Source organism: Dendrobates tinctorius, unplaced genomic scaffold, assembly GCF_039654945.1.
Source record: "Dendrobates tinctorius isolate UK_male_01 unplaced genomic scaffold, ASM3965494v1 ptg000272l, whole genome shotgun sequence".
In the NCBI taxonomy this organism is placed as follows: Eukaryota; Metazoa; Chordata; class Amphibia; order Anura; family Dendrobatidae; genus Dendrobates; species Dendrobates tinctorius.
The window spans coordinates 3,059,412-3,131,500 of NW_027361939.1; positions in this window are offsets into that span (position 1 = coordinate 3,059,412).

Sequence of the window (72,089 nt, forward strand, 5' to 3'; positions counted from 1 at the left end):
GGAGTCCCAACAATTACTTTAGCAAATTTTGCATTCAAAAAGTCAAAGAGTGCTCCTTTCCTTCCAAGCCCTGCTGTGCGCCCAAACAGCAGCCCCCCCGCTATGGGGTATCGGCGTACTCAGTAGTAGAAATGGGTGAACACATTCAGAAAATGTTCGCCAATCTCCAATTCGACACAAATGTAGCACATTTGGATTCGTGTTTGGTTCCCTGAGCATTTTTCCTCAAATTATGCAAAATTCGGTCACATTTCTGTAAATGATCGCGTTTACGCACAGGCTTTTGTTAGGACTTTGGCTAGGATAGTGGTTTTGTATGATCAGCAGGGGGACGTGTTTTATGAGGGGAGGGGTGTGTATAGGTCAGAGGAGCGGCGGAGTGTAAATTTTTTTGTGTGTACATTCTGGATGCCAATCAGGGCGCAGAAACCATCTACAACATCCAAACACATGGGCTTCCATCATTGGCTCGCGAAGTCGCATCTTTCTCTATATAAAAGCGGACATGTTGCTTTTCTGGAGCCATTTTGTCAGTGTAACAGTGCATAGAGGCTTCTACTGCTGCTGCTGCAAGTTATCAAATAGTTAGGATCCTCTCTTGAGTGAAAATCAACCTTCCAGCATCTAATTAGCTTGTGCTAATAGTGTTGTGCAGGCAGTAGTCCACATTTCGTACTCAAAATCATTTGGGCTAATACTGTATTGCAGTCAGGACTCAGGAGGTCACATATACTAAATAAAATCGTTAGGGCTAATATTGGGGTGCGGCCATGAGGCCCTATTTGCTAATCCAAATCATTATGGATAATATTGGTGTTCAGCCAGGAGGCCCCATTTGCTAATTAAAATAGTTAGGGCTAATATTGTTGTTCATGCATACTATCTCAGAAAATAAATTCTGATTGTACATTTAGTGACAAGTGACTGACAGGTCTGGGCCTGGGGTTATGAAACAGAAGGTTAAAAGAGGAGAAGGGTACATACAACATGAGTGGGAAAATTCAAGGTCCTGGTGGAAGGGGGACTAGGCCTGGTGTTCGACGTGTAAGTGGTTTAGGTAATCATGTTACTGAAATCTGTGCAAAACAAACACCATCTTGTCCTATCCAAAGTCCACTAACAATATCTGTTATTGGATGGGCTACTCGACTCCCTTTCTTTGGCAGCCACACAGTGGTACACCTTGCAGATGAGGGTCAAAAAGAGCATGTACTCCAGTGACTAGCGCTGCATCAAGTTGCCTCTCTTCCTCTTCCTCCAACTTAACATCACACACAATACAATCCTCAGAGTTGGCACCACAATTACCCTTGTTTCCCCCTGCATCAAAACTTTCCGAATGCCCAACTTACTGTGGGGAACCACAGATGGGCCATTCTGCAGAGCTGTTCACACATTCTATTCCATTATTCCATGGGCATCAGAGCTCTACTACAAAGATTCACAGAATCCAGAGGAGGAAAGCATCTGCACCAATGCCCAAAATGTTTTACCATTGAATCCAGGGCCAGATGAAGTAGAATCCAATCAAAATCCACTTCTTCAACACCAGACATTAAGCCCTGGAGGTGGAGGTGATACTGATGAGACTCAGATACCTAAGGTCCACACAGACACTACTGTGCTGTCATGGCAGGAAGATGAGGAGGGTAACTCTCAGGGTGAAGAGTTGGAGAACAGAGAGGATGACGATAAGGTTGTGGATCACACTTGGTGTCAACACAGAGGCATGCAACCAAGTAGTCTATCAGAGGAGGGGGACGAGGAGAAAGATGAGGATTTTATGTTGCGGCTTGCTACACAGACAAGTAGTAATGCAACCATGACAAGCACTTTATCCTCAGTTACAACTGTGGTTGTGGCAAACACCAGTAATGAGTCTGCAGTTCTCATGGGTGGCAAGGGTTGCCAAACCTGGGACTTTTTTGAGACAATAAAGGATGACCCAACTCATATCTGCCAACTTTGCAAATAATGACTCAGTAGAGGCAAAAATTGCAATTATTTGACTACTACATGCATGAACCAGCACATGCATGATCAACATGCCTTAGTTTGGGAATCACACTACTCTAAAATGTGAACTAGTGTGCCTCGCCAACCACCGCCTGTCCCATCAACCGCATCTGTTGCTTCTTTCTCCTCCGTCACTGTGGCAAGTGTTCACACAGGTCTCTATAAGGGCATGTGCACACAATGTCTTTTTCAGGCAGATTCTGTCTGAAAAAGCACTTACAAAAATTCTGAATTGAATTATCATTTGTGCTATAATATCAAAACAACCTGCTGTGCAAATGGTCGGTCTTCATTAACTTCTTTTAAACACCTAAAAGAAATGACCTGACCATTTTTAAGTGGATCAATATTTTGTACTAGATGGTGGCCCGATTCTAACGCATTGGGTATTCTAGAAAATGTATGTAGTTTACTTATGAACATTCCGCGCCAATATCGCTGATTGCGGCAAATCCGTGCGGCAGGAAATGACCCACGGCAACAGTCGGGAGATCAGTGGCTAGCGCCGCAGATCTCCCGACGGTAGCAGTGGCGTGTGTCATTCGAATTCCACACCAATTTGCGGCCGGACTGCGCCAGTCGCTGATTGGTCGCGGCCGGCCAGGCATGACCAATCAGCGACACGGGATTTCCGTTACAAACAGAGAGACAGACAGAATTATATAGTAGATATACAGTGAAAAAAATGTTGATGGTAGCAAAGTCGCAGCAAATATTACCAAAGAAGACATTTCATGAAAAATACAGCAGTCCTTTTCCTCAAGTGCCTACAGCTTTTAAAGCTCAATTGGTTCACCGATGTCTAAAAAGACACAGTGTGCACAAAAAATAAAATGGCATATATAGTTGTGTTATCAATCCACAGGCATTTTCTGTTGCTCCATGTGGTGTACCACTAAGGTCCAGAATTCTTTAGAAGCAGTGTTTTTTTTGGGGACCACTTATGTTACATGGCAATGGATATGCAATATCCATAGTGTCCATATTGTCAAGTTTGTGAGAGGACAGAAAAAGGCACAATATAGAGCCATAAACGAATTATTGAATTAACGCAATAAATGAGTCCCCACATACTGTATTTTTCTATCATACTGTTGTTTATATGATAATGCTTTACAGTATTTTGTACAATATTCACGTCACAGCAAAATTTAGTATTTATTTTATAGCATTTTATTTTTCTTACTATAAATCATGCAGACTGTGATTTCCCAAATCCAAATGTATATTATGTCTAGGTTGTCTAATCAGATGCAGGATAACATATAATTTCAGTTTTCCTGCCGGCATCTAGGGAGGCGCAGGCTCTTTCTCTTCATTAATAAAATTTATATTGAACCAACAATCAAAGAAAATAAAGCAGGTTAGACATAAGAAAAGACAGTGAAAGAGGCAAGGGCTGATGCCATGACTTTCTCTGTGAACCGGCCACGCTTCAGCTAATGGCTATTTTCCTTCATTGATTCCTTGATGAAAATAAAAGGCATGGATTAGTGTTTAAAAATTTTTGAGTATCGACATGCAGCTCAAAATGAATTTTACCGTAGGCAGCAGCTTATTGATATTTTCAAATGTCATTCAAAGTTTCCAAACAAAATAATTGAAACAAGAATATGTCTAGTGTAGAAGTGGTACTTCCCGAGCAATTTCATTATTTAACCCTGGATACTGTTATCACTGGTAACGGAACAGGTGTCATGCTGTAAACATGCTGCTAGCCTTCGGTTTAGTGATCTTGCTAGGTGGGGGCTTGTGAACAGCAACTGAGCGCTAAGAGGATGCCAACATGTTAATTTGTCCTAACTTGATATAGGGCTAGGGCTTTGGTTCTTTGCCCTAGATGAAGAAAAGTTTATGTTGTTGTCTGTGATCATTTTGGGAAGGGACAATAAGGAGGAGGGTCTACTACTTCCTGTTTCCTTATTATAAGTCCTACAAAACTGCTAAAGTGAGCTATGGAAAAGTCCAGTAGTGTGGACCCCTTATTGCACCTGAGAAGAGACGTACATGGACAAGAGAATTTTTGCGTTGCTACAGATATGGTAGACTCCAAGACACATATAAAATAACAATAACTGATGTAGAGAAAGGCAGCTGATACCAATTTTTAGTACCAAAACAAAAGGCAGAGATTGCAGTGCAAAATGCTAGAGTTGAGCGAAACGGGTCGGTCAAATTCGTAAGTCGCCGACTTTCGTTAAAGTCAGATTTCATGAAACGAAAACCGACCATAGTGTGAGGTCGGCCATGAGGTCGGCGACCAGAGTGCCAAAGTCGCTTTTCAAATGATGCTTCCAGCGCCCTTTTTCAGCCAATGATGGAGGACGCACACTGTGGGCAACGCGATGACATGGGCAGCGGTCACCACCATCTTTGAGAAGAGCATGCAAGTGATTGGCTTGCTTTGTGTGGCGTCACAGGGGCTATAAATGGGCATGCACGCCGACCGCCATCTTACTTCTGCCGATCTTAGCATAGGGAGAGGTTGCTGCTGCTGATTCTGAATAAGGGAGAGCGTTAGGCAGGGAAGAAGAAAAAAAAAACTGCTTCTGCTGCTAGCGATTTTCACTGTACAACACAACAGTTTGTGTGCAGTGACAGGGGAGGATATATTTTTGTGCATCAGCTCTGTTGGTTATTAGGCTGCCTTATAAGACTCCCTGATAGCTGCATTGCTGTTTGCACACTGCTGTGCAAACTGCTTTTTTAAAAGCAAAAATACTTTTCTTCCTCTCTTCTGCACAGTTACCAAGCCTTCATTTTTCCACACTTTTGTGTGCAGCAGTCCAGCTTATTAGGCTGCCTGCTGCCATACTTAGACTGAGAGCATATTGTCAGCCTCCTAAAGTCTCTAGGGAGATTCAAATTCTCCCCAACACTATATACACCATGTACCTTGTCATACACCAGACAGTTTCAGCCTGTTATAGTGGGCCTGAGATAATAGTTCAGCCTCCTAAAATCTCTAGGGAGATTAAAATTATCCCCAATACTATATATTCCTTGTACCTTGTCATACACCAGCCTCCTGTTAAATTGAAGTGTAATCTATAGTGGGCCTGAGATAATTGTTCAGCCTCCTAAAATCTCTAGGGAGATTCAAATTCTCCCCAATACTATATACACCTTGTACCTTGTCATACACCAGCCAATTCCAGCCTGTTAATTTGAGGTGTAATCTATAGTGGGCCTGAGATAATAGTTCAGCCTCCTAAAATCTCTAGGGAGATACAAATTCTCCCCAATACTATATACAACTTGTACCTTCTCATACACCAGCCTATTTCATCCTGTTAAATTGAGGTGTAATCCATAGTGGGCCTGAGATAATTGTTCAGCCTCCTAAAATCTCTAGGGAGATTCAAATTATCCCCAATACTATATACACCTTGTAACTTGTTTTACAGTACCATATAGCTGGTGGTATTTTGGGTACATTTTCCCAAAAATGAGGAAGTATGGTGGAAGAGGCCATGGAAGTGGGCGGGGGTTGCCAGCTGGTACTGATGGTGGTGGTGGTGCATCTGCTGGTAGTGTCAAAAGCACAATAGCACCTAAGGCAGGAGGTGTTGAGCCTGCGTCATCGTCTGGCTCCACAAGGCCTTGAAGGCTCCCTTTTCTGGGAGTAGGTAAACCGCTTTTAAAGCCGGAGCTTCAGGAACAAGTTTTGGCTTACATTGCTGACACAGCCTCCAGCTCTATCACCTCCTCTTCTGAAGTTTCAAAAAATAAAAGCACTGAGTCATCAGTGGAGGTTCCTGGTGAGGAACAACACCTTTCCTTGTGTCCTTCACCCCTACCAAAAGTGAAGGATGCGGCAGGCCACACTACAGATTACTCCATGGAGCTCTTTTCACATACAATGCCTAGGTTATCAAATCAAATCGTGAATTCCCCAGTCCAAGATGAATCTGACATGGAGTGCACTGATGCACAGCCACTGCTAGATTTTTCTGCTAGTACATTCACTCAGAGCACTACATTGTCCTGGCAGTGTGCTGAGGCAGAAGCAGGCCCTGATGAAACTCAGGTGCCCCTTCCTGCATACTATACCACCTTACACGGTAACACAAAGGAAGGTGCAAATGAAATTGAAGAGGACGTGATGGATGACCCAGTTGTTGACCCAGATTGGCATCCATTGGGGGAAGAGGGTGCCGCTGCCAATAGCTCAGAAGAGGAGGAGGAGGAGGATCCGCAGCAGGCAACGACATCGCAACAGCTGCTATCTGGCAGGACCGTAGCGGTCCAAAAACGGGTAACAAAAACCAAAATAGTTGCAGAACAGCTTGGCCAGACGGTCAAATTAGCACAGAGTACAAGGCCTCGAAATGTCTTCCATAGTAGGAAGAGTGCAGTGTGGCACTTTTTTTAACAAAATCCTAATGATCAGGCAAAGGTTATCTGTAAAAACACAAAAATTGAGCTTGGTTTGAGTTGGTACACATGCAGCATATAAATGCATGTTCACATGGCCAAAAAGCATACAAAACCTACAAAAGACAAATTGAAAAAAACCCTGCTATAATTAAATAAGTAAAAAGCAAAAGTGCATTTAAATCATACAGAGTTCTTAGTAATACTGTATTTGAGCAAACATAGCATAAAAGCAGTCTCACCATCGACAAGGTGACTCTGTGGTCGGGGCGGTCCTACACTGTCTAGTATTAATAACCTTATCATGTGTCAAAGTTGACGTCTGTGTGAATAAGGGCAGACAAGGACCGGGTCCCAACCACTGGACACCAGTCCGGGGAAGCCTTTAAATACATTTTCCAGCTCAGGAGAGGGATGCCACACCCCAGCTTGCACAAAATGCAAAAACACAAAGAAAAAAAACAAAAATTGAGCTTGGTTTGAGTTGGTACATATGCAGCATATAAATGCGTGTTCACATGGCCAAAAAGCATACAAAACGTACAAAAGACAAAATGACCCTCCTGCTCCTCCAGAAGCGAAAGCTCGTCCACAGAGCGCAGTCGCACGAGCACTCTATCCTCAGCTGCCAGTGTTGCACACGAGGTGTCCCACTATCGAACAGCTAGTGGTAAGCGTCAGCAGGCTGTGTTGAAGATGATGTGTTTGGGCGACAACAGACACACCGAGGATGTACTGGCCGACTACTTGCAGGAACAAACTGAGATATGGCTTGGCAGTCTACATCATGAGGCATGCAAGGTAGTTAGTGATAACGACCGGAATTTTGTGGCAGCCATAGCCCTTTCAAAACTCAGACACATACCTTGCCTGGCTCACACCTTGAACCTGGTGGTGCAGTGCTTCCTCAATAATTATCCGGAGTTAGCAGCCCTGCTCCATAAGGTGCGAAGACTGTGCTTGCACATCCGTCGGTCGCCCGTACACTCCAGTCATATGCAGAAGCTGCAGCGATTGCTCCACCTTCCCAAGCACCGCCTAATTATCGACGTTGCAACAAAGTGGAACTCCACCCTGCACATGGTTGAGAGGCTGTGCAAACAGAGGCAGGCTGTAATGCATTTGTGGGAGGATACACGGGAGGGCAGTTTGAGGGCAGACATGGAGTTGTCGGGTGTGCAGTGGTCGAAGCTGAAAGACCTTTGTAAAGTCCTTCAGTGTTTTGAGGAATGCACACGGCTGGTAAGCGCAAACGACGCCATCATAAGCATGATCATACCACTTATGCGTCTACTCATGCAAATTTTGACGCACATTAAGGAGCAGGCGTCTGCAGCTGAGGAGGAAGAGGCGGAGGGATGCCTTGATAACAGTCAGCCATTGTCTGCTCAGGGAACTCTCCTAGACGATGTGGAGGAAGAAGAGGAGGAGGATGATGGGGATTATTATTTAGGGGAGGAGGATGCTTCTCAGGGGGCAAGACAAAATGTTGGCGTGGCAAGGTCAGGTACAGGGTTTGTGCGTGACTGGAGGGATATGGATTTGCCAGAAAGTGCTCCTCCACCCTGCACTCGCAGTGCATCATTGACACCTGGAACATTGGCCCACATGTCTGATTATGCCTTGTAGATCCTAAAAAGGGACCCCCGCATTGCCAAAATGATGAACGATGACGCCTACTGGTTGGCCAGCATCCTGGATCCACGCTATAACGGCAAATTCCAAAACATCATGCCACAGGAGAACCTAGAGCTTATATTTGCTAACAAACAAGCAACTCTGGTAAACCGTTTGTTTGTTGCCTTCCCAGCACACAGCAGCGGTGATGGTTCTCCCACGAGCCGTAGGGGGCAACATGGAAGAGGTGTTTGTAGTGCACACATCCGAAGTGGCGTTGGAGACAGGGATTTCATGACCATGTTGTGGACTGATTTTTCAAGTACCGCTCACACAACTGGTAATATTGCATCGATTGAAAGTGACAGGAGACAGCAGTTGCCAAATATGGTTACAAACTACTTCTCCTCCCATATCGATGTGCTCCCTCACAGGTCATTCCCCTTTGACTATTGGGCCTGTAAACTGGACATCTGGCCTGAATTGGCACAATATGCCTTACAGGAGCTCGCTTGCCCTTCTGCTAGTGTGTTATCCGAAAGAGTCTTCAGTGCTGCTGGATCAATCCTGACAGAAAAAAGGACTCATCTGTCGACCCAAAATGTTGATGATCTAACCTTCATTAAAATGAACCATGCATGGGTTTCCAAGGATTTTGTCCCACCTTCCCCTGATGACACATAGGTTGCCAGAAAAATGGCTCGCTTTTGTCCTCCTCTTCCTCGGACTTCTCCAATTCCTCCATTTGCAGCTGCTGAATGTCCAACATCAGCATATGCCATTTTTTCAACCTCCTTAACTGGGCTGCCTCCCCCCTCAGGGCCAGGGTCACCACCTGGCGCACGCACCCGTGCGAGTGCCGTTGCCCTGGACAGGTGGTTGGGCCCACTCTTGGGCGACGGCACTGGCACAGGGTCCCTCATAGTGCAATCAAGTGTCTCTGACGGTGTGGGTGCACACCCACCATCAGACACACCGGCGTATTATGAGGGGCCCTGTGCCAGTCCCGCTGCCCATGAGTGAGCCCCCTCTGCTTGCTCAGGATCACAGCACTTGCAAAGTTGAAATACTTACCTCTCCCAGCTCTACCGCTGTGACATCTTCCGCGTTTCCTGACAGTGACATTCTGGTCAGAGAGTGCAATGACATCACATCTGTACGCCCTCTGCCTAAACAGTCCAAGTGCAGAGAGATGGAAGATGGGGATGACAAGGAGTCCAGAGTACAGGGATTCCCTAGCGAGACTTGTTTAATTGTTTTAATGGTTGGGAGCAATTTTTGGGGAGCACTATACTCTGGAGAATGATATATGGGGCCCACCATACACTGGAGCATTCCAAAGGTGGACATCAGACACTGGAGCAGCATTTACAGGGCTCATTATACACTGGAGCATTAGAAATGGGGTCCATTATATATGGAGCATTATTTTGGCCCATAAGACACTGGAGCATCATCCATGGGGCCCATCATATACTGGAGCATTGTAAATGGGACAGAATATATATGGAGTATTTACAGGGCCATTATATACTGGAGCATTAGAAATGGGGCCCATTATATATGGAGCATTATTTGGGCCCATAAGACACTGGAGCATCATCCATGGGGCCCATCATATACTGGAGCATTGTAAATGGGGCAGAATATATATGGAGCATGAATTGTGGCATGTGTTAAAGGAGCCCAGTGACACTCTTTGGCCCTGTGCCCACGAAAATCTGGAGCCAGCACTACCCCCCCCACAACTTTAGCCAAATACCCCCCAGTTTTCAATGCCTAACTATTATTATAAAGTAAATTAAGGTTAACAAGCTTAAGTAATAAGAATTGATGTTTTTGGCATTAAAATGTGCACTGTAGGTGTGTTTCCTGTCCTCCACTCACTGCCGACTTTTCTTCCCCATTGACTTGCATTGGGTTTCGTGTTTCAGTCGGCCTTCGACTTTTCACGATAATCAGCCGATTGCGTTCGACCCAACTTTTGCGAAAGTCAAGTTTCATGAAACCCGACTTGACCTGAAAAAAAGGCAAAGTCGCTCATCTCTACAAAATGCAGTTCAAGGCTGGTGGAGCTCTTGCAAACAATTAACTGAAGATCAGGGCAAATGAAATTTTTACAACCCAATAAACAGGTGGAAAGTAAGGGATGGTGAAATAGGGCAGGCTTCAGACTGGTAACTGGTGTTTTCTTAGGGCTCATGCAGACATTCATGCAAATTTGTCTGAGCATAGACCACTAATGCACAGACTGGCTGATGCTCTTCTGACTCGAGAGTGAAAAACTCTCAATTTGCATGGAAGTCTGCATGAGCCCTTAGTTAGGAAACTATCTGGGCTGAAAATAATAGAAACAAGTCATGAGATGCACCTTTGCACTTAACAGCTGCTCTAGAACCTTATTACTCAAGCAATGAGCATTGGAGAAGGCGTCCATAAATCTAGAGTTGGCAGAACAACTGTTGAGAGTGCTACATCTTTAGGAGCCCAGACGTCAGAGTACACAGTAAGTAAAGGAAATACCAGAGACTGACCAGCAGGAAGACAAAGACAAAGATAGGGAGCCATGCTCGGAGTTTGGAAGAGGATAAGAGCAGAATAGCGATGGATACTACAGGAGGTAACCATGGCACAACCTTCAAGCAATTTTTACAGTCTAGACAAAATTTTCTCTCCATGTTAAAAAGAAACATTTTTCACAACTTTTTCACATTTTATGTAATAGAAATCCATTTTATGGAACACTATCACTTTTTATACAGCAGGTGAAATACGTATTGAACACATAACCAATTTTTTAAGAAAAATGTATTTCTAAAGATGATATTGACAAGAAATTTTCACCAGATGTCAGTAACAACCCATGACATGCACACAGGAAAACAAATCAAACCATAGATGTCCATTAATTATGTGTAATATACTAATATTTAGAAATGACACAGAGGAAAAGTATTGAACATGCTTACTGAAATGTATTTAATGCTTTGTACATAGGCCTTTATTGGTGTTGAGAGCTTCAAGATACTTTGCTATGGAGAAACTAGTGACATGCATTGCTCAGGTGAGATTTTGGCCCACTCTTCCACTCAAACACTATTCAAATCTTGAAGGCTCAGTGTGCTCCTTCTATGAACTCTGAGCTTTAGTTCATTCCTTCCTTCCTAGCCGCTGGACACCCATTTTTAACGTAATAAGCTTCTGCTCATGTAATAATCTCCTGCTCATGCATATATATGTATAATGTTTTATATATATAACAAATTTATATTATATATTATTAATGAGTGACATACATGAGTCCTCCTGCCATGCACATTATTTTATCAAACTATCTCAAGATATCAATATTTATGTGTTTATAAATGTTTGCTTGTATATATATAATGTTATAGAAAGAGTAAAATGATAAGACATCTCCAGTGAGATGACCCCCCCGCCACATTAGACATATGGTGAAGCGGGAGAATTATGTATAGTTGGGAACTAAGCAATACTGATTAAGACCTACGGAGAGCTGACTATTTAAACTCCTTATGGAAGTAGGACTTTACATGGAACATATAGGGATGAGAGTGTTGAGGGAGGATCTGAATTGACCCTTCACGGTTGACTAAGTGATTTCCAAATTAATCCATAAAATGCTAGCAACTGAGAATGACCAGATTGAGATGAGTCTCTGTATGGGAGGATCAAGGCAGATCGCTATCCCCCTTTATTGAGTCACACATTGCATAGTATTCTGCTTAGTTATGCAAAGTATACAGCTACCAATAGCATCATAACACACTTACTTTATAAGCCAATAGTATTGCAAGAAAACCGGAAACTACATTCATGTTCCTAGCTACGTGACGTAGAGAATAGAACAATAGCACATTCATCAGGGTCTCATATCTTATATCTTGTTTGGACTGGAACAGTCTGGTTTTATTACAACTTTACCATAGTTACAGAATTTATCTGGTAAACAAGAAAATGACGTCGCAAGCACAAAAATGGAGTCTTTGAGAACATGATGTCCCGTATATCTGAATACTGTACTTCACAAGAGATGGTAATCAAACAAGGGAACTAGCGAAAGAGTTAACACTATAACCTTTTTGAGGCAGAGTAGAGTATAGGTAGGATTGAGCTATACCTGTCATATTGAATTTCTATGTAACCATAAAATTATGATAAAAAATATGATGGCACTGTCTTATGCCAGAACCTTCAGGGATGAAGATATCTTGTAAGTTGAGGATCTCATAAAGTCCCGAAGCCTATAACACACCCTATAGTTCTCTGAAGTGCAGCCCTCACCAGAGTGGAGATATGCGGGTGTAACTTGTGCAGATGAAACACCAATGCCAATTGTGAACCTTGATGCATTGCTGTTTAGGCTTGGCCCACTTTTCCACCAGTTTTGACCAAGAGTTCTTCACTCCCTAAACCTGACCCATTTCCATGACCTCAGGTTTAGTGACTTTCTTTCATTATTCCTTTTTATTTTATGTAATTGTATATGCTGTATTGTTTTGTCCCCTTTGTAAAATCTTTTGTATAATTTTTTTATAAACATTGCCTTTCTTTCTGGATTAAATATAAACTTTGAAAGCTCTGTTTCTCTTGCTCTGCAAACTGCACCCCTGGAGCCATACGTATACTGTAACGGGTGTCCAATTGGCTAGTATACACAATTGGTGGTGGTAACAAGTAGTTTCTGTGGTTATTGTGGAGTTGGTAGTGACCATACTGGGGTATAAACATATCATAGAATCATAGAATCGTAGAGTTGGAAGGGACCTCCTAGGCCATCTGGTCCAACCCCCTGCTCAAAGCAGGATTCGCTAAATCATCCCAGACAGATGTCTGTCCAGCCTCTGTTTGAAGACTTCCATTGAAGGAGAACTCACCACTTCTCGTGGCAGCCTGTTCCACTCATTGATCACTCTAACTGTCAAAAAGTTTTTTCTAATATCTAATCTGTGTCTCCTCCCATTCAGTTTCATCCCTTTTCTTCTAGTCTTTCCTTGTGCAAATGCAAATGAGAATAAAGATGATCCTTCTACAATGTGACAGCCCTTGAGATATTTGTGGACAGCTATTAAGTCTCCTCTCAGTCTTCTCTTTTGCAAGCTAAACATTCCAAAATCATGCAACCTTTCCTCATAAGACAGGGTTTGCAGACCGGTCACCATTCTGGCCGCTCTTATCTGAACTTGCTCCAGTTTGTTGATGTATTTTTTAAAATGTGACTCCCAAAACTGGACACAGTATTCCAGATGAGGTCTGACCAAAGAGGAGTAGAGGGCAATAATGACTTCATGTGATCTAGACTGTATGCTTCTGTTGATACATCCTAGAATTGCATTTGTCATTTTTGCTGCTGCATCACACTGCTGACTCATATTCAATCTGTGATCTATTAGTATACCAAAGTATTTTTCACATGTGCTGTTGCTTAGCTCTATTCCTCCCATTCTGTATATTCTTTTTTTCATTTTTATTGCCCAGATGTAGTACTTTGCATTTTTCCCTGTTAAAAACCATTCTGTTAGTTGCTGCCCACTGCTCCAGTTTATTTATATCTTTTTGTATCCTCTCTCTCTTCTCTAGTATTAGCTATCCATCCTAGCTTTGTGTCATCAGCAAATTTAATCAGTTTACCCTCAATTCCTTCATCTAAATCATTGATAAAGATGTTGAACAATACAGGGCCCAGGACAGAGCCCTGTGGTACCCCACTTGAGACATTCTTCCAACTGGATGTGCAGCCATTTACGACCACTCTTTGGGTCCGATCACTAAGCCAGTTATGAATCCACCTAACAGTTGCCTTGTCCATTCCATACCTAGTCATTTTTTCAATAAGGATTGTGTGAGATACTTTGTCAAATGCTTTGCTGAAGTCAAGATATAGGGAATCACAGTTATCTCATGTACCTTATCTTAAAAAATGTCAATCTTTATTACAAAAATACAATTTCATAACACTAAAATTAGTCATACATCATACCCAAAAGAATGAACACCATGGGGAGGTGCCTGTCCCTAAAGTGGCCTATGTGTCCCTTCCTGTCAGCGGAGGTTGGAGCCCTAGGACCTGCACAATTGGCCACCCACTCCACGATGGCTCTCCCTGCTACCCCTATAGGGCCCTATAGTGGCAGGGATGTGATAAGGAGTTAAATGGCTAGGTGAGAAAGAGAAGAATTGTCTTGATGAGATCTTCTTGGCTTATCATTAGAGATGTTTATCCACTTATATGTTATCAGGATCAATTTTTCTTAATCCCTATAATAAATAAACCCTCTTCTTATGGATACCTATATTAATGAGGATCATATGTGTCAAAATGTCCTATTACTTGAACCTATAAAATACTCAGAATCGTCTCTTTGGGATCAGTTAAGTATTCGTTCAGTGACGAAGATTTAAGGGCCCGTTACACATAGCGATATCGCTAGCAATATCGCTATAACGTCACTGGTTTTGTGACGCAGCAGCGATATTGTTAGCGATATCGCTGCATGTGATACTTACCTCCGGCTCCCCCGCTGGTTATCGCTGATCGCGCGAGAATGTCCTGGGCCGTTTCTCGTTATCAGCTTCCTGCTGGGCTTCCTGCTGTGGCGACGAGCGACGCGGGTGGGAGGACGTCTTCATCGCCGCGTCTGACAGGTAAGTAGCGACCGCCGACCGCTGCTATGTCGCTGGTGAGATCTGTGTGTGTGGCAGCTCACTAGCGACCACTTAGCGATGCACCAGCGATCCTGACCGGGTCATATCGTCGGGATCGCTGGTGCATCGCTAAGTGTAACTGTACCCTTAGTAAGGACATATAGAGTACCTGTCAAGAGATTATCAAGTGTCAAGTAGCCAATCCATATATCTCCCCAGGTATGAGGCACACAAAACACTGCTTATATAAAAAGCACACACACAAAAAAAAAAACCTTTAAACCTGTGAAAAATTCACCAACCCTGCATTGTGTACATCAATCAAATTAACAGCACATGTCCACAACAAGATATAACATATAAATGTGATAGTATAATTTGCATGTAGTCATGCAATTCATAACAAGAAGAGGCCAAATAGCCCAGTCTAAAATAGACGAAATCGCCCCTGGTTGGTATAGTCTGCATGTGCTTTAACGATTCCTATCACAGACTAGATTCTAGAGCAAATTAACAACCATCATTTTAAAAAATAGACTCTAGCTGTGAAGCCCTGGTTTGCATGCAATCATGCGGTTCACAGTACAAGAGGGTTTAAATAGCTCACCCATGATACCACAAATAGTAAAATCCCCATGTAATCATGGAATTAAACAACTAAACAATGGTTCAAGGGAAAAATGAGCAAACATGACTCCAAAAACTCGACGCGTTTCCCCTCTTCCGAGGTTCATCAGGAGTGAGGTAATAAAAAGGAGTACTTAGCTTTTGTATGCAGTGATGGACGATGCAGTTTGATAGTCTGGGACAGTCCCCTGTAATGGTATGATGCACAGCGTATGTGACCACCGTCTGCCATTTTATAAAGTGCCGAGGATGTGACACAGCTGACGAGACACGCATAACCATCTGATTATCCAGCATGCGTGTCAGCTGGTTGTGTGCTGTATTTTACTTTCGGTTTCAAGAGGTCACGACCGGAAGTATATAGCCCTGCTTATCGCGCATTAATACTGCAGATGGGAGGTGTCCAAATCCTCTCAGAACAACTGCCCATGAATTAAAAAGTGAATCCGGGGGCCATTGCAGTAAGGACAGCAGGCCATCACGGGAGAGATGGGGGAGACAGGGAAAAAAACGGCATGGAAGGGGAGGGGCCAATTTTCACGCATCAGACAATGTACCATCTGGTTCCTCCTCTGAGAGAGCGCATTGGAAATCCCAGATATTGAGGAAACAGACTGATGATAACAGAATTATTAATTTGACCTCCCACACTCTTACTGATTGGGAGAAGCAGGTCTCAATAAAGGGTTTTTCCATTTGTCCCTACTAATAATTATGAGGATTTTACATGGATCACGGATATCAATCTGTTTTGTAGAAATTTGAAATGGAAGAGATTTTTTAGGATACATGATCGAGCCCAATGTTTGGCTCTCGGAATTGACACTGACGAGTTATCGGATGTGAGAATACTGGCTGATGTATTTGAGGAGGGACAGAGGCCGGAAGCACTAGGACCCTTCACAGAACTCAATCCCAGAAGTACCAAAATGACCCCATTGTCGGATAATAACAGTATTGACATCTTTACTAAATTGGTGACAACTGATTAAAAGGCTCTTAACAATGGTGAACAGAATAAATATAGTAATCTGTCAAAACAAGAGAGACAGGCCTTGGATAACTTGTCATTGAATAAAGAATTAATCTTTAAGGCATCCGACAAGAGGGGCAATATAGTCATTCTCAATCATGACAACTACAAGGGCATGTGCAATAAGATATTACATGATAAAACCACGTATGGCAAATTACGAAGGGATCCCACCGATGAATTTAATGGTAAACTTGAATGTATACTTAATGGAGCATTGGAATCTGGCATCATTTCGAAAAATGAAAAGAAATTCATGCTTCAGAAGACACCTACTATTCCCATTTTCTTTGCCTTACCGAAAGTGCACAAGGGGTTATCCCCTCTCAAGGGACGCCCCATTGTTTTGGGCAATGATTCTATTTCTCAAAACTGGGCATTTATATAGACAAGGTATTACGCAAATTTGTTACAGCTCTACCGTCGTACATTAGGGACACTTCGGATCTGTTACTTAAGATCGAAGATATGTCCCTTGATGACAATGTACTCCTAGCCTCTATTGATGTTGAGGCATTGTAAAGTAGCATTCCCCATAACATGGGATAGAAAGCAGTGGAATATTTTTTGAAGTCTAGGGGAGTACACTGCAATGCACATAGTAACTTTATCTGTACCTTGCTTGAATTTGTGTTGACACACAACTATTTTCTATTTGACGGCGTGTATTACCTCCAGCTCAGGGGCACCGCGATGGGCAGCCCTTGTGTGCCCACGTATGTCAATCTGCTCCTGGGCTGGTGGGAAGACACTGTCTTCTCTGGAGAGGACCAGGCAGCCTGGTGGTGCCCCCAGATACAATTCTGGGGGCGCTGCATAGACGATATTCTGATTTTCTGGATGGGGGACATGTCCTCCTTTAACAATTTTGTGCAAGAACTGAACCAGAATGATCTGGGTCTCAGGTTCACCTCAGAGGCTGACTCCAAATCCATCAATTTCCTGGACATTAACATTCAGAAAGTAGTTGACGGCACTTTGGAGACCCAAATATACAGGAAACCATCCGCGACTAATAATTTGTTGAATTGGGAGAGTAATCACCCATTGAGCTTATGCAAGGGTATTCCCAAGGGACAATATCTAAGGGTTAAAAGGAACTGTTCTAAACCATCGGGCTTCTATAGACAAGCTAAGGAGCTCAAGAACAGGTTCCTTGATAGAGGATACCCAGAGAAGGTCCTCCAAGATGCCTTCAAAGAGGTAGAATCATGTACAAGGATCAACCTCTTACATTCAAAGGAAAAAGCGAATGAAAAGTATGTACGTATTATTGGCAATTATGATAGGTGTTCCTGGGAGGTACGCAGAATAATCAGCAAACATTGGGGAATTCTAAAAGCCGATAGTGAAATCTGCGACCTCTTACCGGACCAACCTGCCATTACCTACAGGAGAGGTAGATCCACTGGCGATCAATTAGTGCATAGCCTTTATACCCCATTACCTAAAAAGAATACTTGGCTAGACAGAAGGTCTGTGGGAACCTTTAGGCATGGAGGTTGTTCCTTTTGCAAGTTCATTGAGGTTGGAAAGACTTTTATAGCGTGTCCACGGGCAGAGTCTATCAGAATAGACACGTCACCAATTGTAAGACAAGTGGGGTTATTTACCTACTTAAATGTTCTTGCCCACTAAAATATGTGGGCAAAACCAAGAGAGAACTAAGGAGACGGATTGGTGACTATTTGGGTGACATACGTCATGCCAGGGATACCCCAATTTCCAGACATATTAGAGAGATACATCAGGGTGATCTGGACTCATTCTCATTTTGTGTCATTGAAGTTATTTCACCATCAATACATCGTGGTGATTGGAATAAAAAATCTTGCAAAAAGAATTAAGGTGGATTCATAGACTGGAGACAGTCTCTCCTAAGGGTTTGAATGAACAAATACAATTCAGTTGCTTTCTTTAAATACACTGTCTGTGATATGTCGTCTGTTTCCATTGTCATTTTTACCGTACGGGACTATAGAAGATTATTTTCCCGCCTCATGTTTATCGGCCTGAAGTGGCCATCATGGTAACATTTGCTCCTAATGCAGGAATATTGAATCTTTGTTTCCACAATAACCATGGAGGAAATATTTTGTCACTATAGAGTATGATAAGTGATCTGGTCTGCCTTGAGATCTCCAAATGTAACATGAATGGGTACATCTTATAAGCAAGGGACAAGTATTTTAATAAATTATCATCACTTCATAAGGGATCTCTATTATATTATCAAATTAATTAGGGCCTTATTTATGTTAAAGATATCATATATATCATACATCTTAATCTAGTATATCTTCACAGAATACACGCCGAGAAGAGAAATATTGATGATCTCTGTGTACTAATATAATTATTATGTAGATCCTTGCTGTGCTAATGGGTTTATGGATCAGGGGTGACGCATGAGTGACAGACATGCGCGATCCACCGTCCTGGTCCTGTTTTGACTAGGGTCAAGGATGGGTATATGGCCAGACACGCGCAGTTCTGTGGTGTTTGTCATTGGCATGCACGGCGCTAATGGACATGCGCAGATCACGGTTTGAGTCCTCATATGAGACGGGGATTAGCCTGGTGGGGATTCATTTCCGGTCCTGTACACATCAAGCAGGCATAACGCTGAGACCACAGTACATGCGCAGTCTGTGTCTTGAGTCCTCACATGAGGCAGGTATGAGCATAGTGAGGATGCTTTTCCAGGTCCTGCGTATATCAAAGGGGCATGACGGGGATGTCTTAATTCATGCGCAGTTGTCCTGAGAGGATTTGGACACCTCCCATCTGCAGTATTAATGCGCGATAAGCAGGGCTATATACTTCCGGTCGTGACCTCTTGAAACCGAAAATAAAATGCAGCATACAACCAGCTGACGCGCATGCTGGATAATCAGCTGGCTATGAGTGTCTCGTCAGCTTTGTCACATTTGACATTTTTTAAGATAAGGTACATGAGATAACTGTGATTCCTTGGATTTTGATCTCGTACCAAACCTATTTTTTGATACTGTGAGTCAATTGAAGTCAAGATATACTATATCTACAGCATTTCCCTGATCCACCCAATCAGTAATTCCGTTATAGAAGGAAATTAAGTTAGTTTGACATGACTTATTAGTTACAAACCCATGCTGACTCTGTTTAATCACTTCATTCTTATCCAGGTACTGACATACATGTTGTTTAATAATTTGTTCAAAGATCTTTCCTGGTATAGAAGCCAGACTCACCGGCCTATAGTTGCCTGGGTCCAACTTATTCCATGAGTTAGAATCGGTGGTGTATATACCATGGGCTCACTGTGATTTTCCTAATAACCGATCTAATAGTGGAAGCAGCTGCGGTCTCATGTATCACTCATCAGACAAATTGCATAATTACTCTAGCAATTGGAGGCAGCCTAGTTACATTTCCCTGAATAAAAGGTAACAGTGAGTGGCTCTGCATAACCTTCTGGACTGTTTATCCTTGAGATATATATACTGTATATATATATATATATATATATATATATATATATACTAGCTGAAGAGCCCGGCGCTGCCCGGGCATAGTAACTAACTGTGGTTAGTTATAGCAAATTATAATTATCCTTCATCCCATAGTCCCGTGCCCATATACCCATCATACATATCCACCATCCCATAGGCCCGTGCCCATATACCCATCATACATATCCTTCATCCCATAGTCGAGCGCCCAAATACCCATCACTCATCCTCCATCCCATAGTCCCATGCCCATATACCCATCACACGACCTCCATCCCATAGTCCCGTGCCCATATACCCATCATACATATTTGCCATCCCATAGTCCCGTGCCCATATACCCGTCATACATATCCTTCATCCCATAGTCCAGTGCCCATATACCCATCATACATATCCTCCATCCCATAGTCCAGTGCCCATATACCCATCACACATCCTCCATCCCATAGTTCCGTGCCCATATGCCCATCATACATATCCGCCATCCCATAGTCCCGTGCCCATATACCCATCATACATATCCTCCATCCCATAGTCCCATGCCCATCATACATATCCGCCATCCCATAGTCCCGTGCCCATATACCCATCATACATATCCTCCATCCCATAGTCCAGTGCCCATATACCCATCACACATCCTTCATCTCATAGTCCCATGCCCATATACCCATCATACACATCCTCCATCTCATAGTCCTGTGCCCATATAACCATCATACATATCTGCCATCCCATAGTCCCGTGCCCATATACCCATCATACATATCCTCCATCCCATAGTCCAGTGCCCATATACCCATCACACATCCTCCATCCCATAGTCCCGTGCCCATATACCCTTCATACATATCCCCCATCCCATAGTCCAGTGCCCATATACCCATCACACATCCTCCATCCCATAGTCAATCATTATGACATCATAATGAGCGGCGGGGCTTGCAACCTATGATGACATCAGCGTCGCCATGGCAACCATTATGACATCATAACGAGGGGCGGGGCTTGATACACACACACTTTTTCCCCATTATGTAGATAGGGGCAAAATTGTTTGGTGAATTGGAACGCCCTGGGTTAAAATTTCGCCTCACAACATAGCCTAGGATGTTCTCAGGGTCCAGATGTGTGACTGTGCCAAATTTTGTGGCTGTAGCTGCGACGGTGCAGATGCCAATCCCGGACATACACACATACATACATACTGTACATACATACACACACTTGAGCTTTATATATTAGATATAAATACTAGCTGAAGAGCCCGGCACTGCCCAGGCATAGTAACTAACTGTGGTTAGTTATAGCAAATTATAATTATCCTCCATCCCATAGTCCCGTGCCCATATACCCATCATACATATCCATGATCCCATAGGCCCATGCCCATATACCATTCATACATATTCTCCATCCCATAGTCGAGTGCCCATATACCCATCACACATCCTCCATCCCATAGTCCCATGCCCATATACCCATCATACATATTCGCCATCCCATAGTCGAGTGCCCATATACCCATCACACATCGTTCGTCTTATAGTCCCGTGCCCATATACCCATCATACATGTCCTCCATCCCATAGTCCCGTGCCCATATACCCATCATACATATCCGCCATCCCATAGTCCCGTGCCCATATACCCATCATACATATCCTCCATTCCATAGTCCAGTGCCCATATACCCATCACACATCCTCCATCCCATAGTCCCGTGCCCATATACCCATCATACATATCCTCCATCCCAAAGTCCAGTGCCCATATACCCATCACACATCCTCCATCCCATAGTCAACCATTATGACATCATAATGAGCGGCGGGGCTTGCAACCTATGATGACATCAGCGTCGCCAAGGCAACCATTATGACATCATAATGAGGGGCGGGGCTTGATACACACACTTTTTCCCCATTAGTTAGATAGGGGCAAAATTGTTTGGTGAATTGGAATGCGCGGGGTTAAAATTTCGCCTCACAGCATAGCCTAGGACGCTCTCGGGGTCCAGATGTGTGACTGTGCCAAATTTTGTGGCTGTAGCTGTGACGGTGCGGATGCCAATCCCGGACATACACACATGCACACACTTGAGCTTTATATATTATGTATATATATATATATATTTATATATATACAGTCATATGTAAAAGTTTGGGCACCCCTATTAATGTTAACCTTTTTTCTTTATAACAATTTTGGTTTTTGCAACAGGTATTTCAGTTTCATATATCTAATAACTGATGGACTCAGCTATATTTCTGGATTCAAATGAGGTTTATTGTACTAACAGAAAATGTGCAATCTGCATTTAAACAAAATTTGACCGGTGCAAAAATATGGGCACCCTTATCATTTTCTTGATTTGAACACTCCTAACTACTTTTTACTGACTTCCTGAAGCACTAAATTGGTTTTGTAACCTCATTAGGCTTGGAACTTCATAGCCAGGTGTATCAAATCATGAGAAAAGGTATTTAAAGTGGCCACTTGCAAGTAGTTCTCCTATTTGATTCTCCTATGAAGAGTGGCATCATGGGCTCCTCAAAACAACTCTCAAATGATCTGAAAACAAAGATTATTCAACATAGCTTTTCAGGGGAAGGATACAAAAAGTTGTGAGTACTGAAGTATTCGGACTCACTATACTCGTACCGAGTATACCCTAATACTCGGGTATCCGGTACGAATAGCGAGTCAAATGATAGTCAATGGAAAATGCGAGTAATTGTCTGCTGGACCCTGCAAAGCGGTCTGGGGGCAGAGGAAAAGGCTAAAAAATGTGTAAATGTTAAAAAAATGTACCATATATACTCGCGTATAAGCCGAGATATTCAGCCCATTTTTTGGGGCTGAAAGTCCCCCTCTCGGCTTATACGCGAGTCATATACCGGGGGTCGGTCGGGCGGGGGTGTAGGAGATCATACTCACCTCTCCTAGCATGTCTCTTGCAGCCCCCCATGCTTATTCCATCTTCTCCGCGCTGTTTTTCCTGCTTTCAGCGGTCACGTGGTGTCACTCATTACATATGCGCATATGTACTGAGCGGCACCACGTAACCGCTGAAAGCAGGAAGAACAGCCCTGAGAAGATGGAATAAGCACAGGGGCTGCAAGAGACATGCTAGGAGAGGTGAGTATAGCGGAGGGAGCCATATTCACCTGTCCCCTGTTCCACTGCTGTGCGTCGCTCTGCTGTCTTGCTTCCTCTGGCAGTGACGTTCAGGTCAGAGGGCGCCATAACGTAGTTAGCAGGTGCCCTCTGCCTGAAGAATTGCTGTGCAGAGCCGGCAACGCAGCTGCAGCAGCAGTGACGAGGTGAGTATATAGGTTTTTTTTTTAATTGAGGCAGCAGCAGCGTTATAAGGGGCCACTAATAACTGTGCATCATTGTAAGGGGCCGCTCACTGTGCAGCATTATAAGGGGCCACTGATAACTGTGCATCATTGTAAGGGGCCACTCACTGTGCAGCATTATAAGGGGCCACTAATCGCTGTGCATCATTGTAAGGGGCCGCTCACTGTGCAGCATTATAAGGGGCCACTAATCACTGTGCATCATTGTAAGGGGCGGCTCACTGTGCAGCATTATAAGGGGCCACTAATAACTGTGCATCATTGTAAGGGGCCGCTCACTGTGCAGCATTATAAAGGCAGTAGCTTCGGCATTTTCCACCCTAGGCTTATACGCGTGTCAATAAGTTTTCCCAGTTTTTTGTGACAAAATTAGGGGTATCGGCTTATACACGGGTCTGCTTATACACTAGTATATGCAGTATGCTATAAACAAATGTATATAACATGGGGGCACCTGGTCAGGGGCTGCACGAGTGGTTTTACACCACTGCAGTGGCCAGTGTCCAGGCATAGCCATAGTGTCTCCAAAAATTAGCCCAAGGGGCTGTATCATAGTTGATGAAGGAAGCAAGACAGGTCTGAAGGGCCAAACAATTATGATGAAGGTAGGACTACTAGCATTGAGTGGCAGTGCCCAGTGTCCAGGCATAGCCATAGTGTCTCCAAAAATTAGCCCAAGGGGCATGATCCAATGGTTGATGAAGGAAGAAGGGTCTCACTCTCATCACAAGTGCCTCCGATGGGAAATATTAATTAATGTTACATGTGTCAGAAGCAGGTTTTGAAAACATGTGTAAGAAGAAGAAAAGGGGCTTGTATGGGAAGGGATGGATGTGATCACCGATTTAAAAAAAAAAAAAACGTGTTGGGTGACTTTAGGTTTGGGATACTGTCATCTGGAGGGCTTAAATACTGTTGCGAAATCCAGTCTTTGTTAAATTTTATCAGAGTCAGCCTGTCTGCATTCACTGTAGTCAACCGTGTGCGTGTATCTGTGATGATTGCCCCAGCGGCATTGAAAACACGCTCTGACAACACACTAGCAGCAGGGCAGGCCAGCACCTCCAAGGCATAGAAGGAGAGGTCGGGCCAACTATGCAGCTTGGATACCCAGTAATTAAATGGTACAGAAGCGTCAAGAAGGATGAAGGTATGGTCACTTAGTTAGTCGTTGGCCATATTGTTCAAATTCTCCCTCCTTGACATTGCTGCTGTTCCTGCTAGTCCTTGGTGATGAGCCGGTTTATTTAAGATGGCCCAGTTTGCGGACATTTTACCATCACCTGCTTGGTGTGTCTCTCCCCATTAATGCATGCTGTTGCACAGAGCTGGTATCTCTGCTAGCAGTGGTGTCTGAGGGTGCTGTTGCTATCAAATGATGGACCCCGGCCTTTTTGAAGGATTCCATTATGAAACTCCTTGGTGACTGCAACAGTATCGAAGGATATTTGTCCTTGTACCGTGGGTCTAGAAAGGTGGCCAACCAGTATAGGCTTGCTATTGAAAATGTGGATTACGTGAGGGTCTTGGCATAGACAGTCAGATATAAAGTGTGCCATGTGTGCCAAGCTGCAAAGAGGCAAATGTTCTGTGACCCCTGAAGGAGGAACAATACCCATCCTATTCTCACACTGACTCTCCTCCTCCACCTCCGCTTCAGCCCACCCATGCTGGACAGACATGAAGCTGGGGTTGGGATTCCCCTCTGTAGCATGAGATGTCCCCTCGGTACCACTGAAAAAGAAGTCCTCTCCCTCCTCATTTTCATCATCATCCCCCAATGTTACCTGATGTTATTGGCTGGGCTGGGTAGGATCACGCATTGTGAAATATTGCTCCAAACCCAGCTGCTGGGCACCCAAAGATTCCATTTTTTGATTCTGCAGCTATTTTTTCAGCAGACATAGCATAGGGATGGTTATGCTGATAATAGCCTGATCACCGCTCACAAGCTTGGTGCAGTACTCAAAGTTATCAAGCACCTCACAAATATCAGCGACCCACTCAACAATTGTTATGTGTCTTGGCTGAGTCTCAGTGTGACAGGCAAGTTTAAACTGGTATTAAGAAAGTGCCCTCTGCTGCTCACTTACCCTTGCCAACATATGATATGTTGAGTTCCACCGTGTTGGCAGGTCGCAAATGAGTCTGTGGTTTGGCAAATTAAATAGCTTTTTAAGTGCTGCAAGACCAGCAACAGCGGTTGAGGAGTGGCGGAAAAGGGAGCAAATACGGCGCACCTTCTCAAGTAGGTACGGCAAGTCAGGGTATGTTTTTATAAATTTATGCACCACTAGGTTCAGCACGTGAGCCATGCATGGCACGTGTACCAGCTTCCCGAGCTTTAAAGCCGCCACCAGGTTATGCCCATTGTTGCAGACAACCAGACTAGGATGGAGTTGCAGTGGGGACAGCCACTGATTGGTCTGTTGTTTTATTCTTTGCCACAGCTCTGCTGCAGTGTGTGGTGTTTCACCTAAGCAGATCAGCTTCAGCAGAGCAGTTTGCCGCTTTGCCGATACGCTGCTGCACAGCTCCCAATTTGGGAGTGATGTGGAGGGTAATTCAGCATAGGATGACAAGGCAGAGGAGGAAGAGGGGAGACTGGACGTATATTATGAGGCGGAAACCCTGATTGAGGTTGGGCCCTCTATTCGTGGCGTGGGTAGGATATGTGTTGATGGTCCAGTTTGAGACTTTGTCCTACCCTCCACCAGGTTGAGCCAGTGTGCCGTGACAGAGATGTATCGTCCCTGGTCACAAGTACTTGTCCACGTGTCTGTTGTAAGATGGACCTTCCCTGTAACAGCGTTGGTGAGAGCATGCTTTAGATTGTTTAAGACGTGCTGGTGTAACGCGGGGACGGCACACCGGGAAAAATAGTGCTGGATGGGAACCGAGTATCGTGGGGTAGCCACAGCCAAAAGATCACGAAAAGACTGTGTCCCCACAAGCCTAAACAGCAACATCTCCACGGCTAGCAACTTATTCAGTATTTGTGCTTGAGGATGCGTGGCTTGGTATTTACACGTCCTTTCTTACATCTGGGGCACGGACAATTGGACACTTTCCTTTGACAAACAAGTGGATGAGCTTGTTGTGGCCTGTGTCTGTGCAACCGCTGCTTGTGAGCAATAGGTATGATGATCACCTGCTTCCTGCAGTGTGATGCTGTAAATCATAGAAATACACTGGAGATTCTGTACATAGCATTCACGTTGGTGCATAAAGGCAGTCTGAGTCAGAAGGAGTTATAAGTGTACAGCTAATCATTTTATAGAATCACCTACTAAATCACTATTCTCGTACAGATGGCAGAAATTATATTTTTGGGTTCATGCTAATCAATACCAAGGAACAAGGAGGAGATATTGATTTGGGTGTGTGAGAACTGCCAGGAGAATTCTGCTAAGTGGCTATGTCATCTTGAAGTTTCCTGGAAGTCTTCTTCACACAGGAGAACATGCACTCGACTGGTGGCAAGAATTGAATCATATAGGAGAGGTGGCATGTATAGTTTGATGTACTATGGTAATTTGCTTAAGGAGAACCTGTCAGCACAGTTTTGAACTGTAAAGACTTGGTTGTAATGATGCTGTAATACAGATTACATTGATCCCTTTGGTGAAGAAATCCGCTTTGTTGTTCTTTAATTATCATTTGAAAATTCCTGCTAATTAAATTTTGGTAAACATGAGCCTGACTGTACACTGGATCTTCTACTCCCTGTCTGTGATTCCCCAGCACCTCTCCTTGCCACCAGTCTGTGAATGACAGGTCACTGCTTATTAAGTGGCTTATTTCCTCTGTTTGAAATCTCTTCAAAGGAAGTAGGCTCAGGGAACGAGGAATGACAACACAAGGAGAAGACCCAGTGCACACTCCAACTCATGTGCACCTGTGACATTCAGTAACTTCTCATGGCAAGGCCATGGATATTGGCCCTCCCCAGCCTAAAAATAGCAGCCCACAACTACCTCAGAAAAGGTGCATCTATTAGATGTGCCAATTTTGACTCCTTGACCAGCTCATATCACTTGCCATGGTGCATTGGCAAGTGGGGTAATAGTTGTCAGTAGTGATGAGCGAGTAGCATTGTTGCTCAGATGTCCCCAAGCATGCTCGGGTGTCGTCCAAGTAGTTTGGCGTGCTCGGAGATTTAGATTTCGTCGTCTCAACTGCATGATTTGTGACTTGTAGAAAGGCTAAATACATGTGGGAATTCCCTAACAAACAGGCATTCCACACATGTATTCAAGCTGTCTAGCACTCGCAAATCATGTAGCTGAGGAAACTAAAACAAAATCTCCAAGCACGCCAAAACACTCAGAGAGCACCCGAGCTTGTTCGGGGAGACCCAAGCAATGAGTATACTCGCTCATCACAGCACGGCGGCTCAGTGATTAGCACTGCAGCCTTGCAGCGCTGGAGTCCTGGGTTCGAATCACATCAAGGACAACATCTGCAAGGAGTTTGTATGTTCTCCCCGTGTTTGCGTGGGTTTCCTCCGGGTACTCCGGTTTCCTCCCACACTCCAAAGACATACTGATAGGGAATTTAGATTGTGAGCCCATCGGGGACAGTGATGAAAATGTGTGCAAACTGTAAAGCGCTGCGGAATACGTTAGCGCTATACAAAAATAAAGAATTTTATCACTAGTTCTCAGCCGTTTTATGGCCACTGGCATCAAGCCCACAGGTTAGTAATAGAGAGGCATCTATAATTCACCCCTTTTACTAACCCCGTAGTCAAATGTAATAAAAACACAGAGTAAAGCCTTTTAATTGAAATAAACACACCGACTCCTTTATTTGAAATAAAAACACCCTGAGCTTCTATTACCCACTTATTCACCAAATGTTAAAATAAAGAAGCAAAGTTATGCTCTTCTTTCCTCCGATAGTTCAGTAATGGCCATGTCCCACGATGATTCGGATGGCTTGTAGAGAGGTGACCGCTCTTCTTGCCAGCTGGCTCACACTGAGCAGACCGTGAGAAGCTCTGCCTGTGACCACAGGTGACGTAATTAAGGTTACCGCCACTCACACAGGCAGAGCTTCTCATGCTCTGCTCAGTGTGTTCTGGCTAGTGTGGAGAGCAGTCTCATCACTGATGTGACTGCTTTCAAAACCATCCAGATGGTCATAGGACATGGCCATTAATGGATTACCAGTGGAAAGGTGAGTATAGCTTAACATTTTTATTTAATTTTTTGGTTGATTTTGGTTGATGAATAAGCACTTTTTTATTTGTGTCTATTAAATTTGACTATAGGGTTAGTAATTGGGGTGTCTCGCCATTACTATCCCGTGGGCTTGATGTCTATGACCATAAAACATCTGACATCAGCCCCACAACTATTACCCCACTTGCCACCACACCAGGGCAAATGGGAAAAGCACCAGAATGGATACATCTAATAGATGTGCCTTTTTTGGGCCAGCTGTTTGCTGCTATTTTTAGGCTTAGTAGGACCAATATCTATGACCCTTCCCAATTTGAGAATACTAGCCCACAGCTTCCCTTTTAGCTTGGCTGGTTATCAAATCCCATGTCATTTGTTTAAATTATTTATACTCCTGTATTTTTGATAACTAGCCAAGATAAAGCTGGGGGCTGCAGCCCGCAACTGTCAATTTTGCCTGTGCTGGATATCAAAAATAGAGGAGATCGCAAGTTTTTTTTTCTTTCTTCTTCTCACAGTGTGCGCCGGCCAATCACAGCCATGCCAATAATTGACATGGCTGTTATTGAGCCAAAAGTGTCCACACAGTAATGCTTGTTGATTGGCCTCTCAACAAGCATGGTTCAGAGCAACAAAGACTTCCTGGAGAAGTCATGTTCGGGGTCCGTGCACTGACACTAACTGTTCAGCTACGATTCCGAACTTTACCATTTGGGTTGTTTTTTTTTCATGCACAAACCACTGAATTTTATCAGCTTGCTGCATCTGATTTCACACTTTTTTTTATCTGTGTGTCCATATTTCCATCCATATTATTAGTCTGAGAGAACAGTCATTGAAAAAGCAACAAGGAGGCATATGCCTGAGTGGTCAAGTTTGGTCTCCTAATAAAACAGACTTGTGAAAAATCCCTGTGGACTAAAATGGATATATTTTCGAACAATGAAAAAAACTTAATCTAGTTCTTAAGAATGGCGTCTAACATTGTGAGCAATACCAGAGTTACTTGAACATCATACCTACAGAACCATAAAATGTGGATGAGGCAGTCTCCTTGCAAGATGCATGTTTACAGCAGATCCCATTTAACAATCTTTATTTCCACCTAAGAGTATTTGGTGAGGAACTCTTTACTATCTTAGAAATTGTAAGGAAGGAGTTAATGTATCACATCATTTTCGAGTCTATTCATGGGCTTTGAGAAGAAAAAGGAAGCCAAGTCAGCCCGAGATCTAATTTCGTTGGAGATTGGCTTGTTGGCGCTGCTTAAAACCTCACAATATCTGCAGTTTACTCTATTCAGCAAAGCTGAGATGGCAGGGAATAGCTGGAGGTTAGAGTCCAGCCCCCTCCCACATGTACATAGAGACATACTTCATTTTCTACCGAGGGCAGCGTGTTTCAAACCAATTTGAAAAGATCAAAGTTGGCAACTTGGAAGCTAGGTGATTTTTCAATCCCTTAACTTAATAGCGTGATAAATTAAATTTTCCTGACTTTTCTAACACTGTTTTTCTGTCCTTTCCAAATGGGATTTTGAAAGGTGCAATCTACTGCTTTTGATATAAACAGCTCCACACATCTGTAGCCATGCTGATGTATGCAGAGTAAGGCTTCAAAACCTCGCTCATAATTCACCGGCTGGACTCCTGCCGTGTAAATGCAGGGCTGTATGTGCTGAATCTATACGGAGCGCCGTGAAAGGAACAAAAAAACAAATTTTGATTCAATTAAACGTAACTAAAAATCAATGCCTCTTCATAAATTGCTTACTGGTCTGCGCAGCATGCTATTACCCGGAAGAATTGAACATGCGTAGGTTCAATGCTGAGAAACTGAAGAAATATCCACACGGTAATATAGACAAGAAGGATATACAGTACATGCAGGTGTAAAAGCAAATTATCTATCTTATCACATAGATTATTTAACTAACTGATTGTGAACATATTTTTTTTTTGTTTTCTGATTTTGTATTTGATTTTGTGTATATTATTATGGAGGCAGACTCTTTGTCATTGCAGCAGTTACATGGAACTTATGTTCATTGATTTTTGTGGGAGAGTGTTGTAGGCATGCTCTGTTATCTGCGCAGGGGTCATTCTGAAGGGAGGGGGAGGTGTTGAGCTGTGATCATCGCTCACAATGAATGGTGAGTTGTGTGCTATGTATACAGTTGAAACCAGAAGTTTGCATACACTATAAAAAAAAGACACATCTGCACGTTTTTCTCAATATCTGACATGAAATCAGAGTAAACCTTTCCCATGTTTAGGTCAATCAGGATTACCATAATTATTAATATTTGCCAGAATAATGAGAGCGAGATAATATTTTAAGGCATTTGTATTACTTACTGCAAAGTGAAAAGTTTACATACAGTACATTTCATTAGTATTAGGGTAACATTATGGAGCGCCCTGGCACACAGCGCGCAGCGCAGGACCGTGGGGTACTTGGTACCGGGCCCGTCGACTTCAACGGGGGACGGTGTCACGGCGGCGGTGACCCAGTCCGTGGCCCTGGGGCGTCCATTAAATAAAATGATGAAAGGGGAAGGGGAAAAGTTGTTTGTGATGTTTTTAAAATGAAGATAATGTTTATAGATGATTAAATACGTGACGCCACCTGTGGTATTCTGGTCAGAGGCGACCAGCGCTGCGGTATTGTTCCCCTGAGACTGTTGGTGTGTCGCAGCTGAGGTGAAAATAGCTCTCCACAGGTAGAGCAATAGTCCCAGGGCACAGATGTTTGATTAATAGTTAAGATGGCTGTGAACGTTGGGGTGCAGAGAAATGAGAGAAGGACACAGAGATGTGCAGTTTCTTTACCTTTTACTGGCAATTGGTTGCAATTTGGAGTACCACATACAGGTGATGGCTTGAGTCCGGCTCGCCCGGAGGCATTCAGGGGATCCACCTTGCCAGGTGGGGGTTTAGGACCTTCCTTCTGCGCTTTGTTTGTGGGTCTCCGCTGTTTATAACTAAGCTGCGACCCTCAATTGCATGATGATTTCACTAACCTGTACGGCTGTCAGCGTGAGCCTATTCCACGGGTACCGTCATTTTCACCGTCAGCCCTGGGCTCCTTATCTGCTGCCGTGCCCTCAGGTGTGCAATGTCGCACAGGAATTTACAATCCCCTGTACTTTCAGATTCGGCGATCGGGACATACAGCTCCTTATCACCAAGGACTCTGACGTCCCTTTTCTCTCTATTAGCGCTTCGCTATGGGGTCTGCTATATGCAGTTTTTAGCTTCCCCAGAGCCTCTCCATCTCTGCTCATGTCCTTTCCCTCTTGTCAGATCAGCTCTCCCTGTCTTGAACTGACTGGATCTTCCAGAAAGATCTTTTTACCTCACGTTTAACTGCCTTGTCATTTTCCTCACAGCTCACAGCTGCTCTCGTTTCCATGACAACCCCCTCAGCTCACTTCTAGCTGACTCACCAACCCCATCTGCTGGCCAGAATTTATAAGGCAGCTTCCTTTTCTGACCCTGCAGCAGGAATTATGGTTTAATCTATGTTACCTGGCATGGGCGTCCCTTCTGCCTCCAAGCATGACTTCACCTCATAGAGGTAGGCAATGTCACTGTGACAACCGGACTCTGGGGTGTCACAATTACCTTTAAACTGAATTACTTGGGTCAAGCATTTGGGATATCCTTCCACAAGCTTCTCACAAGAGTTGGTCATAACTTTGGTCCATTCCTCCTGACAAAACTGGTGTAACTGATCCAGGTTTGTCTGTCGCCTTGCTCGCACCAGCCTTTTCAGCTTTGCAGGTTCGAGCAAGGTATAGAAATATAGAAAGTAATATGGAAAATTGTAAAAAGAAAAATCCCCAAACAATGTAAATGCGAACTTGTCACATGATTCACGCTGCCCAAACTGTGGAAATTATGAATCAGACACTGACTGCAATCACGCAGTATGTCTTTTTCTGAATTGATTCGGCGTTTCAGAGACAATATAGATAGAAGATCACCTAGAGCAGGGTTACCCAACTCCAGTACTCAAGGCCCACCAACAGATCATGTTTTCAGGATCTCCTGGCATTGTACAGGTGGCCTTGAGGACTGGAGTTGGGGAACCCTGACCTAGAGAGGTGCTGGGAGAATCCAGCCTGGACTAGTGCTGAACTTGCAGGATTTTGTCAATCTTCTTACAAGACTTTTTGTGCAAGGCCGGAATGTTTTAAGGAAAATTATACCTGGATACAATTATTGTTGCCAGGAGCTGATTCATGCTGCTGCATGAAAGGTTTGCTTTTACAGCAACCTGACAATTCTCCCATGCTCCCCAATGCCCACGTCCCATGTCATGGGGTTACTGCAGCGGAGCGAAGCCAGAAGACTGCAGTGTCTGGTTGCTCCTACTCCGCAACGGAGAAGCACTTCTCCGGTTTATTAAATATGTTTTATTCTTCCAGCAGAACATGGGTTAATCGTCCATGTTGGAAATTATTGTGTTCAGTTGTGCTCGGTTAGCCACTCCTTTTGTTTCATAACAATAGGAAGGAGAGAAGCTGGTATTAAGCCGAAAACACACATGCGAGAAAATCGCAAGAGTCTCGCATGTTAATACCTGGCGCTGCCGCCGGCACTCAGGAGCGGAGTGTGCAGCTGCATGTACTGCTATGCGACTGCACGCTCCAATCTGAGTGCCGGCGGCAGTGCCGTGTATTAACTTTGGAGACTTATCCGAGTTTCTCGCATGTGTGATCCTGGCCTTAGAAGGAGAGCTGGAGGAGTTAGAAGCCACTGTTGTTTGTATTGTACTCTTGGTAATTCCTTATCATTCCCTGTTTTGCTTTCTTCCCCTTCCTACACATCCTCTGTTATATGTGAGTGAATATTTTGTGTGTGTAAAGTTTTCAGTTTACCCTTGTCTTTGTTGCCCTGTTTGTCGGGTGGGTGTACTGCAGTGCATTGGATGAATGAACTCATGGAGATCAACATCAAATGTTTCTCAACGTAGTGATTCTAGACTAGGCATTGCTCCTACTGGCCTGTTTCCTACTCCACACTGATGAGGGGCAATTCCCCGAAACAGCTGTCAGTGGGTGGATACCATGTTTTGGCATAGGTGGTTTCCTTCATTGGAGACTGCCCTTCCCGTGGTTGTTCCTTCCCGGGGAAAGACCTGGCTAGTCATTGCTTGCGTTGAGAAACATGTGATGGTGTCTCCGCGGCTTGTGTTTTGCATATTTTACATATTTCCCATAAGGGATGGGGGCATTGCTCTAGAATCACTGCATTGAGAAACATGTGATGGTGTCTCCGCAGTGTTGGATGTTGATCTCCATGAGTTCATTCATCCTCATTTTTCACCTATTCCCATAGATATCACAGTGTACGCTGACCTGTCTATAACCCCGCCCACACTCCTGATTGGCAGCATATAGTGTGCACTGTACAATGTCAACAAGCTGCCAATCAGTTGTGGGGGCGGGGTCATAGAGATTAGCTGGACTTCCTGGCATGAGACACCTAGTGCTGAAGTGATAATCCCCTGCTAATAAAACAATGATTGTATTGAAACTACAGTAAGCTGCTGAGCAAGTGACACATCCTTGGAATCACGAATCTGACTCTACTTTACGCTGCTCTCAGATTAAATAGCAAAAACCTGCTGACAGATTCCCTTTAAGTGAAATGTTAGCCTTTAGAATTGAAAAATTTGAAAATTACACAGCTTGCATTGAGCACATGGTCATCATATACCCAGAGCACGTGGGAGAAATGCAGTATACTCCATGTCCAACTATTTTACCCTGAGATGATTCTGTTTTTATCCCAGTTCATTACAGGCTTTATTGTATATGAGGATATAAAACAGACATGACGTTTTCCTGATAACTCTAGCTGACAGCGATGGGATGTACCAGGTGAAAACAGCCAGATCTACTTTATTCCTAATATAGACCAAGGCCCTATGGTCTTTATTCCATATGAACAGAAAACAGATTTGGCAGATAATCTCTTGTTAAATCTTAGGGCTGTCAGATGTGGTTAAAAAAGGTAAACAGGAAAATCTGATTTTCTCTTCATATATTGTATCATAGTTTATAAAGCACAGACCTCATTGCAAATGTTATTTGGGGCTTTCGATAGAAGTTCATTGATATTCATTAAACAATCTTTTTTGGAAAGTGAAAATACTACAGCAAAATAATGAGCCAGTGAAAGGAAGCCCACCGAGCATGTCATTGAGATAATAAGCCATGAATCTGAGAACAAGTTTTTCATTTAACAATAATTAAATTCAAAATGTTTCGAACAGAGTGAGCTATGGTGCCATCATCAAAAAAAATTACAACTTTTAGGCTTTCTTAACACTGCCATTAACCCCTACAGGAGCGAACATTTTTTTTCTCAGGCTTTGTTTTTTTTCTTTCCTTTCTTTCAAGTACCACAACCTTTGTTGTCTATTGACATTGCTGTATGAAAGCTTATTTTTTTGTGTGTGGATGTGTCGTACTTTTGATTAAACCTATAGGTTTTACCATTAAAAAATGCTAAAAAATGGGAAAAAAATCTAAGTGGGTTGAAATGGTGGGAAACGTGGAATTCTGCCATTTTTTGTGTTTTACTTTTGCAGCATTAATCGAGGCAAAAACAAGCCTGGTAACATTAATCATCAGCTCAGTGACATTGCGGAGATACCATATATTTTCACTTTAACTATATATCATATATACACATACAGTTGAAACCAGAAGTTTACATACATTATATAAAAAAATTCATATGCATGTGTTTCTCAATATCGGGCATGAAGTCAGAATAAATCTTTTCCTGGTTTAGGTCAGTTAGGATTACCATAATTATTAATATTTGCCAAATGCCAGAATAATGAGAAAGAGAATGTTTTAAGGAATTTTTATTACTTTACTGCAAAGTCAAATGTTTACATACATTTCATTAGTATTTGGTACAATTGCCCTTAAACTGAATGACTTGGGTCAAAAATTTGGGATCTCCTTCCACAAACTTCTCACAATAGTTGGTTGGAATTTGGGCCCATTCCTCCTGACAAAACTGGTACAACTGATCCAGGTTTGTGGTCGCCTTGCTTGCACCGGCCTTTTCAGCTTTGCCCATACATTTTCAATTGTATTGAGATCAGGGCTTTGCAATAGCCTCTCCAAAGCATTGACTTTGCTATATCCTTAAATCTCTTTGTTACCATTTTGGCAGTATGCTTCGAGTCATTGGCTTTAACTTCCTGGCTGATGTCTTGAGATGTTGCTCAGTATTGCCACATAATCTTCTTTTCTCATGAGGCCATCTATTTTGTGAAGTGCACCAGTCCCTCCTGCAGCAAAACAACCCCACAACATGATGCTGCCACCCCCGTGTGTCACAGTTGGGATGGTATTCTTACACTTCCAAACTTCTCCCTTTTTCCTCCAAGTGTAATGATGGTCTTTATGCCCAAAAAGTTCAATTTTAGTTTCATCATACCACAGGACGTCTCCAAAAATTAAGGTCTTTGTTCCTGTGTGCATTTGCAAACATTAATCTGGCTTTTTTTATCTTTCTTTTGGAGTAATGTCATCTTCCTGGCAGAGTGCCTTTCAGCTCATGTTGATACAGTACTCATTTCACTGTGGATATTGCCCCAATTTTACCTGCTTCTGCCATCATCTTCACAAGTGCTTATATTCTTGGGTTGATATGCACATGTTGGACCAAAGCACGTTCATCTCTAGGACACAGAACCCATCTCCTTCCTGAGCGGTATGATGGCTGGGCATTCACATCTTGTTTGTACTTGCATATAATTATTTATACAGATGAACGAGGCACCTTCAGGTATCTTGAAATTGTACCCAAGGATGAGCAAGACTTGTGCAAGTGCACAATTCTCTTTCTGATATCTTGGCTGATTTTTTGAGACTTTCCCATGATGCTACACAAAGAAGCAGTGTGTTTCATATATGCATTAAAATACATCCTCAGGTGTGTCTCTAATTAACTCAGATGTTGCCAAAAACCTCAGAAGCTTCCAAACACATGACATCATCATCTGGGCAGTCCAGAATTGTTTAAAGGCATAGTAATTTTTCTGTATCTAAACTTTTGACTTTGCAGTAAGTAAAAAAAGCACCTTTAAACATTCTCTCTTATTCTGGCATTTGGCAAATATTAATAATTATGTTAATCCTAATTGATGTGAAACAGGAAAGGTTTATTCTGATTCCATGTCAGATACTGAGAAAAACATGCAAATGTGTCTTTTTATATAGTATATATATATATAAATATATTAGGGATTAACGTTCAGCAGTAGGTAGCATTTGGTCCAAGCATGTGACATTTTTTGCTTTCATGAATCTCCAAGGGACTCATAACCAAAATAGCCTCTTCTGGGCAGAAATGTACAATTAGTTAATTCAGCAGACACATATATGTCAGTACGGGCTACCCCAAACAGATTACATTCCTTTGTCCTAGAGAAAACTTTACACAGAAAAGGTACAGTCCAACCGTGTCTTGGTATCACTTTTAGAATGAGCTCCAGAAACCTCCAGCACTAAAGAGAAGTGTTCAGCTCCATGCACAGTTCACACTGTGTTCAGCTCCAACACACAGACTGATCAGCTTCCCTAGCAGCCATGTGCAGTTCCCACTCAGAAAGACACTGGCTTGTCTCACTTTCCTCTGCTCAACCTCTAGCAGACTGACAAAAGGTGAACCCATTTACTGGTTCTTAGTCATAGCTAGCCAGGTGCATCTAATCGAGATCTGCATTTCTGGAATTCAATCCAGTCCTACATGGCTTTACTACGATATATATATATATATATATATATATATATATATATATATATATATATATATATATATATTCTTTTTACCTTTCTTACCCCTCTTTGGGGGTGGTTTTCTTACCTAATCCTCGGGTCCTCTACCAGAGTCCTGGGAGTTTGAGGGTTCAGAGCAGGATCTTATTTGACCCTAGTACTGTACTTTTCTGGACTGAGAGTTCAGATGTTGGTCCTGGGATCTGTTGTAGCCATTCTTGCAACTTAGGGGTCACTGCTCCAAGTGCTCCTATCACCACTGGAATAACTGTTGCCTTCACCTTCCACATCTTATCCAGTTATTCTTTGAGACCTTGGTATTTCTGCAGCTACTCAATTTCCTTCTTTCTGGTGTTGCTATCACTTGGCACTGCCACATCTTTTATCATTGCTGTCTTCTGTTTCTTTTATATATCCCAGTATCTGTTTGATTAACCAACACCTGCTTATCTGTCTGGATCTTGAAGGGAAGGGCAGGATATGTGATAATCAATACCCACTATCACTAAAGACAGATGGGATACACAAATAAGAGGGAACACTTACCTTGAGTAGACTCAGCGAGAAACAAGGACATCCTCCAAACACCAGAGAGAAAGATAGCGGACTGCTATAGCTCTAAGCCGCAACAGGGAACTGGAAGTAGAAATAGCAACCATGCCTTCCAGCAGCAAGCTGGGAGTTATATATACCCCAGTCCAGGTGTGTCAACTAGAGGCGGGGGAGGTTGCAACTGGGTCCTAAAGTCAGAAGCCCCACAAAGAAGTCTGTAAAGCAAACTGCTGAGCCCTTCTGCAGTCAAATGCAGAACGACGGTTTGCATCCTCAGACACACCCATGACAGTACCCTCACTTCTATGAGTGGCCTCCGGACCAGGTTTCTCAGGTAAAAAGGTGTGGAATTAACCAACCAACCTGGGGGCATTCACCTCTGATGCAGAAACCCACATTCTTTCCTCTGGACCATAATCCCTCCAGTGCACCAAGTATTATAGGGAACGGTGTTGGGTATGCATGGTCCCCTCACCCCCCGTCCTGGTATGCATGGTCCCCTCACCCCCCTATCCTTGTATGCATGGTCCCCTCACCCCCCTTTCTTGGTATGCATGGTCCTTTCACACCCCAATCCTGGTATGTATGATCACCGTCACCCCCCTTTCCTGGTATGTATGGTCCCCTCACTCCCCCAATCCTGGTATCCATGGTATCCTCACCCCCCCTTCCTGGTATGCATGGTCCCCTCACCCCCCAGTCCTGGTATGCATGGTCCATTCACCCCCCAGTCCTGGTAAGCATGGTCCCCTCACCCCCAATCCTGATATGCATGGTCCCCTCACCCCCCTTTCCTGGTATGCATGGTCCCCTCACCCCCAATCCTGATATGCATGGTCCCCTCACCCCCCTTTCCGGGTATGCATGGTCCCCTCACCCCTCTTTCTTGGTATGCATGGTCCCCTCACCCCCTTTAGTGGTATGCATGGTCCCCTCACCCCCTATCCTGGTATGCATGGTCCCCTCACCCCCCTTTCTTGGTATGCATGGTCCCCTCACCCCTCAATCCTGGTATGCATGGTCCCCTCAACCCCCAATCCTGGTATGCATGGTCCCCTCAACCCCCTATCCTGGTATGCATGGTCCCCTCACCCCCCAATCCTGGTATGCATGGTTCCCTCACCCCCCCAATCCTGGTATGCATGGTCCCCTCACCCCCCATTCCTGGTATGCATGGTCCCCTCACCCCACAATCCTAGTATGCATGGTCCCCTCACCCCACAATCCTGGTATGCATGGTCCCCTCACCCCACAATCCTGGTATGCATGGTTCCCTCACCCCCCTTTCCTGGTATGCATGGTTCCCTTACCTCCCTTTCCTGGTATGCATGGTCCTCCCTCAACCCCTTTCCGACCAATCAGCAACGCGGCCCTGTAGCCGCGACCAATCATTGCCGCGGCCCTGTACAAAAATAATATTAAAAAATAAAAAAAAGTTATTCTCACCTTCCGACGGCCTCCTGTCGTCTTTCCATGCACCCGGCCTCGCGTTCCCAGTAATGCTTTGCGGCTTAGATCGCTGATGACGTCGGTCTTTTCTCGCTCTCGCGAGAGTGACATCAGCAGCGGCCTAAGCCTCAAAGCATTACTGGGAACACGAGGCCGGGCGCGTGGAAAGAACACAGGAGGCCGTCGGAAGGTGAGAATAACTTTTTTTTATTTTAATTCTCTTTTTTACAGATTACGGCCTACGCCTGCCGCTGATTGGTCGCGGCTGCCCCGCCGCGACCAATCAGCGGCAGGCGCAGCTTACCATTTCAAACAGCTGTGCCTGCCGCTGATTGGTTGCGGCCTGGCGGGGGCCTGGCGGCCACGACCGATCAGCGGGCCGCGATTTCGGTTACAGACAGACACGATAAGGCGTATATATATATATATATATATATATATATATATATATATTTGATCCCTTGCTGATTTTGTAAGTTTGCCCACTGACAAAGTCATGAACAGTCTATAATCTTAAAGGTAGGTTAATTTTAACATTGAGAGATATCAAAAATAAAATCCAGAAAATCACATTGTATAAATTATTTAAGTTTATTTACATTTTGCAATGAGAAATACGTATTTGATCCCTCTTGCAAACAATACTTAATGCTTGATGGCAAAACCCTTGTTGGCAAGCACAGCAGTCAGACATTTTTTGAAGCTGATGATGAAGTTTGAGCACATGTCAGGAGGAATTTTGGCCCACTCCTCTTTGCTGATCATCTCTAAGTCATTAAGATTTTGAGGCTGTCGCTTGGCAACTCGGAGCTTCAACTCCCTCCATAAGTTTTCGAATTGATTAAGGTCTGTAGACTGGCTAGGCCACTTCATGGCCTTAATGTGCTTCTTTTTGATCAGCAGAAAAAAAGAAGAGATGTGGTACCATGATTAAGGCTTAATTGCTGAAACGCGTTGGTGATGTTTCTGCCTCTTGTGTTACCCACATTGTTTTTTCATGTTTTTAAGAAGCAAATAAAAAACTGATTTTAATACATCAGTGGATTGTTTAATCGCTGGAGCACATCTCTTCTTTTTCTGTTAATTGCTGACACCCTGGACTGGGGCGGCTCCATGCAGAGGACTTCCACTATTATAGACAAACATGCTGTGGTGAGCTGACTTTCCTTTTCCCCTACCCTATCTTTTGATATACTTCTTTTTGAACCACTCAATTGTTGCCTTGGCTGTATGTTTTGGGTCATTGTCTTGCTAGAAGACCCAGCCATGACCCATTTTCAATGTCCTGGCAGAGGGAAGGAGGTTGTCACTCAGGATTTTACGTTACATGGCTCCATCCATTCTCCCATTGATTAAATGAAGTAGTCTAGTGCCCTTAGCAGAGAATCACCCCCAAAACATAATGTTTCCACCTCCATGCTTGACAGTGGGGACGGTGTTCTTTGGGTCATAGGCAGCATTTCTCTTCCTCCAAACAAGGTGAGTTGACTTAATGCCAAAGACCTCAATTTTTGTCTCATCTGACCAGAGCACCTTCTCCCAATCACTCACAGAATGATCCAGGTTTTCATTGGCAAAGTTCAGACGTGCCTGCACATGTGCATTCTTGAGCACGGGGACCTTGCAGAGGATAGAGTCTGACTTATTAATTGAGTCTATGGACAGGACATAATTATTTCCTTCACTGTATATATTGTAGGGATTCGATTCGCTTAGGTGCAGCGGGAGACAAATATGCGACAGGTTCTTCCCAAAGTTCATGGGGTTTATTTGCATCATAAACCCACAAGGCAGCACATTACCAAAATAGCCTCTAGATTAGGCAAAAGAACACAAATGTCCGTGGTTGGAGACTCGGACCGAGAGTCTCAGCACATGCTGGGAGGTGTAGTCCTCCCCATATACAACTCTCTGTAGTGTCCCACCTGGACACATGGAAGTCTGTCCACACTCTGACAGACTCCCCCACACTTTCTCACATGTGCTAGACACCTCAATTACATAGCCCTGTAACCACACCCACAGGTGATCACCTGGCTATGACCTCACTAAAGGTTCTATTGCACACAGACATATAGAGGCTTCCCTGACACAGTGTAACAGAAATATCAGCAGTACCTCTGCTGATCAATACACCCTGGAGCCTGCATCCCAAGGCCACCCACCTTGAGACCCATAATGGTCATTTAGGACCCTGCTCCTGTTACCACACTGAATGTGCCTGTACACCCGTCCTGGGACACCCACACAGCGCCCCCTAGCTGACATAGTGGTCACTACACCACATACCTCCCCCCTCTGTTCAAACTGGGGGGGTTGAACACATGACATCACCCAGGGATCTTGAGACCTGGCACCCATGTCACCTTGCCCTAAAAGTCGAGAGGACCATCTCTGTCTGTTTCGGTAGTCATACTGAATCATATTTACGTTAGGCCTCCCCCGCCCCCAGCGGTCAGTATCTCGGCCTTGGACTTTGGCCTTTCCATCAACGTCCATCAGTGTGACCAGACACTCTTTAGTCTCCACCTGTCTGCAGTGCGCTCCGTCACCTGACCTTTCTCTCACTGGCCGGCTCTCCCAGTTCGTACGGTCATGAGTCCCACGTCCAGTTGGGCTAACTGGCTGGTCTGAGTCTGACCCTCTGTCGCTATGTCCACCACCGGGTCTCGTGCCTATGTTACTAAGATTAGAACGGCCACTTGCAGACTCTCGACGTTCTTGCCTTCGACTACCTGTCCTTTCATTCCTTGGAGAATCCCTTCGGGTCCTTACACCTTGGGTTGGAGGTGGACGCCACCTGACGTTCTCTATCTGCCTATTCATCTGCAGTCGATCCTGTCTTAGCTGCTCAATCTCCTTCAGGTATGCTACCCGATATTCCAGGAGCATGCGAAGCTTCCCAATGCTTTCCACCGAACCAACCACAATGACAGGAACCATGTCATCTTCAACAACGACTTGGATTTCACCAGCAGGTGGGATCCTCACTCTCTTCACACTGGATCGATTCACCATCTCCTGCATCACCTTTCCAAGTCTGCCAATGACTTTCCCCACCAGATTTCTGGGTACCGGAATTATGTCTTCCACAAAGCCCAGCCGACTTTGAGCTTCCCTTGCAAGCTCCAGACGTCGAGCGGCTTTCCTATTACGCTCCACGAGCATCTGTTTCATGCGGAGACTTTGTAGGTGCATCTCCTTCAGGACAGCCACCCTTCTCTCTGTGTCTTCCGTTTCTGCCAGTATCACCAACTGGTCTGTTTCTGGTGCCCAGCTCACACTATAGGCCTTTACTGCCTTTTTAAAGGTCTCATGCACACCTTTGCTGGCACTCGCTTCTCGCACGTCTTCAGGTACCTCCTTCACGCACTTGAAGGTCATGGACTTGCTCTCATCCTGGACAGATGGCTCTGGGTTCCCCACGGACACTTCCCTCAAGGTATCTGCCAAGAGCGGGTGACTGTCTTGTGCAGCTCTTGGCTCACCATCTTCCTGAGATTTACAGTCTTCAGGACCCTTTTCCAAGATGGGCTTTGGCAGTTCTGCCTTGCTATCAGTCGGGCACGGCCGCTGTACATCTTCGCCCATCCACTTCTTCTCCCGCAGAAGACCTTTTACTACTCCACTGAGTTCTTGCAGAACTTTATCTCGCTCCTCTGCCAGGTAGCGACGCTCATCCTCTCTCCTGAGAATCTCCTGTTGATGCTTCTCTTGGGCCTCTCTGAGCACCTCCATATCTTCCAACAGGGTCTTGTTCATGGTTTTACAAGCGGACAGGTGACCTCTGAGCTCAGAGATTCCTTCTCCAGCTCATCCACTCTGAGCTCAGCTGCTTGCCTTAGGACTCTTTCCCGTTCGACATGTTCTGTTACAGTCTCCTTTATCAGCTGTATCTCACGATCTTGTTCTCTTTTGTCCATCACGTGTCGCACCACTACCTCTTTAATTATATCGTTAAAGGGTACCACTGGGTCAGTCACCCCAGTCGAGTGAACCCTCCAGTTACCGTCCAGCACCAATGTGTCTAGTCCAGTCGTCTCATCCCCCAGCCCACCATCTGTCTTATCACGAGACGTCAGGTCCGTCAGTTGGGCAGATGTACTTCTTCCTCTGGTCAGTTCTACCTCTGACCTGTCCATGTCAGGAGCCGTCACTGTCTCAGTGTCCGCTGGCCCCACAGTCGAAGCATCTCCATCATCCGACCAAATGTCATCAAACAAAAGAAAGTCACGGCCCCTCTCCCAGGCATAGACTAAGTCCCGTGGTATCCCTCTACCTTGGCACTCACCACCTTTGGTCCCCTCAAACACTACTCTGTCTACTGCGTAGTTCACCATGACCCCGTGTTTACAGCGAACCCTGACGTTTTTCTCGGTCAGAGAGAAAACGAGAGGAGTTCCTGTCAGAGTCACCTGACTCTCTGATTCCAGCCGACCAAAGGCTCCTTCCCGATGCAGCATCACTGTACACATCTGTGGCCCATCATTACTCCCCGGAAAGGATATTCCACATTCTGAAAAAGACCTGCACATACACTGCGGTACTCCAGACATACCTACTGAGTCACCCAGTGCTGTCACTTCTTCACACTTGGCCCCTTTCTGGACTACCACCCCGCTTTGGGTTGCCACCCCAATTTTGGTCACCGCCCCCTTTTGGGACTCCACCCCTTTTGGGTTACCACTCCAATTTGGGTCACCGCCCCCTTTTGGGACTCCACCCCTTTTTGGGTTACCACTCCCTTTTGGGATTTCCCCATGTCCGTTCTGCAGAACTTCTTATGCCACAGTCCACACCACACAGTTTGTCTCTCATGATACCAGACAAGTCCTTTCTGGCACCACCACAGCTTCTGCTGTCACAAACCACCGGCACCTCCGACTGCCGTTCACACACACAGCGGCTGGTGTCACTGCAGTTCCTGCTGTGCCGTCTTCGTGGACCCGCCGATCCACCGGATGCCGCTTGTCCCCTTCGTAAACCCGCCGGGTTACCGGAAGCCGCTTGTCACCCTCAAAGATAAAAAAACCACAAAAGTGCGCCCATAGGGCCTTACCAGTGCAGGTATAATGGGTTATGAAGCAATAATACAGGGTACTCACCCTTAATAGTTGTGTAAAGCCACAACTACTGTATCCGCTTAGTCACATGCAATAAAGCTGCAGCAGGATGGTGTAGACAGACAGCGTCTGCTACCAATGCTCAAGGAGGAGAGCCCAACAAGAAAACACCAGGTCCCTGTGCTGTGAGACCTTCGTGACCCGACTGAGCCACAGCAAGCACCTTCAGGTTTTGTAGAGGAAAAAAAAAAAAAAAAAAAAAAGAGAAAAAAAAAAACACATGCAGTCTCTCACATGTCCTGTTCGTGTGCCACTCAGGACGTACCGTCTCCACCTGAGAACGTCCAACACACAGGGCACACCGGGTGCTATTCAGGGAGCCGACCCTCCTCCCAGGGTCTCCCAACACACCGGCCTCACCAGGTCCAGGGGCTCAGCAGGTGCTCTTCAGGACATCCGTCTCCGCCTGAGACTGCCCAACACACGCCTCACCAGGTCCAAGGTCATATCACGTGTTCCAGGGATCCGATTCCTCTCCCAGAACCTCCCAACACTGACCCTCCAGGACCTTGCTGACTGACCCCTCCAGGAACACAGTCTCTCACTGACCCAGGTCAGTGCAACACAGACTCCTGTCTGTTACCTGTGTCGGCCACACAGGTTCCTGGACGCCTCTTCTCCTCAAAGATATCCCACAAATTTTAATACAGTCACTTTCTCTGACCTCGGTCAGTATTACTCACGGTTGTCAGACCGTCTGCTCTCCTGGCTCAGAATTGCCAGCGCTGCCACACATGCTTCTGGGAATCGCTGCCCGCGTTCTCCGCCAATTGTAGGGATTCGACTCGCTTAGGTGCAGCGGGAGACAAATAAGCGACAGGTTCTTCCCAAAGTTCATGGGGTTTATTTGCATCATAAACCCACAAGGCAGCACATTACCAAAATAGCCTCTAGATTAGGCAAAAGAACACAAATGTCCGTGGTTGGAGACTCAGACCGAGAGTCTCAGCACATGCTGGGAGGTGTAGTCCTCCCCATATACAACTCTCTGTAGTGTCCCACCTGGACACATGGAAGTCTGTCCACACTCTGACAGACTCCCCCACACTTTCTCACATGTGCTAGACACCGCAATTACATAGCCCTGTAACCACACCCAAAGGTGATCACCTGGCTATGACCTCACTAAAGGTTCTATTGGACACAGACATATACAGGCTTCCCTGACACAGTGTAACAGAAATATCAGCAGTACCTCTGCTGATCAATACACCCTGGAGCCTGCATCCCAAGGCCACCCACCTTGAGATCCATAATGGTCATTTAGGACCCTGCTCCTGTTACCACACTGAATGTGCCTGTACGTCCGTCCTGGGACACCCACACAGTGCCCCCTAGCTGACATAGTGGTCACTACACCACTATATATATATATATATATATATATATATATATATATATTTTGTCAGTGTAATAGTCCGTTCGCAACCAGGGTCCACCGTGCAGAGATGGAAAACTGCAGCTAGTGTAAACAATGGCGGCACTGCGCTGCAAGCGTACTCAAAGAGCACACTGGGTTAACTGCACACTGTGTGAATGGAGCATAAAGGTACAGCGCTCTATTGCACCTCAGAGCGGTATAATGCTACAGAGTACCTAAGGCTAAGCACACTGTGTTAAACGTCACACAGTGTGCACTGAACATAAAGAACCTGCCCTGTTACTCCACAGAGCGGTAGAAAGGAAAGTGTCTAAGCTCGTGGAGAAACTGAGCTCTAAGTACTGCATGTGCTAACAGATGTGTGCCACGGCGTGTGACCTGGCTATGCCCTGAATTAAGAAAAACGTGCACCAGCATGTGGCCTGACTGTGCCCTGAGTACTAACTGATGCGTGCCATGGCACATGGCCAGACTGTGCCCTGAGTAGAGGATAACCTGCCTCACCAGGAAAAACTAACGCATCCACTCACAGCACACACTCACAGACACAGGCCATTAAGGCAGAGCCGAAGCCCCAAGCACACATGACGCAATAGGAATGTGCGTGCCGATGAGCACCTCAAAGATCCTTTTATAGACTGGGCCAGTCAGAAAGGACCTTCCTTGCTAGCCAATCCAGACTCGCTGCGGGACCTGAGCAGCCGACGACCAACCACCAATGGGAGGTCCCCACCTCACGAGCATGCTCAGTAGAATGAATCCTGGACTTAGCCTCAGGAGTGACTGCTTGCCACTGACTATGGCCAGTTACTATAGATGAACCTGGAGAGGCAGCAGCAACCAAGCATGCAGCCTGAGTCTGAGCAAGATACTGAGACCGACGTCTTTCCTGAGCAGCATTCACTGTGGTGGAGACTGCAGGACAAGGCTTGGGATCCAGCCTGTGCAGAGGGAGGATCCTGGCGCCTAAAATGTATATACTGTATATAATTATCTCCTTCACTGTGTATATATATATATATATATATATATATAGTGAAGGAAATAATTATTTGATCCCTTGTAAAATGCTAATAAATTTATAAAATGTGATTTTCTATCTCTCAATGTTACATTTAACTTACCCTTAAGATTATAGACTGTTCATGTCTTTGTCATTGGGCAAACTTACAAAATCAGCAAGGGATCAAATAAATATTTCCTTCATTGTATATACACTAGTTATGAAAGTCAATGCTTTTATCTCATCAGATCTTTGTTACATTACATGACATCTAGCACAACTCCTGAACCTGATGGAATGGCTTTCTTTTCTCAGTTTTGTTCATGTGCTGTTTTCCATATGTATTTAATGCATGATTCCACAGTGCTATTGTCACGCCGGAGACACACATGCCTTTTCAGCACCTGTGTCAGGCTGCTCCGCTGAGTCTTCATGCGGCATTTAAACTCGGATGCATATCCCTGCTGTCTCTACCTGCCTATAGGGAGGTGCAGACTGATCCTGCAGGAATTTTACCCTGCTGTGTCCTGCATGGTTTGTCTTCCCCAGTTTATCCCCTGCGAGGCAAGGGATATGTTAGTCAGCTTCTCCCTCCTCACCTTTTCCTGAACTTAGGTTCCTAGTTGCAGTCAGTCTCTAGGTATCCATATTGATGCATATTTGATTTGTCTCTCCTGTTACCGACCTGGCTAGTGTTTTCCAGTTCTGTCTGATCTCTGCTCTTGACATCGGCTACAAATTATGACCCTGTGCTGCCTGCCCCGACTTTGGATTGTCTGACTATGCTTCTGTCTCACCCTCCTGTGCTTTTCATACCTGTTTTTGACTCATGGTTCTGTTGTTGCAGGTCCAGGGATTGCCCTTGGGTTACACATGTTGACAACATGTGGCAAAAGCCTTTCCTCACCACTAGAGGCTCTAAAAAAATGTAGTTGCTTAGTTACACCCCTATAGGGTACACCAGGTCCATGGTGCAGTGGGTCCACATTCAGCTCCATTACAGCTTTGCAAATAATGGTGAGGAGTCATATGATAGAAAGATAGAAAGAAAGATAGATTGATAGATAGATAGAAAACAAATAGAATAAAATGAAAGTAAAGTGGATGCATAACTGTGAACACCATCTTATAATTGAGGATGTAGCTGTATTCAAAATAAGTCAATCACATTTAAACTCATGTTAAATCATACTCAATCCACAAATGTTATCATTTACAGTGATTTTCATTAACTCCATCTAAAGTTTGGTTGTTCTAGTAAGATTTCCCTGACCCTTTCATTGTTGTAATTTATACCAAAAGCCGTAAACAGCTTACAAGAGATCTCATTGTTGAAAGTTATCAGACAGGAGAAGGGTACAAAAATTTCCAAGCCATGAGATCTACCATAGAACACTGTGAAGGTCATCAAGAATTGGCTTAAATTTGGTACAACAGTGACATTACGAAGAACTGGACATCACACCAAAATTGATGAAAATGCAAATACAAGAAGAAAATTAGTCCAGGAGAAAGCCAAGAGGCCTACAGCAACATTGACAGAGCCACAGGTATTTCTGGCAAGTACTGTTTGTGTTCTGCATCTGACAATAATCTCTCATATTCTTCATATATCTGGTCTATGGGGTAGGGGGGTGGGCAAGACAGAAGCTATTTATTAAAAAGAAAACTATCCAAAAACTTACATCAAGTCTGCCAAAAGCATGTGGAAAACTTATTGTCTGATGAGACCAAGATTTAACTTTTTGGCCATACAGTAATTACACAAAAAGGTACTGATAATTTTGGGCAACGCCAACACTTTCCATCACCAAAAGAACATAATACCTACAGTGAAGCATGGTGGAGACAACATTATCTTTTGTGGCTGTTTTTAGCAGGTGGAATTGGAGCTTTAATCAGGGTGGAGGAATTATGAATAGTTTAAAATGTCAATCAATTTCGCATCAAAATCTTTAGGCCTCTGCAAAAAAGCGGAAGATAAATAGGAAGATAAATAGGAAATTCACCTTTCAGCAGGACAGCAACCCTAAATATGCCTCCAAATCAACAAAAGAATGAGTTTGTCAGAGGAAAATCAGAGTTTTAAAATGGTCCAGTAAGAGCCCATGTCCTCACAATCTGACAGATGGGGAGCTACTGCATGGAACAGTGGGCAGTGATTGCCAGTTCTACATGTACCATGCTAATATACTTCTACCCCAAAAGACTAAATGTTGTCATAATTTAAAGTAGTGCTTCAACAAAGTATTAGTTTAAGGTTGTTGATATTTATGCAATCACCATATTTTACAGATTGTAGGTGAAATTGAATGTGGAAAAAAGTTCTGGAATAATTCTTTTTGGTATAATTTTCTTTTTAGATGACAAAAACCAGGCAATTTATATCCTATCTATCTATCTATCTATCTATCTATCTATCTATCTATCTATCTATCTATCTATCTATCTATCCTGTGCCTCTTCACCATTATTTGCATAGCACTGTGGAGTCATGCATTAAATACATATGAAGAACAGCACAAGAACCAAGCTGAGAACAGAAAGCCATCCCATCAGGTTCATGAGTTGTGTCAGATGTCATGCGGTGCATCAAAGGTCTGATGAGATAGAAGCATTGACATTTACCTTCTCAAGGCACATACTTCAGAAATTCCTTTCATACAGGAATACTTCAATGAAGTCTCAGTGGTGCATATTAGATGGTAAAATTGTTTGGCAGTTACTTTAGAGTAGAACTTGGGAACCTTGAGGCTTTATACTAAGACTGCTGATTGATTATTACCAGAGATATTGCACCACAGCTTTGGCAGAAAAGAGTAATTAAAATCTTCAAACTTTTTAAAATTTTTGTTTAATCAAAGTTGAGATAATAATCGTTCAATCAGCCTTATTATTGCATAGGTGTAAGCTTTCAGTGCTTTGAAAAATAAAGAGAGTTGACAAGAGTATCTATTGGGTTCAATATCTAGCGATAACATTAAAGCGGAGTTCCTAAAAATATTTTTTAAATGCCTCCGCCTATGGTATAATTAAAGAAATGTTACTCATTTTCCTCAATACTCTGAAGCTCTCCTTCTGATGCTCACTTGGTCCCTGCAGGTGAGTGCTTCATGGCCACGTCACCGACATGCCAAAAATTACCAGAAATTGCTCCTCAATTAACGACCGTGATGAATCACTGTTGAAGCCAGTGTTTGGCTAACCATACATTCTGAGCCATTTCCTGTGTGTTAAGAATGGCATCAAGAGGACCAAGGCACACTGACCAATAGTGATTAGGTAAACTCGGAAACATATTGATGATGACAAATATGATGTGTAAAAAAGAATTTTTTATTAATGTTATTTTTTATCTTCAATTTTCACAAATACAATGAAAAACATTAAAAGACAAAAAAATGCATCAATGTGTGCAGGGGACATAACAGGAGACCAACCAGTTAGGAAAAAGATCTACAATTTTATAAAATGATACCAATAAATAATGAGAAATTCATACCATGCACAAAATCATATAATTTTTTTTTTTATCAAAGCATAATATAGTGCATAGTGCTATTTGTAAAATAAATTTATAATAACCATATAAATTTGTGCAAAAATAAACAATACATTAAGAAAGTGCTGAGTGAAAAAATGAATCCTCTTAACCCTTCTAATAAATATAAAGCTGCCATACAAAATGTAAAACTGAAATTGAGCTGTGCAATGTATATAATTAAGGTGCTAAGTGCCTCCAAAATCTCCTGCACCTTACCACTGGTATATTAAAGGTGACCCATTAACAGTCTATGAAAGCAGCAATTAAAATTGAGATCATACCAACGCTGGTTCCTTATGGTCCCCCTGCACACATCACTCCAACGCACGTTTCGCTATTGCTTCATCAGGGAGTGATTTTTTTACACACCATACTTGTCATCATCAATATATTTTCATTGCTATGCATATATAAAAAAAAGCCGATTTTGTTTGAATATCTTTTCTTGGGTTTGTAGCTTTATTTGGATATTCATAGTCCTGATTGGAATTTTTAATATATATGGGTATTTCTTTTTCATATGGGTATCGAACTCGGAAATATGACTTTCAGCAGAACAAGGAAAGTCATGATTTGATTTATTATTTTAGATCCGTCTTAGATATTTAGAAAGTAAAAAAATATTCACTAAAGCACCTCTACAATTCCATGAGGCGAGTATAAGTACATTTTTATTTCAAATAAAGGAGTCTGTGTCTTTTCTTCAGATAATGGATTTTATTTTGGCTGTGTCTTTTTTTACAATCTAACTATGGTGTTAGTAATGGGCGTGTCTTATAGACGCCACTCCATTACAAACCTGTGGGCTTGATGTCAGTGGCCATAAAACAGCTGACATCAACTCCACAAATATTACCCCACTTGCTACTGCACCAGGGCAAGTGGAAAAGCTGGGCCAAGCACTAGAATTGGTGCATCTAATAGATGGCCCTTTTTTGAGATTATTGTTATTATAATAATAATGATAATCATTGCTATTCATTGCACAAGAGCCGGCTAATGAATACTTCCATCAGCGGTGCCTTCTCTAATTGTTATCCGCAACAGCAGGTGTAGGCTCATGAGAGTAGTAGAGCAGTACTTTATCATCAGCCAGCGCATGTGACAGGTGATAAACAGTTTACCACCAATCACGGCTGCTGACTCACTTTGTCATCTGACAGCGTGGGAACTACAGCTCTCTGACCGGCTCTCTGACAGCCTGTGTTTTCCATGGTGTCATGCAGATGAGAGCATTGCAAACAACAGATCTTTGATCCCCCATTCATCTGAAATGGGTCCACATTCGGGTTCGGGTACCTGAACCAAACTTTCTTTAGATGTTCAGCCAAAGCCGCCGAACATGAACATCCACGGGTTTGCCCATCTCTAATCATAATATGATTAACATTATCGGCCCCATTTTCACGGATGAGAGAAAACCCGCTGGTGTGCCCCTAGCCTAAGGATTGCCACATACCAGAGTCTATCGGACCCTAAAAGACTGTCAGCATTTTTAATGTAATATAGAAGTATGGAGAAAATATTATTGAAGCAAGGTACCATAATTGATATTTTTACATTCACAATGCTCTTTTCTATAAAATTAGCACTTTTTTTTATTTTGCATTGTAATTGGCGTTAACACAAGCAGAAAAAAACAAAGAAAAAAAACTAATTAAAAATGCAAGAATAGCTATTTCCAGTTCATTTGGTCTCTCAAAAGCAGGAGCAAAAAAATCTGATTTTATATTTGTACCCTCCAATGATATAATTGAAGAATGCAAGCCACCCTACAAAAAACACTAAAGCCTGGAATAAGGCAGCAACAAAATATTTTATAAATGTAGTTTTTATTGTGCAAAAGAAGTAGAAAAAACAACAAAAACCATATCAATTTGGTATTTCTGTAAATGCCCTTACCTGTAAAATACAGTTGACTTATTATTTATGCTACAGGGAGATTAAATCAATATTAAAAAAAACAACGGGGCCATTTTTTCTTACGCCAAAGCTAATTTAAAAGGTAAATTAAATGAAAATGACTTCTATAAAAACTGCAACTCCTCAAATAAGAAATGATTTATTGGTGTTTTAAATGGTTGTCAGCCGTCTAAATTTTTTTCAACAACCTCAATAAAAAAACGCTGCTGTGTTGATGCTGACATGAGACCGCTTCAGCCAATCAGTGGTTGACTTGTAATGTAACTTTTCAGCACGACAAAGATCACAAAGTGGGTCTAGTTGCTATTAAAACACCTGAAAATCAGTTCCCATGGTCAGTTTAAGTTTAACTAGCTCTGGTATTTTGTGTATCGAAGATCCTATGTCTTAGTGGATAATCCTGATTTCTTGTTTACTAACATTTTTCCTGCCTGACAATTTTGTATCTGCCCATACCTCCTTGTTTTGTCCATGTTACTTTACTATTCTTCTTGCCAGCCTGCACCAGCAAACTATAGCTTCCGCCATGGATCCAGCCCAGGGGCCCCTGTGTACAGTAAGTCCAGATCCCTGTATAGGGGGTTAAAGGGTGATGACCAGGGAAACCTCTGGGATCTGTTAAACAGACTGGATGGCAGCAAGTCTGTTTATGGTAGCCATCTTTGGAGCTTCCAGGTGAAGACAAACAATGCCCACATGACACTATGCAATAGCGCCTGTGAAAGAGAGAAGGCTATATAGCAATGGTCAAACTAAGCTCTACTTTGTACCAAGTTTTTCATCCAGAACAAAAGGACCTGGTGCTTTTCTCTTGACATAATTTCTATGCTCATTGATAATAATGCACTTCCTCTGTAGAGAGAACATCCTGAACAGTTTCTTGCCACCTAGTAGCAAAGTGTTGAGCCCAACCAAAGTCAGCTTTTATTTCTTGTAGAGTTCCTAAGCAGAAAAATGGGCTATTTTTTTGGTCCATACAAATGAGTCCTTCCTCCAGTTCAAAAGAAAGTTTTGAGTTGCCCAGGTCCAGTGTCCAATCCTTTTTTCACTTTGTGTCTGACACCATGATGCCATGATGTCTCATGAGGCCTAGTCACCTGGCCTCAAATGACATCATGATGCTTGTCATGGTAGTACGTGAAGACGTCTGGCCAAGGTTTCTGGCTGCAGAAGTGAAGACAGCCTTTTCAGGCTGCCTCTGTGAAGTTATGTGCAACAATTATTTTTGGTCAACTCTACTCCTTTATCTTTTCTCTTGGCTCAACGTATCTTAAGAAGGTGGTGTGGGGTGACCAGCTATGAAAAAAAAAATGTTTCTACATGCCTATATGTGACCAGTCATTGGTTGTGATATGAGCTGCGGCTTCCTGATGGTTTTTCTAGTATGTCTAGTAATTTCTTAAAACTTATATAATAAGAAATTGATGTCCTTAGCCAAAATAACATATGGTAAGGGTGGACACATCTGTATGCTCTTAATGCTATGATTATTTCTGCAGTGAATTAAATACGACCTTGGAACTCAAACTTACAAAATTAAAGTATCATTGGAGTAGGCAATCAAATATGAAATAGACCAAGTCCCAATGTTATTTTTTCTTTTCTCATCATACTTGTTAAACAATAATGCACATTTTGGTTAACAGATAATGGAATGTCAGAGCTATTGTTTCTACATCACAATCGTTCTTGTTTGCCTATTGTGGACTGCCATGTCTGTACACGGAGAAGAAAATAAAAGAAGCTGTTTAATTGTACAATGTACATGCAATTAACATTTTAATATTAACTTGAACACAAATACAGGAAATTCAAACAGCCGAGCACGTCAGCACTTCAACCTCGTGTAGATGAAAGGCATTTTGCATATCACATAGGTGGTAATTCAAATTGCTGTAGACATTTCTTGTGTCCTTTGCTGAAGGACAGAGTGGGCATATAACTTACAATTACAAAAGGAAGAGATAAAAGCTCCCCTGTGTAGAAAATGGTTGACATAATTGAACATCAATGCAGATAATTTGGGGATTTATGTACATTTAAAAGAAGATCTATCACGGCAATTGTTTAGGTTTTATGCAAGGACTTGCGTTCAGGGCCGGGATTTATCCCCCCTTTTGGACAGTGTGCTGCAATGTATTAATTATTGCTTGGATGGACAGTAACTCACATCATCTATAAGTGAGTCATACACTGAGGATGGTGAAATACTCTGTGAAGTAGTCTCTAATGCTTTTCTTTATAGAAGAAGTGTGCTCATGTGCCTCTCAATGTATTCTGTCCGTGCGCTTTTGGGATTGCCGATTCCCATTCTCGTTATTAGCACTCTCTGGGGTGGTGGTATACAAAATATTAAGAAAGAAAGTAAAAGTTTGCAATGACTGTGGGAACTGATTAAGAACAATTAGTTTGCTACCAATAATACTGTACTAACTATGCTGCAGTTCTGTTTGGTGTGGAGAGGAAACAGATGCACCGTGCAGGACCAGTGTTAAGGGGAGCAAACTGGGCACTTTCATCCAAAAAGGGGGACCCCTGCTTTTTTTCAGTCCCACCCAACTTTAGAAAGATTGAGCAGGCAGCAGTACGTCAAACTATGTTCCAGTCTGCAAACTAAGATTGTCTAAAGATTAATATGATTATGAGAAATGGCATCCTGGACGCCAGAAATGCGTCAGCTGGGTTTCCGTCGGCTTGTCCACACACATTACCCTAGAATTACAGGTCTCTGCCTACAGTGTATGTAAAGAGAGACACATATCACTCCAGGAGAGATGACAGGGAGAAGCCGCCGGGGACCCGCCTGTCTGACTAGTCTCCCATGCAGTTTGGGCGCTGGCGGCTGTAGTCTGACACATGTCCTGGATCGGCAAGCATGTATCAGTTATCAGCTTCCCTTTAAAGACCTGCAATGGTCTCTTGTTCACATGATTCTGCAGCAGAAGAGAATTACTGAGGATGTCATAGCACACTGAGGTTTGTGGAAATGGTTTTAAAGGCGAGTAGGATGTTTGTGTTTGGGGTGCACAGGAGGCATCATACTGTGACTGAGGTGTTTTGTAGTGCATTATACTAAGTGAAATGGCACTGTAGGGCATCATACTCTGTGTGTGGGGAGGTTCTTTATGACATCATAATGTATGTGAGAGTATTGTCCTGTGGACATCAAATTGTCTGTGTAAGGCTTTTGGCACCATAATGTCATGATCCATGCTGGATTATGACAGATAAAAGCACTAGTAACCTTTCTTTTCCTTAAGCTGGTGGTTTCAGTTCTAGTTTTGCCCCCGGTGGCCGTTAGGGTCATTGCACTTGATGTTTTCTTTGCTTTGCTTTTTGCCTCCGGTGGTCACTGGGATTATGGCAGCTTTTGGCCCCTGATCATTTGACCATTCCCTTTTCCTATATAGGGTCACATGGTCTATGAGCAGGTGTGGGTGATATTGGTCATTTCAACCATCCTTGGTGGAGGATGGAGCTAGAGAGCATTTCTTGCAGCATGGTCAAAGTCCTGGTGTGGAAGGACACACAATGAGGAGTTCCTTGCAGCTCTGACAACGCTTGGTGACGTAGCACCTATTCAGGAGAAAAGCTGCATTCTGGTGCTGGACTCTGTTGCTGGGAGCAAGAGCAACAGAGCAGAGCTAAGTGCTGTTATCCCTGTTTGTATTTTTCCCTGGTGTGTATTAGCACAGCGGTGGGGCCAGTGCCTGCACCACCCAGCTCCCTAGCAAGGGATAGGTGTAGGGTGCACTAGGGTGACAGGTTCCAGCTCGGCGACAGGTGAAGAGCCTGTATATGTAACATTAGGAATGTGAGGGACACTGACTCAGGGGAGTGCAGGAGGTCTCCACGTCCCCGTTCCCTATCGCAGGGCCCACCGTTGTAACTGTTTCCCCTTCCCCCTTGTCTTGTTGTTTTAGTTACCGGCCTGCGGGTCGTGTCACACAGGACAGTTACACGTGCCGTGTCTTGTTTTTTAGTTACCGACCTGCGGGTCGTGTCACACAGGACGGGTCCACGTGACATTATCACCAACCAAACATTTTTTTCCCTCTGGTGAGCCATGGGCCAAGTGCAGACCGGTGAGCAGTGTCTGCTGGCCCTCACTGAGATTAGTGAGGAGGAGAATGATGTGTTTCAGCAGCACATGCAGTGGAATTATGGGTCTGAGACCTTTCCTCTGCCTCAACTAGAGGGTCCATATACGGCTTTGGCGAGGATGTGCCGTGGAGTCCCTGCTGGGGAGCAGGACATGCTTATACAGGCGGATGTACCCAGGCAGGTGGGTGGAGTCGGTGTCCCCATGGTGCTGCCTGGTGTTCCAAAAGGTGAAGGGGTACATCCCTGTAGAGAGCAGACTAATGATTTAGTCTTTGGCACTGACGCCGAAAATTCTGTACTGTCAGAGAAGCCGTGCCCCCCTGGTCGTGTGGAGGAAGATGACTTGGGAGTGTATATTTCCTCCTCGCCCTCAGTAGGTACTATGACAACAGAGGTGATGGTTGACGAGGTACCTGAGGGCATACCGGTGCTTGTGGACAGTGGAGCAGAAGTCAGTCTGGTGGATGCTCAGGTTCTCCAGACTCATAGTCTGAGGTGTAAGATGCTGGACAAACCCTTAAGTGTCCAGGCCATTAACTCTGTCCCATTGAGCCAGGGGAGGTTAAACCAAGTCGTAGAAGACATTGAGCTGCATAGCGGACATCAGGATGTGTCCCAGCCATACTATGTCTTGGAGGGAAATCCAGTACCTATCGTTGTGGGCCCCCCTTGGTCTAAAAAACACAACCCGGTCTTACATTGGCAGACTATTGAAGTAGTCAGCTGGGAGCAGTCATGTGAGGGCTGCTTCCTAGGGGCTCCTGTCTCTGCCGTCTCTCTACAGATGTCCCCTTCCTCTCCAGTGGTAGCAGCTGAGGTGCTGCAGGAGAGTAGGGGCAAGGCTCAACCCTCGCTATTAGCCAACCCTGAGAGGCACAGACCTTGTAGTAGAAGGGGTTGGAGGGTGGTGTTTCCCTTGGTGAATTGCGGGGGTGTGAGTGTGGTGACACAGGGGGACGCCTCTGTTGTCAGTTCCAGAGAGAGTTCACCGTGTTGTGACAAACGAATGTGTGGCATTAAATGTTCAGGTCCGGACCTGTGTGTGAACGAGCATGTATGGGTGGCCACCAAAAACATCCACTGGAAGTGTGTTGCGGGGGTCTGGAATTCTCATGTTATCGGGCCGTAGCTGGTGTCGGCTATCCAGGGCCCGGAGACTTACCAGCTGGAGTTACCCACATACTTGCCCATACACCTCTCGTTCCCCAGACCGGCGCTTTGGAGATGGGTGGTGCCTCTGGAACATACTTTGCCAATACCAGCGGTGCTCATTTGTCATAAACCTGAAGTGCAGGTAGTTGCTGGGGTGAACTCTGGACCTGGGCGTCCCCGCTGTAGGTGGTTCCCTGATGAGGAGCGGTCTTGAGGGTCCGGAGGCCCCTCATTAAGGGAGGGTACTGTCATGATCCATGCTGGATTATGATAGATAAAAGCACTAGTAACCTTTTTTTTCCCTTAAGCTGGTGGTTTCAGTTCTTGTTTTGCCCCCGGTGGCCGTTAGGGTCATTGCACTTGATGTTTTCTTTGCTTTGCCTTTTTCCCCCGGTGGTCACTGGCATTATAGCAGCTTTTGGCCCCTGATCATTTGACCATTCCCTTTTCCTATATAGGGTCACATGGTCTATGAGCAGGTGTGGGTGATATTGGTCATTTCAACCATCCTTGGTGGAGGAAGGAGCTAGAGAGAGTTTCTTGCAGCACGGTCAAAGTCCTGGTGTGGAAGGACACACAGTGAGGAGTTCCTTGCAGCTCTGACAACGCTTGGTGACGTAGCACCTATTCAGGAGGAAAGCTGCATTCTGGTGCTGGACTCTGTTGCTGGGAGCAAGAGCAACAGAGCAGAGCTAAGTGCTGTTATCCCTGTTTGTATTTTTCCCTGGTGTGTATTAGTACAGCGGTGGGGCCAGTGCCTGCACCACCCAGCTCCCTAGCAACGGATAGGTGTAGGGTGTGCAATGGTGACAGGTTCCGGCTCGGCGACAGGTGAAGAGCCTGTATAGGGAACATTAGGAGTGTGAGGGACACTGACTCAGGGGAGTGCAGGAGGTCTCCACGTTCCCTATTGCAGGGCCCAACGTTGTAACTGTTTCCCCTTCCCCCGTGTCTTGTTGTTTTAGTTACCGGCCTACGGGTCGTGTCACACAGGACAGTTACACATGCCGTGTCTTGTTGTTTTAAGTTACCGAACTGCGGGTCGTGTCACACAGGACTGGTTCACGTAACACATAATGTGTAGCTGGTAATAATAATGGTGTTAGGCGTCGGGTTTCTTCCCCTGCACAGGAGGAATCCCAAGCCTTGCCTTCTGCGGTCTCCCATTCATTCCTGACAGCAGAGGAGGCTGCTCAGCAGAGACGTCGATCCTGGCGACTTGCTCAGGATACTGCTGTCCGCTTTGGTTGCTGCTGCCACCCCTGGGTCAGCTGCAGCAGTCCACACTTGCCAGCAGCAAGCAGCTCATGGGACTAAGTCCTTCTCTTGGCCTACTGAGCATGCCCGTGGGATGACCTCTCATTGGAGGTCGGAGGTCACGTGGTCAGGTCCTGTTGCTGCTCCGATTGAACCTCTAGGAAGGTCCCAGAAGGCTGCAGCTATAAAAGGTTCGCATGGCCGCCCAGCCATGCGCTAGTATAGTAATTTGTACTTGTGTGAGTGATGATGGATGCATGTTTCTGGTGACTGACTCCTTATGATTCCCTCCCTTTGGTTGTGCATGTAAATAGGGTATTGGAGTCAGCACCTAGTAGTGGCACTGCCTATGCACCTTAGCCTGCTCGGAGGGGAATCATGCAGCCAGCAGCTTTAGCTGTATAGTACACTGGCTCATGAAACCCCTACAAGAAGGGAGCCAGTGTACTATACAGCTAGATCTGCTGGCTAAACTATTCCCCTCCGAGTGGGCTAAGGTGGGATTTATCATTTCCCTCCTGTCGGGTAGGGCTTTGGAGTGGGCCACACTGCTGTGGGAGCATGGAGATCATGTGGTGCAGAGTGCCTCGCAGTTCTTGGTCACTCTTAAGCAGGTATTCCTGGGACCGCGAGTCACCCATGATACCGCGCTCCTGCTGCTGGCATTGTCATAAGGCTCGTCTTCGGTCAGCCATCATGCCATCCAGTTCCGCACTCTAGCTTCAGAGCTGGAGTGGTCAGACAAGATCCTCATTCCGGGGTTCTGGAGAGGTCTGGCTGACCATGTGAAGGACGCCCTGGCCACCAGGGAGGTTCCCACCACACTGGAGGAGCTTATCACCGTCTCCACCCGTATAGACCTTTGTTTCTCGGAGCGACGGTTGGAACGGTCCCAGTGTAGGCAGAGGTTTAGGTTGGCACCTAGTTTTGCTAAACCTCTGGAATCTCTCGATCAGGCATCCAAGCCTCAAGAGGCCATGAGGGTCTCTCGTGCAGGATCTAGGCCTCGGTCCAATCGAGCACCCATGGTCTGTCATGTTTGCCCGCAGTCTGGTCACCTTGCCAACAGGTGCCCACAGCGTTCGGGGAAATGCTCGCATCTAGTGGCTGTTGGAGGAGGTCTACTAGATACTGCAATATTTTTCTCCAAGCTCTCCTTTAAGGGGACGCATGAGTTTGGCTCTTCCACTCTGGGGGTGAAGGTTTGCGTGGACTCCGGGGCCGATGGCAATTTTATGTCATCTGACTTTGCCCAACGGCACGCAATTCCTCTGGTTTTACTACCTCAGCCAGTCACCATCAGAGTGGTGAACGGTGCAACACTACCCTCTCAGATTACCCACCAGACCATCCTGCTGATATTCTCGGTTTCTCCATCCCATCAGGAGATGTTATCTCTCCTTATCATGCCTGAGGGTATTGATCAGGTCCTCTTAGGGGTCCCCTGGTTGCATCAGCACTCTCCCCATATAGAGTGGTCCTCGGGGAGAATCCTCGGTTGGAGTAAATCCTGTGAGGGTAGATGTCACAGGGAGTGTGTACAGGTTGCCTTAACAGAGGCTCCTGCAGATCTTTCCTCTCTCCCCAAACACTATCAACAGTATGCAGACGTGTTCTCCAAGAAAGCGGCAGAGAGTCTTCTGCCGCACTGCCCTATGACTGTCCTATTGACCTCTTGCCTGGTGATGAGCATCCCCGGGGTCAAGTCTATCCCCTATCTTTCCCGGAGACAGAGGCCATGTCTCTATACATCAGGGAGAATCTGGCAAGAGGATTCATTAGGAAGTCAGTGTCACCTGCGGGGTCGGGATTCTTCTTTGTCCAAAAGAAGAATGGAGAACTATGACCCTGCATCGATTTCAGGGGTCTTAATGCCATCACCGTTAAGAATAAGTATCCCCTATCCCTGATATCGGAACTGTTTGATAGGCTACGGGGAGCGAGGGTTTTTTCCATACTGGATCTGCGGGGGGGCCTATAACTTGATACACATCCGTGAGGGGGATGAGTGGAAGATGGCATTTAACACCAGGGATGGCCATTATGAGTACTTGGTCATGCCCTTTGGTCTCTGTAATGCCCCTGCTGTCTTCCAATACTTTGTAAATGATATCTTTTGGGATATGCTCTCCACCTCGGTGGTTGTCTATCTGGATGATATTCTCATCTACTCTACAGACTCTATGGACTCCCACTGGAGAGAGGTTTGCAAGGTCTTCGACCCCTTATGGGCAAACTCTATGCCGAGTTGGAGAAGTGCCTGTTCAAGCAGGAGTCCTTGCCTTTCCTGGGCTATATCATCTTAGCCCAGGGTTTGGCTATGGATCCTGCCAAACTTCAGGCGGTAATGGACTGGCAGGAACCCCACTTCCTCAAAGCAGTGCAGCGCTCTCTGGGGTTCGTTAACTACTATCGCCAGTTCATTCCCCACTTCTCCACCTTGGTAGCTCCCTTGGTTGCCCTCACTAAGAAGGGAGCAAATCCCAAGTTGTGGTCGGAACATGTCTCCAAGGCCATCTCCTCCATCCCGATGTGGATAAGCCCTTCATCTTGGAGGTGGATGCATCATCCATCAGTGCCGGAGCGGTCCTCTTCCAGAAGGACGCTCAAGGTCAGAAGCAGCCTTGTTTCTTCTTTTCTAAGACCTTTTCACCGGCAGAGAGCAACTATTCCATCGGGGACAGGGAGTTGCTAGCAATGAAGTTGGCCTTCTCGAAGTGGATACATCCCCTGGAGGGGGGCTCAGTTCCCCTTCCAAGTGTTTATTGACCACAAAAACATGGTATACCTGCAGACAGCCAAGCGGCTATATTCTCACCAGGCCAGATAGTCCCTGTTATTCTCCTGGTTCCACTTTACCCTCCAATTTCTCGCTGGAGAGAAGAATGTCCGTGCCAATGCTTTCTCCCGCTCCATGGTGTCATCGGAGGAGGATCCTTGGCTGATAGTCCCATCCGAGAGCCTGAGGACCGTGGCTCCGGTCGCCCTCGAGTCGGTGCCTCCCGGCAAGACATTCGTCCCTGCCCATCTGCGTCCAGAGGTCCTCTCTTGGGCTCACTCGTCCAGGGTGGGTGAACATTTCAGGACAAGGTGGACATCTGAGCTTCTGGCGAGAATGTACTGGTGGCCACATATGGCCCGTGACATCAGAGACTATATTCCTGCATGCGTCTCATGCGCCCAGAATAGATCTCCTCAGCAATGGACCGCTGGGCTACTTTACCCCCTGCTGGCGGCGGATAGGCCCTGGGAGATGGTCGGCATGGACTTTGCAGTGGGCCTGCCCAAGTCTGGTGCAGTACGGTCATTTGGGTAGTCACCGACCATTTCTCTAAAATGGTGCATCTGGTGCCTCTTTCATGGCTGCCTTCTGCATGGGCCTTGGCAGCGTTTTTCATTAAACATGTCTTCTGCCTATACGGCATGCCGGACAAGATTGTTAGTGACTGAGGTCCCCAGTTTGCGTCTCCGTTCTGGAGAGAGCTCTGTCGCTTTCTCAGCATTGAGCTAAATATCTCTTCAGTCTATCATCCTGAGATGAGTGGGTTGGTGGAGAAGGCCAACCAGACTCTGGTCACATACCTATGACATTTTGTCTCGGCCAGGCAGGATGACTCGGCATCTCTGCTACCGTGAGCAGAGTTCGCCTTGAACAACGCTGTGGCCGATTCCACTGGTCAGACCCCATTCCTTCTTAATTACGTCCAGCATCCGCATGTCCCTGTCCCCATGCCGGTTTCGATCACCCATACTAGGGTGGCAGACTGGGCGGTGGAGGCATGTGACATTAGGGACCACACTCAGGATGCCATCCAGACCTCCAAGGAGAGAATGAGGGTTTCCGCTGATGCACACCGGCGTCCTGCTCTGACCTTTGCTCCCAGCGACCTGTTGTGGCTCTCCGCCCATAACATCAGGCTACGGGTTGAGCCCACTAAGTTAGTGCCTCGCTATATAGGTCCCTTCACCGCCCTCAGACAGGTCAATCTGGTGGTCTACTGCCTGGTCCTTCCTCCACGCCTGGGTATCACCGATATCTTCAACGTGTCCCTCCTTAAAGGGAATCTGTCACCCTTTTTTTGGCCTTTCAGCTGCCGGCATAGACATTGGGGGCTTATCTACAGCATTCTGTAATGCTGTAGATAAGCCTCCGATGTAACCTGAAAGAGAAGAAAAACACGTTATATTATACTCACGGAGGTGGGCGGTCCAGTCCAATGGGTGTCGCCGTCCTGTCCGGCGCCTCCCTTCTTCATGCGATGACATCCTCTTCTCCCATCCTGTAATGGCTCTGGCACAAGCGTACTGCTCTGCCCTGTTGAGAGCAGAGTCCTGCAGTGTGCAGGCATTGGGAAAGGTCTGGCGCCTGCGCACTGCAGAATTCTGCTCTGCCCTCAACAGGGCAGAGCAATGCACCTGTGCCGGAGCCATTTCAGGACGGGAGAAGAGGGCGTCATCGCAACACCCATCGGACTGGACCGCCCACCTCGGTGAGTATAATATAACGTGTTTTTCTTCTCTTTCAGGTTACATAAGGGGCTTATCTACAGCATTACAGAATGCTGTAGATAAGCTCCTGATGTCTATGCCGGCAGCTAATAAGGGAAAAAAAGGGTGACAGATTCCCTTTAAGCCTGTCTACATGTCTCGGTTTTCCGAGTCATCTGCCAAGATATCAGGCATGTCCTCAGATGAGTATGAGGTGAATGCCATTATGGGGTGCAGGGTGGTACGTGGCAAAAAAGTACTATCTGGTGGACTGGAATGGTCACGGTCCAAAGGATAGGACCTGAGAGCCTGTGGAGAACATCCGTGCTTCTTTGCTCATTGCGGCCTTTGAGCGTAGCGAGGCTCAGAGGGGAGGGGCCCTAGGAAGGGGGGTAGTTTTAGGTGTTGGGTTTCTTCCCCTGCACAGGAGCAATCCTGAGCCTTGCCTTCTGTGGGCTCCCATTCATTCACGTCTGCAGAGGAGGCTGCTCAGCAGAGACGTCGATCCCGGCATCTTGCTCAGGATATTGCTGTCCATTTGGTTGCTGCTGCCACCCCTGGTTTTGCTGCCACCCCTGGTTTGGCTGTTGCAGTCCATACTTGCCAGCAGCGAGCAGCTCCTGGGACTAAGTCCTTCTTTCGGGCTACTGAGCAACTAGTGCGCTTTCCTAGCCCCAGTTTGGTGAAGATAGTGGCGTCCGCCAGTGTGGTACTGTACACAAGTAGCACGCTAATCTCTTGGCGCAGTCTCTCCCTGGCACCACAGTTGTAGCGTCGTGCACTGGTGGGTCTAGAAGGACTCTAACCCCGTGTCTTTGGAGCAGAGTCCTGCGACTGCACACCAGCACTCTCTTAGCCGAGCTCTGTGAGTCTTAACAGGCTACGGCATTTACGTTTCACTTAAGCTGACTCTGTGAAGCAACAGAATTCGCCACAGTATACACCGGATGACGTTAACCCGCGTGCGTTCTGCTATTTCACCGCCATACTGTGTCCGCCATTACCTGGCAGCAGGCAACATCTCTGCACCGTGGACTCCAGGCTGGGAACGCACCCTGTCATTATTTTTATATTATGTGGTGCGTTCCGCCAGCCTCATAACAAAAGCTGCATTTTACTGTGTATACGGAGCTTTGTGGGCCATCTTACTCTGTAGTGGAGGAATGCTGTGAGAGCATCATATTGTGTGTGGGGTATTATACTGTTTGTGGGGTCATGAATAGGGTATTGTACTGCTTCTAAACACTAATGTGCTTCACTAAAAGTACTCTTTCAGTGTGGGTACATATAAAGGACTGGGATAGATTAAGGGAGTGGCTTACTGTTAAAATAAAAAAAATGCCACAGCTCGCTATGTGCACCACAACAACCACTTTCTTTTTTTTCTCAAAATTAGTAATTTTCGCAGTGAACACCTCTGACAATTCACCTTGATCTCCTGGGTGCTGCACTGCCAGTGTTATATTGACAGCCAGGGACGATTTTAGAAAAATTGGGACCCTGAGCAAAAGTTTAAAGTGGGGCCCCAAATGCTAACATATTGTACCATCACACAAAGATTTTAGCTGCATTTACATGAGCTATTAGCAGCACGCCTCTGGGCCCCTGAGGAAGTGGAGGACCCAGGCAAATGCTTAGTTTGTCTGCCCCTAACGCTGACCCTGCTGATAGCCACTGTCTAGCATGAGGACATAGAGTACACACTGGCTGCAATATGATGATATCCATGTAATCCTCATGTTGTACAGCAGTGTCTGACAGGACACAGAATAGTGACTGTGTTGAACTTAGGTGTCCTCAATCATTGCCCTTTTCCCTCATGTAAGCAAACATAATGCAGACTCCTCGTAGCTGTTCAACTTTGAATTAATTTTTCCCTTCACCACAATTTGACTGAAATCGGCTCTGGCACCTGGGCACTCATGCTTGAGGGAGCCCAGCTGCACACTACTATTATAAATTACTAGATGGTGGCCCGATTCTAATGCATTGGGTATTCTAGAATATAGCCAGTGGGAGACCGACATTCAAAAGATGGTCCAAGACCATCCACCACGATCGGCCATCTCACAGCGGTAGCTGCTGCGTGTTACACTGAGGCTAAGTACTCACGTTGCAGAAATGCTGCGGAAATTTCCGCAGCATTTCCGCAACTCCCGCCGCAGGAAAAATGCATGCGAATTCGCATGCATTTTCCCAAGCAAAACCTGCGCTTTTCACGCGATTTTCACGTGTGGAATTCAAGCGCAATTGAAGCATCGCTTGGAATGTGATTGACAGGTTGCTCACACTTGTCAAGCATAGTGTTTGACAAATGTGATCAACTTTTTACTATTGATGCTGTCTATGCAGCATCAATAGTACAAGATATAATGTAAAAAATAATTTTAAAAAGAAATTTAAACAAAGGTTATTCTCACCTTCCGACGGCCCCCGATCTCCTCTCCACGCTCCCGGCATTTTCTGGTTCCAGTAATTCTTAGCGCGAAGGACTGGAGATGTCATCAGCGGTCTTTCGCCCAAAGCATTACTGGGACCAGAAGATGCCGGGCGCGTGGTGAGAGGAGGGAAAGAGTCCGGGGGCCGTCGGAAGGTGAGTATATCACTATTTTAATTCTATTTTTTACAGGTTTATGGTACCCAGGGACTGGAGGAGAGTCTCCTCTCCTCCGGACTCTTGGTACTGGCTTGCGCTGGTCATCTCCCAACTGTGTCGCCGCTGACCTCCGTGGAGATGACCAGCTAGGTACCGGCTAGCGCCGCAGATCTCCCGACGGTAGCGGTGGCGTGCGTTAATCGAATTCTGCACCAATTCACGACCGGACTGCCCCTGTCGCTGATTGGTTGCGCCTGGCCGGCCGTGACCAATCAGCATCGCGGGATTTCCATTACAGACAGACAGAAATAGACGATTATATAGTAGATGCATAGTTCAAACTAGGCGTGTTGCAGATTTTGTAATTGGGCCTACAGGTTTCATGTTACATCACAAATGCTTAGTCTAAGGTAGTCAAACTATTGCATTTCTGTACCAAATCTAAAGCTTTCTACATACAAATTTTAATGTGTGCTACAAACAAAACTATTTATGCTCTAATATTTTGACCCTACTGATGACTAATAAAACTACAGGTCCCTCTGTGTCTATGTGAAATTAGCCTCTGCCAGTCAAACTTCAATCTGTAGAAAATGAATGCTCAGCAGATTCAGTGTGCATTAATAATTAAAATCAATGGAGACAGTGTTCAGTCTGTAGCTACAGTACAAAAGGTCTGTGGGCATATTTAGGTTACCAGTCCCTTCATATTGTCAATGCGGCAAACAACAGTCCAAAGTAATGGCCTCATTTGTCTACATGACTTCCACTGGTGCAATCAGATACACTGTGATTCTCTTTCCTATGCCAAGAGAAAATCCAAAAAAGGGCAGTGCATGACACAAAAAATTTCTCTTTGGACATTTCCATGTTCAAAGCCGCACTGGATGCACAGCTAAGCAGGGGAAATTAATTTATTCCTCCTGGCAGCCTATAGCGTTCAGTCATAGAGGCGCATCCGATGCAGCTTCAGTCACCGCTTAGTACATAGTGAGAAGCGACTGTAAGCACGCCCTGGCACTGTATGACAGCTGGCTCGGCAGCGCATCAGTGCTGAGCTTGCTGTGACTTCTAAACTGATGGTACTGCAGGACATCTATTAATTTCAAAGTGAGGTAATCATAATGTGTCTTTCATCTGCTTACTATGGCTTTGAAATCCTTGACTGGGAGAGACCTTGTTGATGCAGAATAACTTCCTTTTGTCATGTTGCTGTGCTCAGTCTTGTAATAAAGTATCTAGGACATTTAAAATTAAACTCTTCCTCAACTTTACCTTTGAAGTTTGTCTGTTCCTCACCCAGATTTCAGTCTCACAGTTATTTCTGTTTCAATTACTGGCTGTATTTCAACCTACATATGAAAATTAGGATCACTATCACCTGTCAATAGAAATGGATACTCAATCACCTTACCAAAACTTACAAAATGCATGACCTTGTGCAAGTGTATCTTAAAGAATTGATTCTTTTTTTGAAGACAAAGACTGGTCATATCAAATTTTGAGTTGATTTACACTCCTCTTTTGTTCATTCACTTTCCATTTTCTTAATTGAAATAATAAGCTATAGTTAACACTTCTATTTTTGAAAGCTTTCTTCTCTTGCTACATTTTTTTCACTACTGTAAAAAACCTTTGCACATTGCTGTCTAAATTTCATTACACCTGTACATACAAAATTATTTAATTCAAATTGAAAATTATCTCCATTAGGAAGATTTACAAACTTTCTGCTCTATGCAATAAAGAAACCAAAGCAACTGCAATAGCTCATCATAGGTAATATGTAACAAGATCACATGTTATTTCTCAAATTCATCACATAATTCCACTTTTAATGACTACTACAGTCTCATAATTATTCAACTTTTCCTTGACAGGTATATTTAGTACTTATTAGAGACCTTTTGACTGTTATGACCTGATACAAACATGATGCCAGGCACCTGTTTGTGGCTGCATTCCTAAGGGATCTTAGTTCATTCCTCATGAACAATGGCCTTGAGTTCTCTAATATTTTAGGATTGTCAAGAGAGTGGTCTGAAAAGAGAAGAGATCATTGCATTGCACAAAAATGAAAAAAGATACAAAAAAGATTTCAAACACATTGAATGTTCTTAGAGATACAATTGGAAGCATAGCTTACAGGTTCAAAGCTAAAGAAACTCTGGACCTTTCAGAAAGGTATCACCAGCTGCCACCAGATGTTTGAAGAAGCCGGTGGTCAAAAACCTTCATGTGAATTTAAAACAAAAATGTTGGATCCAATAGGCTAAAAACCATATAAATAAGCCAGGAGAGATTATTGAATCTTTTGAAATTTGAATTCACTAGATTCAATAATTTTTTTTCGTCTAAATTGATTTGCCACAAAACCAATACTGCAAAGCTTCCAATTATATTGAAATGATGTGTAACACTCTGAGGTCTCCTAGGACTGTATACACCTATTCAACACAAGCAAAGCCAAAGTGACATCACCATGAAAATGGATGGTAGCCGAGTAGTAACTAACAGCTCATTTAATAATACAGTGTACTGACAAACTTTTCAAGTTATTTAAAATATAAAAAAGAGTGCAAATATCATCCCTCCTGTAAAGTTTTCAAAATCGACTAATAAAACATGGGTGAAAAAAAACAGACATTCTCAGTTCAAGGTGTACATTTTTTTAAACTTGTACAAGTACATAAATGGCCAATATAGGTAGGAACATATCTAAAAACCAGCATATCCAACAGGGTGCCCTGATGCTATAAAATGTGTGGGTGTAAAATTTAATTTGAAAAAACAAATGTGCAAAAAAAAATTGTTAACAACACGCATGCTTTGTAAGGCTGGAGTCACACTAGAGAGGAATACGGACCAGTGCTATGTGAGAAAAAACTGCATAGCACTTAGACCACTGTTAGTCTATGGGGCAGCTCACATCACCGTATTTTTTCTCACCCGTATTATACGTGCAGGTGAAATCACAGCATGCTGCGATTTACACCGTATATATATTGGCCGAGACTTGCCAGTGCAAGTCTATGGGTGTGAGAAAAACTCGCACACCACACGGACCATCAGTGTGGCTTACGAGAAAAACGCACCGGTGTCTTTTGAAAAGCCGGCAATTCAACAGGACATAATAGGCAAATGTGCTCTAATAAGATCCAATGATACTTGTTATGAAGGAGTTAAATATTTATGAGACTGCATTAATCAGTAAAAGTGGCATTTTGTGGGGAATTTATGAAACCACTGGTTATATTAGTTGTGTGGAGCTATAATGGCAAAAGTATTCACCTCTTTGCGTTTTATCTATTTTTTATTACATTGCAACCTGTGTTTAAATATCTTTGTAATCTGATTTGTATGTGATGCATCAGCACTGAATAGTCTACGTTGGTGAAGTGAAGTATGAAAACTATAGGCAAAAAATTTAATTTATGGAACAAAACAAATAAAACTTGTCCATACGTATTTGCCCCTTTTGCTCTGAGGCTCTGTGCACACATTGTGGATTGTAAGCGTTTTTTCCACGTTTTTTCGCCGCGAAAATGCGGCAAAAACGCATACAAAAAGAAACAACCCATTGAATTCAATGGCATTCCACACATGCTGTGCTAATGCTGCGTATTTTTCTGCGGCGGAATCGCATCGCGGAAAAATACGCAGCATGCTCATTGTTTGTGCGGAATCGCGGGGATTCCGTACACATAGGAATGCATTAATCCACTTACTTTCCGCATGTGGCTGTGCCCACCATACGCAAAGTAAGCTGAAAAGGTGCGGATGGTACCTAGGGTCTGGAGAAGAGGAGATTCTCCTCCAGGCTCTGGGTACCATATCCCTGTTAAAAAAATAATTAAAATAAAAAATCATGATATTCTCACCTTCCGGTGTCCCCCCGCAGCGTTCCCAGTTCTCAGCTGTGCTGACAATCACTTTTCCAAGCGATGCTACAGATCGCTTGGAAAACGCTAGCATTCTGCAAGTTAATTACACTTGCAAAACCCTAGTTTTTTGCGGGAATTCCTCATGCGTATTTCCCGGGGCAGGGAGTTGCGGAATTGCAATGGAAATTTCCGCGGCAATTCCACACATGTGCACATAGCCTAAAGCCTCTAAAAATTTATTGTGCAAGCAATTGCCTTTATAAGTTACATGCTTAGTGAAAGGAGGTCTACCTGTGTGCAATTAAGTGTCACATGGTGTTAGGTGCCAGGATTCTCCTGCTGCATGGGGTAGATCCCAAGCCTTGTCTGCTTCTGAAGTCTCCCATTTTACTTTGGCTGCAGTGGGTGCTGCTGAGCAAAGATGTTGGTCCCAGCATCGAGCTCAGGCTCGTGGTGTTTGCTCAGTTACTGCTGGCATTCCAGCTAAGTCTATGGTATCCAGCGATAGGCAGCAGTAAACAGACGATCTGGAGGATAAGTCCAGAAATCACCCTACTGAGCATGCTCGTGTTTTAGCGACGTCTCTTTGGTGGTCATTTGTCAGTTGCTCTGGTGATGTGGCAGCTTTGGATTAGTCCACAAGCAAGGTCCTGTCCGACTGGACATGATCTGAACATATAAAAGGTTCTCCGTAGAGCACTAGTGTCATTTGTGTAATGTGTGTGAGTGGATGCGCTACCAGCCTACCACTCTGTGGGCACGTGTGCCTCTTCCAGCATGGTGATTGAGTGTGTAGGCAGGCAGTGTAGGGTGGGAACTCCCGCTTGGCTTAGCATCTGACTTCGGTCGTGTGTGCAGTTAGCACAGCTGAGTGTCAGAGCAAGCACAAACATCAGCCTACATATCAAAATAAGAAAATGACTGCACTCAATTGCATTAAGGCATGTCAATGTGAAATACATGAAGTGTGAATAGCATAATGGCTTTTGAAATTTAGGAAAAGCACATGAGATGCTTAGCACAAAATTTGGCCAAAAAATGTGAGCCCATTCACCATCGTCAAGGCAATCTCATGAATCGGATGGGTCCCTGACCTAACTGTCCAGTATGAACACTATGGCTAATATCTTGGTAAAGCCTACATTTATGGGTTGGTTATAACCTGATGTGATTAGATGTAATTAAAATCACAGCATGGTGGAGGGCAGAGTGCTCAGTCAGAAAGCTAGCATACAAATAACAGAAAACTGACAGCGCATCAAGAACTAGTCTGAACAAATGCATACCCAAAAACAGCTTACATATCAAAACAAGGAAATGGTTGCACTCAATTGCATTAAGGCATGTCAATGTGAAATACATGAAGTGTGAATAGCATAATGGCTCCATCTGAGCAATGAGAAGCTCCCTGAGGAAGTCCAGGAACAGCCAACATTGTGGCAAACAATACAGACATGGAGGCAATGTAGGAAGATTTGTAATTTACATACCAGGTTATCTCCTTTTCAACCATTTATAGGCAACCCTGGGTTCCTAAAGGGTACTTCACCTTTGTTTTATAAGGCCCTTGCAGACCAAGGATGCACTCTAGTAATAGATTTATTGGACCTCGGATTCTCTATGTTCTCTTTTGATACAGCATCACAACGCTTTCCACTATTTAATAATAAACCTTTTCTATTCGTCCAGGAGCGTAGCTTGGTCCAAAAATGTTTGACTGGGGGGTGCGGGGGCTAGGACGAACAGACCACCGCTGTTCGTCCAATACGGCGGGCGACTAACGGGGGTCCCGCTGTCACCAAAACGTGGCGGACAGCGGATCCTGTGTCACCACTATGTCACAATCCCACCACTGACATGGGTGTATCAGCGGACGGAGGGACGAGACACACTGCCGGCACACGGCTATCACAGGCGCAGTGGGGGCTTATCTTAGTTATCCCACCGCTGCCACCAATATGTGACTAAAAATATCCTGCAAGCTAATCTCGCTCTACATTTTGCCGCAGGGGGGGTATTTTGGGTGCCCCACCACTGCTATCAATCTTCTAAGTACTGCAGGGATTTCTGTACATCCCACTTTCTCAGTTCCACTTTGGAACTCGCAGCTCTCCGCCCCCCCTTACCCTTAGGTCAGTCAGGGAACTGCACCTAGGATAATTAGTCGCCAGACAGGCTGCCTGTTGTGAACCGGCAATTAGGCTTCTGCAGAAAGGGAATTATCAATGCTGTGGCCGCAGCCCCTCATTCGGCAATATAAGACCCTTCTGTACTGCCAGCAAGCCGCAATCACCGTACACAACGCGCTGCCACCAGCTCCTGGTTTCTCCGCTTAAGTTATAGACTCAAGGGAGGGGTTCGAAGCCAACCTGACAAATTAGTAGCGATTATCTAACAAAGGCGTATAGTTCGATTCTTAGAGCATGGAGACAGACTA